The sequence below is a fragment of the Patagioenas fasciata genome, unplaced genomic scaffold (assembly GCF_037038585.1).
Source record: "Patagioenas fasciata isolate bPatFas1 unplaced genomic scaffold, bPatFas1.hap1 Unplaced_2, whole genome shotgun sequence".
Lineage (NCBI taxonomy): Eukaryota > Metazoa > Chordata > Aves > Columbiformes > Columbidae > Patagioenas > Patagioenas fasciata.
In genome coordinates this window covers 997,420-1,068,757 of record NW_027288621.1, presented here as the reverse complement: position 1 = coordinate 1,068,757, position 71,338 = coordinate 997,420, and the positions used below count along the sequence as shown (strand labels likewise).

The window sequence follows — 71,338 nt, the reverse complement described above, 5'->3', positions numbered from 1 at the left end:
GTGAGAACAAGGTGGGGAAGTGCATGGGATGTCTGCAGCTTGTGGGGAAACAGCCACAGGCCTGGGACAGTGCAGGTTGGACTGTGGTGGACATGGCCAAGGGCGCTGGCAAGGCTGGATGTCCCTGAAAGAGCCATGGTCTTTGTTCCCTTGGCTATGGCTGATGTCCCTGACAGCGAGGCCTAAGAGGAGACACATGGTTGTCATGGCCATGGCACCCATTGCCTCCTTGCACCCCCAGGGAGCGTCACACCATTGTCCTGCACTGGGCATCGCACTCCCCACATCCCCACCAAGAGCCCTGAGCCACGTGTGACGGACAGGATCTCCCTTCCTAGGGGCAAGGGCTCAAGACTTGGCCATTGTCCTTCATCAAACAAACCAAGGGTTTTCTCAGCATCAGAACTGCTGCACTTTGCCTTTGCCTGATGCAATCACAGTCTCCAATTATCTGCTCTAACGAGTCCCTGGGGAGGCTTTGTCAGTAACAGCCCTCAGTGGGGCCCATTAATGCTTCAAGGTACTTTGGAGTTTTCTCTGACTTGGACTTCTTGAGCAGATTCTTCAGTCAGTGCTTGGCATCTGAGGTTCATGGACTCAGCACCAAATACACCATGGGGCTCATTAAAACACAGAAAGACCTAACGAGCGATGTTTCTTTCTATAATTTTCTTCAAATCTTCCAGACTTGTAGAAGTAACTGGAGAGGTTTCAATGGGACATTGCTGATGAAGATTTCAAAGAAGATCTCATAAAGGAGGGTTTTTTCTTTCAAGGCTGTTTTCTGTCATTTTTCAGTGTATAGAAGAAGTGACAGCAGCATTCTACACTGGACATTGATCCAGAGGGTCTCCTGAAGACATCTGGACAGGCAGGAGAACAGTCCCTTGGGGCTGGACACTGTATGGACAACCTCGCTCCTCACCCCCCACCCCCAGTCTGCCGGTTCCCTCATTGGCCACCAGAGACTGCATCACTTTTCCTCACATCAGACTTCTCCACTGAGCTCTGCAGGAGATGCTGCAGCTCCTGTGCACCAGCTCCACCTGCTCTCCTGTGCAAACACTGCACAGTTTAATAAACAGTAAAACACTTTCCTCAGCTGTGTGTGTAAGCTGGATCTGATGTCCACCATCCACAAGGGACACCCACACAAGAACTGGTCTAGACAGAGAGACAGGAAAGGATAGCAATAAACACAATGAACGTGTTGACTGCAATGTTAATTAGAGCTCTGAAGAATGGGGCAAGTTTGTAACTCCCTGAAGCTCAACGCAGGAACCAGACAGTTGAGAGGAACTGAATGACTGAAGAGCAAGTGGAGGAGAAACCTGAGAGCACTGGGAAGGTCAAATGTCCAGACAGTGCTGGAAAGTTGTCCTTTGACAGGGACATTGAATCAGGAGAGGTGGGAACTCCTGAATGACGAGGGAGATGATAAAATAGTGTGTTGGTAATAGAAGTACAGGGGAAGACCGATATTTCTTCTTCTACCCTTAGTACACTTCCCCATAATTCACTTTTTGGTCTTTATTTTTTTTAATTAATATGTTTAAAAGAACAAACCACACTCAATCCCACACAAACAAACAAACAAAAACCCAAACAAATAAAAAAAATAACTAAACAAAAATCTCCAATCAAACAAACGAAGAAAAAAAAACAGGAGAAACAAATACCCCACGAAACCAAAGCAAAAAAAACCAAACAAACAAACCCAACAAAACAACAACCAAAAACAAAAACAAAACAGCAGGAACAACAACAACAAAACAAAGCAGAAACAAAACAACAACGCAAAGGTGCACCTTTCCAAGCAGACATCAGTCATCAGCTGTCTCATCATTAACAGTCAGTGCCAGCTTAGGGGCCCCAGTGTACCTGAGGTGCTGGCCTGGGATCTCCATCTATCACACAGGACCTGGGGAGACCAGAGCACCTTGCAATGCAGGTGGAGCCTGGGGAGGGCTTCCCAGGGCATCTACACTGGCACCAGGTGTTTGTGTCTCTCGAGCTGAAGACATCTGTGTCCTAAATCCATGCCCAGTTCTGGAAAACTCTTTCCTTTTCAAGGAAAAGAAAACCCCCGTAAAGAAAAATAAAGAGTAGTATGTTGACACCTTCCTTTGCTTTAGATCTTTGTCTTCAGTTCTTCTTATTTTAATTTTCATCGACATTAACTGACATCTGATGGGCCTACAATCATTAAGCCAAGATCATTTTGTGTCTTACATAGCGCCCCATGCCCTCCAAACCTTCCCTACCCGGGACTCCTCACACTTTGCCCAGAGCGAGTCACACTGAGGTGTTGGCTGGTTCCCTGGCTGAGATGTTGGTTTAGATGGTCACCTACAGCACAGGTGGATCCTGCCCCATCATCGTCTGCTCTACTCCAGTTAGAAACAGAGCACAACATCACAATGGGATCGTAAGAGAACTGAGGTTGAAGGGACCTCAGGAATCTGCAGTCCAACCTGTCACCAACAGGGGTCAGACCGAGGTGTTCAAGCCTTGATTCAATCTGAGTTTTAGCAGGACTAGAGGAGTGATCATCCCTTTGTACTCAGCACTGGTGAGGCTGCACCTTGAATCCTGGGGTCAATTTTAGGCCCCTCATGACAAGGAAGACATTGAGGTGCTGGAGAGAGTTCAGAGGAGCGTGACAAGGCTGGTGAAGGGTCTGGAGCACCAGTGTTACGCGGAGCGGTTTAGGGAGATGAGGCTGTTCAGCCTTGAGAAAAGGAGGCTTATTGCTGTCTATAGCTACCTGAAAGGAGGTTTTATCATGGTGGGTGTTGGTCTCTTCTCCCAAGTAGCAAGTGATAGGACAAGAGGAAATGGCCTTAAGTTGCACACAGGGAGGTTTAGATTGGATATTAGTAAAAATTTCTTTGGGGAAAGGGTTTAGAAGCAACGGAACGGACTGCCCACCCTCACTGAAGGTGTTTAAAAGACAAATAGATGAGGCTCTTAGGGACATGGTTTAGTGCCAGATTTACGTTATGGTTGGACTCGATGATCTTAAGTGTCTCTTCCAACCACAATTATTCTATGATTCTATGATAAGTCATTTTTGATATTTTCTTTCTCAGAGGACCATGCAACCCCCCTGAGAGCCAGGACTTTTCTGAGGTGTTGGAGAGATGTCTCACGCTCACACCAGCCAGTTCCACCAGCTCCTGTCTCTCCCTTCCCAGACCAAACCTTTTCCCCATATCCCAACCTTCCAGGCAAATTTCTGGAACACAGCAAATCCTGTCCAGGACCGCTGGGCCTGTTCAGAAGAGAGCAGCAGGCCAACATGTTGATGGGCTCCCTGTGCATTTCAAAGCTTTCCTGACCATTTTTCTCAATGCTCCACTTACACCCAAACTTTCTGGTCCTTGAACTGTACATGAGGGGATTGAGCAGGGATGCGGGGATGGTGCAGAAAAAAGGCTTTGTCAAACTGTCTTGGGAGGACTGTTCTGGACATCCCACAGTCTAGGATGAGGTTGCTGGAGAAACCAGTGGCATTGGTTTGAGGTCCAGGTGGAGAAGGCCTTGTGACTGTCTACAGTGGAGGAGAGCAGTGATGCATTCATGGGATGCCCATGTGAACAGGAAGGGAATAAACGGCTCCAGGGGACAAAATGCCTTTGAGCCAGTTCTTTACCCATCGCAGATACACCATCCAGGCCATGAGCTGCAGCTTCTCTAGGAGACGCTGTGGGATACGGTGTCAAAGGCTTTACTGCAGTCTAAGGACACAACACCCACAGCCTGTGTGGCGGATTCACTCCCCACGACAGACTTTCCCTCATCTGCTCAGCCGGTCACCTTGTCATAGAAGGAGATCAGGTTGGTCAAGCAGGACCTGCCTTTCACAAAGCCATGCTGATTGGGCCCGATTGCTCGTCTCGTATGGGTGACCTCACAGTGCTTTCCCAGCCATGTTCCTGCTGTTGGCCTATCCCCTGCAGAGGCAGAAGTGACCTCACAGTCCCCTCCACAGCCATTGGCTTCCTACTGGACCATGAGTTCCTGAGACACAAGTGACCACATGGCATCGTACCAGCCATCACCCTCCTTGTGGTCCAGTGTGTGAGCAGATCAAACTCAGCTGCTTTCATCAAATGTATCCAATAGATTTCCTATCAAGGGTTTGAGTGCAGAAACGTTCCTCAGAGGAGCTGCTGTATTTACTCTGGGGCATTTTATATCTCTGCTTCCGCCTCTGATTTTTATTTTCTTCTTCCTCTGTCTATTCTGACATGAAAGAGCTCTCCAAGGAAAAGATTCATGGAATCCTACAATACCGCAGGTTGGAAGAGACTCCTGAACATCATCTCTGTCCCATTGACCTTTATGGCACCCCAAGGTTCATTTGTGCTCCCTTGGGTTCATCTCACCATGTGCACACATTGGACATGCACATGATGTGTATGGTTACAACTCATCTGTACAATGAAAATATGGACTTTTGACCTAGTATTTCATAGAATTGTAGAATGTCCTGAGTTGGAAGGGACCCACAAAGATCATTGAATTCAACTGCTGTCCCTGCACAGGACACCCCACAGGTCACCCCGTGTGTCTGAGGACATTGTCCAGTCTCTTCTTGAACACTGTCAGGTTGGGCCGTGACACCTCCCTGGGAGCCTGTTCAGTGTCCAGCACCTCTGGGTGAAGAACCTTTTCCTCATGTCCAACCTAAACCTCCCCTGGCACACCCTTCTTCCATTCCCTTGGGTTCTGTCATTGGTCACCAAAGAGAAGAGATCAGTACCTTCCCTTCCTTCTCCCCTTGTGAGGAAGCTGTAGCCACCATGAGGTCTCCTTTGAGTCTTTTCTTCAGCTCTGATGCTGAGAAACCCCTTGGTTTGCTTTCTGAAGCAGAAAGGAGAAGCCATGACCTGCAGGCAATTGGAAGGGGGATCCTGTCCCTCACATACGGCTCAGAGCTCTTCCTGGGACCGTGAGATGTGGGTGTGCAAGGCCCAGGGAAGGACAACACTGGGACAACAACTTCCAGCTTCCCTAAGGGGCTGCAAGGAGGCAGAGAGGCCCCAGTGCCATGAGGACAACATGGCTTCTCCTGGGCCTCAGTGGCAGAGACAACTGCCATGGCCAAGGGGACAGAGACCTGGGTTCTGTGGGTCCCTTCCAGCCTTGCCAGCGCCCTTTTCCATCTCCATCCCAGGCTGTTCTACACGGTCCTACCCCTGCCCCTCTTTCCCTGCAGGCTGCAGACACCCATCTCGCTTCCCCACCTGCTCTCACCCCAGCATTTCTGCACCTTCACTGCTGTGTCTGCACCCTCACTGGCTGCTCTTGGAACACAAACCATGGGCTGATCCAGCTCCCTCTGGGTGACCTCTTGCACCACAGCACTGCCCTTCCACTGACATTTCTTCCTCCTCATATCCAATCCTCACCTTCCAAATTGCACTTTGCATTTTTTTTTTTCTCTCTTCTGCTTTTTCCAACTACCATGGAAAGCTCAGCCACTTCAGAAACTGCCCTTCATGCAGGGAACCCAACCCGTTAGGCTTCTTGTCGTCTTTTACCTGACCTTACCATGATTTTCTAAATCCCATGACTGCTACGGGCCGCTCAGCTTCTCTGACAGACACGACCATGTTCCTGCTGCTGTCCCGTCATGTTCTCAGGTGGGATGGACATGATAACACATCTCTAAGGCATCTCCTACCCATCTCCCGGGTAGGGCCTGTGGGCACCTAGGCAGAGGTTCTTTCCCCGCCATGTCCCTGCTGCTGGGCTGTCACCTCCAGAGACAGAACTGACCTCACTGTCCCCTTCACAGCCACAGGATTCTGATTGGATTATGAGTGTCTGAAACACAACTGACCTCATAATACCACACTCATCCATCCTCCTCCTTAGCACCCAGGACCTCCCAAGACTGAAGCGTGTTCTACTCAGTCCTATACCTGCCCCTCTTTCCCACAGGCTGCAGACACCCATCTCGCTTCCTCACCTTGTTCAAATTTGTCAAATATATTTCCCACTAACACTGTGAGTGAAAAGCACTCCTCACTGGAACTGCTGTTTTTATGTTAACACCTTCTAGATCTCCTCTACAGCCTTATTTTTCATTTATTTATTCATTTTTATTATTATTATTCTACCTATTCCCTCTCCAGAAGCCTCTCCAAGGCAAAAATTCTGTCAAATCACAGAATAACTCAGGTTTACAGAGAACCCTTGTCTCACTCATCTTGTCTCACTCTCCTGCTCAGGGCAGGGTGAACCAGGTGAGGTTGCTCAAGGACTTCATCATCCTCAAAGGCACTGAAAGTTCACTCCGTTACATCATAGGAGGGGAGAATAAAGATGTTCAACAGTGTTCCCCAAGTGCTGGTCACTGAGAGATGACACCAGTAACTGGCTGCATGGAGAACTTTGTACCACTGATGATACTTGGGCTTGATGGTTCAGCCAACTTCACACCCAGCATCCACTTCCTGAGCCCCATCAGCACCACTCTGGCCAGAAGGAGACCATGGCTGAGCCTTGTAAACACCCTGTACACAACATGCCTTTCTTTCCCCTGTCCATTTGGGTTCAGCAGTCCCTTCCTTGTCCTTCACATTCCTGGCAATGGCTGCAGAAGGACGTGTCCCATCCCCTTCCCAGGGAGGGAGGTAGGGTGGCCAGCCTGTTATTCTCCCAGTTCCTACTCCTACTCTTCTTGAAGATGGGTTTGAGGTCTGTGTTTTCTAAGGACCCAAGAACCATTCTGGTTTCTATGGCACTTTTGACATAAATATCTGGGTTCTGTCAGGTGTCCACTGGTTTCATGGGCTCCTTATGCACTCAGGGATGCTCACAGACAGAGTCTGTCCCTTTTACACACAGAGGCAGGAGTCACAGTGTCCTTCTGGCTTCCTGTTGCCGCTCCCAAAGGATGGGAGACACCTCACCCCTGTGCTGTGTCACCTGCTCTGGACTCATCTGAGATGTCCCACATCATGAGGAATGGACACGGGGACCTCAGTCAAAGGAAGCACAACCCAGTGCTGCATTCAGGTGATTTCCCATAGGTTGTTCCTCCCAATATGAAATGAGCTCAAGACCTCGTGTGTTCCACAGGCCTTCACAGAATGGAAAGGAGTAGTTGATGGTGTTTGCGCTCACTCACGTTCATGTCACCTCACGTACATGATGTGCATACTCCCATCTCATCTGTCCAAAGCAAACATGGACTGCTGAAGCACTCATTGAGTGTCTACCCATGGAGGGAAGAACAGCCTCTTTCGGTGAGAGCGCAGGGCTGGAAATGGTGGTTGTGAGTGGCCAGTGCATGGTGATTGACCTGAGGCACCTTCTGAAGGGGTGTCCAGTGCACAGGGCACAGCCCAGCCCCTGCTCTGCTGGTCCTGCAGGTCTCTGGGAGGAGGCCTGGCTGTGAGAGGACACTGCTGTGTGCCAGCCCTGCACACACACACTGTTCAGCTGTACCCTGGTGTTTCATCTGTGCCCACTTTCTTGAAAATGTTTTTGAGAAAAACATTGTAAGAAGAACTAAACCTTCAGACCCTGCCCTGAGGAGATCACCTTTCCATCTGGAAAGGCTGTTCTGAGGCCAGCTCTGTCACAGCAGTGCCCATTGCATGTCCCTGCTTTATTTTCTGGATGGTGACCAAGCTACCAGAGCATTCAGGCCTTGCACCAACACAAGGGATGAGAAGGAGAGTGTGGGAGTGGAACCAGAACAGCTCTGGAAGAACAAGGGCTGCTGATCCCTGGCAGGGCTGCCATGATGGATTCTGTTCCCCTCCACCAATGCAAACAGAAACTCCCTGTGTCTCCAAAAAGGACTTAAAAGAAGATCTCAGGAGAAAAACAAACCTAGACAGAACACTGTAGTTCCCTTTATTTATTTTTTAAACACAGACACAATGGCTTCTCATTTACATAAAAATTGGTCAGAAAAAAAGGTAGACAGTGAATTAGGAAAGGGATGACAACATTATCACAAAACATGACAAGAACAACAAGAGAACAAGAATGGCTGAGCCTGCAGTGAGTTAAACTATAACTGCTATGGAGAAAATGAGAGTTTGTTGCTGTTTGTTATTGAAAACATCCAGTTATCAGTTTCCACACGGAACCCTGGAGTTCCTTGTTCCTCATACTGTAGATGAGGGGGTTCACTGCTGGAGGTATCAGCGAGTACAGAACAGACACCACCAGGTCCAGGGATGGGGAGGAGATGGATGGGGGGCTTCAGGTAGGCAAACATGCCAGTGCTGGCAAACAGAGAGATGACAGCCAGTTGAGGGAGGCAGGTGGAAAAGGCTTTGTGCCGTCCCTGCTCAGAAGGGATCCTCAGCACGGCCCTGAAGATCTGCACATAGGACACCACAATGAACACAAAACATCCCACAAAAAAAGAAGCACTAAACATGAGAAGCCAAATTTCCCTGAGGTAGGAGTGTGAGCAGGAGAGCTTGAGGATCTGGGGGATTTCACAGAAGAACTGGTCCAGGGCATTGCCCTTGCACAGTGGCAGTGAAAATGTATTGGCCGTGTGCAGCAGAGCATTGAGAAACCCAGTGGCCCAGGCAGCTGCTGCCATGTGGACACAAGCTCTGCTGCCCAGGAGGGTCCCGTAGTGCAGGGGTTTGCAGATGGCAACATAGCGGTCATAGGACATGATGGTGAGCATAGAGTACTCTGCTATTATCAGGAACACAAATGAAAAGAGCTGTGCAGCACATCCTAAAAAGGAGATGGTCCTGGTTTCCCAGAGGGAATTGGCCATGGATTTGGGGACAGTGGTGGAGATGCAGCCCAGGTCAAGGAGGGAGAGGTTGAGCAGGAAGAAGTACATGGGGGTGTGGAGGTGCTGGTCCCAGGCTATGGTGGTGATGATGAGGCCGTTGCCCAGGAGGGCAGCCAGGAAGATGCCCAGGAAGAGCCAGAAGTGCAAGAGCTGCAGCTCCCGTGTGTCTGTGTAAGCCAGGAGGAGGAACTGGGTGATGGAGCTGCTGTTGGACATTTGCTGTCTATGGGCATGAGGACCTGTGCAAGGAGCAAAAGACAGTGACAAGTTAGGGGAGACTTCTCTGAAGAAAATAAACAGGCTGTTTCTCATGGAAAAACCCCTCCCTGATGGAGGGATGTTTCTGCTCATTCTCTCTTTTTACCAAGTGAGAAAAACAGTTCATCACAGTTTAAAATGCAGCTTGGACATCTCATTTCCATGAACACAGCTCTGGGGCAAAACCGCCTGAGTTGGTGTCAGAACTAAAACTGACCCACTCTCCCACCCCAACCACAGAGAGCAAGAGCACCAGGGACAGGTGTAGAAACAGGGAAGGACACTGCAGTGCTACGAAAAAATAAAGCAAGGACACAAAGGCAGACGGGCATGCTGTGGAACCTTCTCCTTACCCGGCTGTGCCGCTCCCACTCACTTAATGACACTGTAGAGCAAGTACTTTTAGCACCTTTTTGTGTTCCACGTTCCAGGAACGCTTCACCTGGAGGTCCAGCTGCTGAGGTGGAGACTCGTGACCTGGACCCCATGGCTTTGGGGCAGAGGCTCTGCTGGGGAGGAGAGGAGACCAGGGGTTTCACTGGGAAATGTGTCTGCACTGCAGGGGATGGCAGGGGGGTCTTGAATCCCCTCCCAGGCGTTTCTGGTCTATCACCCTCTCCCTCTCCATGTCTGTGCTCCTGCAGCTGTGTCTCTGTCCCAGGATCTCCTCCCTGTCAGTGTCACAGACCCCATCCCACCCGCTGTGTGCTCAGCTCTGTCCTGCTCACACCTCCTGGCACTGCCCAGGGGCAGCTCTGTGTGTGCAGGGGCTCAGGAGCAGCTCAGACAAGTCCTAATGAGAACTGGGGTCTCAGTGTCTTCTCCAAAGAGCGAAATAAATCCCCATCTCCTACTGCACACCCAGACAACCAAGAGTGGAAAACTGAAAGCACAGACTCCTTCCCTTGCAGCTGTTGCTGTCTTGATATTGTGGTTCAGAAGGACTCTCTGTAGTGTCTGTGGGGTGATCTGGAGCTCTGAGCAGCCCTGACCCACACAGCACCCTCTCCACAGCAGAAGCACCTTTCCTGCCCTTATGGGCGAATGCTCATTTCCCCAGCAGCTTCTGCCAGGGGATCTCCCTGGGCAGGCTGAGCGCTGACCCTGGCAGGCGGCAGAGTCCCTGTCCCAGCACAGCCCTGGGGTGCAGGGATCCTGCTCTGCAGGACAGCCCTGGGCACCCCTGGGTGCTCACCCAGCTTCACAGCTGTTCAACATTGCCTGACAAGAGCCCCCTCCTTACAGATCCCACCAGCTGTGCCTGACTAACTTTAGGAGATGGCTCCAGGAGCTACTGCTGCATTGCCCTGTACCCAGAGACTTACCATGGCAAGGGCTGCAAAGGTTTCTCCTCCAGTGAGCTCTCAGTCATCCTCCCAGTCCTGACCACCTTTAATCTCTCTCTGCCTTGCTCGTCTCCCTGAGATCCCCAGGCAGAGCCCTCAGCCCTGCTGCGCTGTGCAGAGGAGCTGCTCCTGGGCAGAGCTATCTCTGCAGTGCTGCCGCTTGCCAGGAGCTCCCTCTGTCCCAGGAGCCCAGCCCAGCTCAGCAGCACAGGAGCAGCCCAAGGCCCTTTAATGACCCCTCTGGTGGGTTTGGTGCTGAGTGGACCTCAGACCCTGAGGGGAAGGTGAAGAAACTTCTCAAGAAGTCAAAATCAGATTCAAACTCCAAAGTTTTTTGTACTGTTAATGGGTCCCACTGAGGGAACCTATTGAGAAACAATACCAGGTTTGGATACAGAAGAAAACTGGAGGTCAGGAAAAGCAAAGTAAAGATGTCTCTGATGATCAGTAAACCTGGATGTGTTTCATTAACCAAAAGGCCAAACCCTGACTCCCAGCCCTGGGAATCAGATCGTGTCCCTCCCACGTTGCCCAGGGCCCTTCCTGGACAGTGTGATGTGGGGCTGTGCAAGGCCAAGGGCAGGACTATGGTCCAACACCTCCCAGGTTCCTGACTGGGGACAAGGAGGCCATGAGGCCCCTGTGCTGGAAGGACAAGGTGTCTCCTCACAGGCATCAGAGGTGCAGACAACAGCCATAGCCAAGTGGAGAAGGAGCTCATGTCTGGTGGGGGCTTTCAGCCTCTTTACGTCCCTTGATCATCTCCACCACAGCCTGTCCTGTGCTGTGGCATCCCCTGCACCTCTTTCCCTGCAGGCTGCAGACATCCCCCCTGCTGCCCCACCTTGCTCTTGTCTGAGCATCTTCCTTCCTTTGCTGAGATCTCTGCATCCTCCCCAGCTTTTCCTTTGAGCACAAAGCCTTGGGCTGATGCAGACTCCCTCTGCTGACCTGCTCCACCACAGCACTGCCCTTCCAGTCACATTCCTTTCTGCTCATGTCCAGCCTGGACCTCCCCAGCTGCACTTTGGGCCATTATTTCTTTCTCATGCTCTTTCCCACTAGGCAGAAAACCTCCACCACCTCTGAAACCACCCTTCAAGCACTCTCAGGCTTCTCCTGCACTGCTGCAGCCTCCCCAGCGCTGCTTGGCCAAAGCAGCCCAGGTCCCTCAGCATCCCACACCATGTGCACAAGGTGCTGAACCTGCCTTGGCAGAGCCCTGCACTCTCCAGTTCCTCCCTGCTTCTCCAAACTGGGAAGCCGCACACTGGCACACCCCCGTGTGTGTGGGGTCACACCAGCGCTGAACCGAATGGGATGAGAACTCCAGGTGTCTGGGTCCCCACGCTCCTCCTCATGCAGCCCCGTGTGCAGCTGCCTTGTTCATGGTGAGCGTGCACCACGGGCTGGTGTGGGGACCTTGGAGTGCCCAGGCCCTTCTCCTCAGGGTCACTGCTCAGCGTGTCAGGTCCTGCTCTGTCCTGATGGATGGGGTTATTGTCCCACCCTGATACAGCACTGGTCACTTCTCTTTGTACAGCTTCAGAGCTTTCTGCTGGCCGAATACCAGATATTCACAAGAGCTGGACTCTCCCTGGACTGAAGCTCCATTTGCTCAGCTGTTAATGTTTTCATGCAGATGGTTTATCCTGATAGGGGTTTCTCTCCCAAGATAACAGGATAAGGAGTTACAGGACACTACAAATTCCATCTCCTGGAGAAACTGTGGGGTCTTGGGGGTCTGCTACTCATAATGTCAGAGGTTTGGACTCACAGGCGTAGATTCCCTTCTTGTGAGAGAACAGCAGGAATGCATGAAATTCAGCCTGGGGACAGACAATGTCAGCTGAAGGTTGAGGAGTCAGCAAGAGAGGGCAGAACATCATGGGCATTGTGGTCACTGGACGTCAGCTACTGACTCAGTGATGAGGAAGAGGAATTAGATGAGGCCTCCTTCAGACAAATGAAAGAAGCCTCATGTTTTCAGGGCCGTGTCCTCATGGCAGACCTGAGATATCCCAAAATCTGCAAGGTACGAGCCATCCAGGAGGGGTTGGAGCTCATTGACAACATCTTCCTGACACAGGTGACTGAGGGGTCAGTGAGGTGAGGTGCCCTGTGGGACTTCACACTTACAAACCACAAAGCGTTGGTCAGGATGGAACAGTCAGGGATGGGAAAGTGGAGCTGAGGCTCCTGGGAGATGATAACCAGGCCAAGAGCAGGATTTCAGGAGAGCAAGCTTTGGCCTGCTGAGGGACCTGCTTGGGTCCTATGGGATATGACCTTGGTGTCTGCAGTGCTTTTCTCTCACATCTCCTCCCTCCTCTCTCCCACCTGCTGTTGTGCAGTGTTTTTTACCCTTTCTCAAATACAATATCCCAGAGGTGCTGCAAGCATCACTGAGTGGCTCAGATTTGGCAGAAGTGGGTCCATCTTGGAGCCAGCTGAAACTGGCTCTGTCTGATGTCAGTTGAACACCTGTTGTCTTCTCAGAGCGGTGACAACTGTAGCACAGACACACTCACCCCCAGTTCCAAGACTTCACCATGTAAATCCAGTTAGATGTTACAAACTACTCTATCATGGAGAAGAAATGGAAAAGATCTTCTGTCAGCAACCTTAGGATGTCTCCAGTCAATGAGCAGGTTCCTATGGGGAACTGTAATCGCCCTGACATTACCTGGCCAGGCAAAGCTGCAGGTGCCAGCAGTGCAAAGGATCTTGGGCCAACTTCTTAACATATCTGCCTGGTGGGCCAATGAGGGTGATGCTCAACTGGATCTGGTACTGATGAAGAAGGAAGAGCTGGTGAGGGATGTGAACATGAGTGTCCACCTTGGCTGTCGCGAGCAGGAAACAGTGGGGTCCCAGACCCCGGAGGGGAGGGAGGAAGGCCAGCAGCAGAGCACAGCCTGGTGGGCTCCAGAGGAGAAGACTTTGACATACTGGGGGATGGTGGGCAAAGTAGGAAGTAGGTCTGGAAGTAGAAAGTAGGTCTGAAGGGTGAAGGAGCTCAGGAAATCTGATCAGCCTTACAGGGCAGCCTGCTCCAAGCAAAGAATTTTCTCTCCAAGCACCCATGAACAGAAGCATTTATCTCATTGAGGGTGCTTGTCTGAACTGATGGAGCTCCAGGGCAAAAAGGCAGCACACAGGAGGTAGAAGCAGGGGAAGCTGCAGAAGAAGACATTTATAACATGGATGTAGGGGTGATGGCAAAGATGGCCTGGGCTTGATCCTTGAATGGGAGTCTGAGGGCAGCAAGATGAGCTGACATTGCTTCATTTGCAGTAAAAGAACAGACACCCTGTCTAGATCATGGGTCTGCTGCTGAACTTCGTAAGAGTAGATTCAGACAGGACTGAGGTTCTTCATGGCTTCTTTGCCCCCATCTTTCCCAGCAAGGTTTCCTGGGACTTTAATCCTAAAGGAGAACACCCAGCAGTGGATGGGGCTCAAGTCAGGGGTGACCTGAGCAAACTCAGATACCATTACAGAAAAGGAGATGGGTCACTTGACCAGGTCCTTGAACACAAGTGTCACTGTGCTGTTGCCTGAGATTCCCAGGAACACCTCTTGGTCCAGAGGAGTGTGACTCCTCTTGAGGTGTCCTGGCCTGTCTCCTCATTCACATGGTGATTTAGGCACCCACTTTTCCATTATATTCAGTCTTTATCAGGAGACTCTCCAGAACTATATGAAAACGAAACTGCTGAGATGAACAGCTCTGGAAAGGAAGGGAAGGGTGAGCAGGGAAGGAAACAGAAGAAATACTGATTTCTTGCTCTTTATTATGGAAATACTTTCTGTTTGGCTATTCCTGAAATCTCTCTAATCATCCACACCAGACTTGAAACTTTTAGGAAAATGCTGCACAGAGCCTTAGATTGTAAGAGCATTTTCGATGTTCATGAGCCCTCTGCTGCCATGATCCTGAACTGCAGCTACTGAAACCATGAACAAACCTCTGATGAAGTGAAAGGTAGAAGCAAACCCCAAGTTTCTGAGGGTGTTTAGGACCCCATGAAGGGCCATCGCTGACACAGCTGTGAAGGAAACAACCAGTGCAGGTCCCTGTCCCTGGAGGCTGGTCAAGGAAAGACTTGGAGACACTGGTTAGAGGTGGGGAGGGCCATGTGGAGGTGGCTCTGATGCCATGTGAGCCCTTGATGCTTGTTCATCTCCAGAATGGCTGAGATCTGACCCCTGGGACCTGGTAGATCTTTCTCGAATATTTATCAAGGTTTTTCCTGTGGTCAGTGTGTTTTGTATTTTGGGAGTTGGTTTTATGTGAACTGCTGTTGCTTTAACAGCAAGGCTCTGGTTTTCTGTGGAGCTGCAAATGCCTGTGAGTTCCTCATAACTCATCCACCTTCTTTCATACACCTGGCAATGGTCACCAATCACCTCAATGTCCCAGTCCCAAACTTGCTTGAATCCTCTATTTGGATCCATACCCATCACTCCAGGAGGTTCATGCATCGTCCAGGCTCATGGATGATTCCTGAGGACCATCCAAGTGTGGGCAGTGTAAGAGAGGAGCAGAGCAGGGTCAGCTCATGGACCATGACTGAGCACAAACACCCCAGCAGCAGCCATTCCCCATCTTCCAGGCACAGTCATGCTCCCAGGATGGAAATGTCACTGCCATACATGAGTAGCCCAAGAGAGGCCTTTCTTCCTTCCATATTCCCAGGAAATTCTTCCTCCTGTTCCTCCTCCACCTGCAGACATCAACTGCTTTCCATTTCTGGGCTCAGACATGGCTGTAAGGATTCACTGAAGCCATCAGCCATCTCACTGCTTCTCCCTGACATGCCCTCACCCTCTCCCACACCTACAATGGCCAATCATGGCTGCTCAGGGCCTCCCGCTCTTCAGAAGAGGCCTTGAGCTTCTTGGTTCGTCATGGTGATAATAATAAACTTCTTTGCTCTCTCCAGAGTTCATGGTGAGCTTTCTTGTCCATAACAGCCCCCTATGGCCTTGTCTTACTTAATGGTTGTGTTTTTATGATCATTTGTGCAGAAAGGGCAGTCACAGGACAGCACCCATTATGTCAAAACTGATGCCGAGTGAAATGCCGTAAAGACCTGGTGAGTTACCCCTGTGTCTAGATAAGTTATGCAAACATTTGAAGGACTTCTCATGCCTTTTAACCTGATTATCCTCAGAAGGCCACCAGCTTTGCATCTCAGGAAATGGGATGCCAGAGTTCAAGGGCAGGATGGTTTGGGCTCTGTGCTGGGATCTGGAAACTGAAACGTGCTCCCATCTCCCAGCCCCCTGCCCTCCTCAGTGAGGGTGTGAGACATTCTGCCACCGAGGGCTGAACTCACAGTCATGACCAGTATCTTATGTCCAACTGCAGCCAATGGTGTCCTGCCAGCTCAGTATTTGGGGTTCCATCCCTGGAGGTATTTAAACGATGTGGAGATGTGGCACTTAGGGATCTGGTATAGTGGTGGAGCTGACAGTGTTTGATTTACAGTTGGACTCCATGTTCTCAAGGGTCTCTTCTAGCCTAAATGATTCCATTATGCTATGATTCTATGATTTGGTTTGAAACCATTTCAATTCCATCACCTCCAGCTTCCCTCAGAGGCTGCTGTTGTGTGGCACAGCTGTCCTGACTCTCCAGGCAGGTTGGGCACTGCTTGGTGCCTGCATTGGGAGTTTTCCCCTTCCTGGGGTAAAGGGCTGTTGAGGAGAGACAGTTGTAGAGATTTGGGTCACAGGGGTTTGAAGCAATCCCTTCAAAATCTGAGCAGGCTGAGCTTTGGAGCCGAGGGACAACAGAGATGCTCTGAAAGATGGTTTTGAACAGTGGTGCTATCACTAAAAACAGTAACAGGGAACTCCTTATTCTCACTGATGATGGTTATGAAGTAAAGCTCTTTAATTGCATTCCTAACAGTCATTCTTACTTTTCAAAACATCTACTATGCCTCAGTAGTTGTGTCCTGAAATAAGTTCTTGGAGCAATGCTTTTCGTCTCACCTTTATTTTAATCATCTAAAGATTACACCTGTTGGAAAGAATTACCCCAAAATCATGCTTCTTTCATAACTTTCCTCCTTTTTTATTTTCCCTGGTGTGATGTGGAGGTGGCATATGAGAACAGTTTCTTTTTGAGGCAAAGAAGGCCAAGGAACAGATCCCAGGTCAGTGCAAAGGCACAAAGGAAGCCAGAATGTTTATGTGATGTACACTTACACAACACTTTTACATGCGTATCCAGTCTCTCAAGTCCCAACTGTGCAGCAGAGTCTGGAGTTCCGAACTCCCTTCACCTGCCCAGTGTGACACGTGTAAAATGGAACTACCCCAGTCAAATGGCTTTTTTGGTTCTCTTCACACCCTGAAGCACCCCATGGGTCAGGAGACAAGCCAGGATACCCAATGGGGACTCACATGCTCTGCTCTTCGAGTTCAGATGTTCACTGCAGTCTCAGCAGACACCTCACGCTGATATCTGGGTTCAAGGAGCTGGTCAAGTTCCTTGTCTCCATTTCTGCAGTGGTGGCTTTGCTGCCTGGCTGACTCTGCACATGGATGCTGACACCTCTTGAACAACCTGCTCTGAGAGGATTAACAAAATGGGCAGTGTTTTCTGGAAGAGCATTAGTATAGCAAAAAAGAACAAGTTGGGTTGGGTCAAACGAAAAGGAATGTGGTCAGGACTGTTCAGGGGTACTTGTAAAGCAGCCCTGCACTTCATGTGAATTGTTCCTGTGGTCAGAGAGAATCTCTAAACTGAAAACATGAAGGGGAAGGAAGGGCAGTGTCATTCAGGTTCAAAGGGAGCTCATGACCACATAGAAAGACATATAACACAGGTGTGTTAAGATGAATGTCAATATGACCATCTAAAAAGAGAACAGTTCAATTAACCTTTTTCTCCTTCTTCCCTCCGTCAGGCAAGAGTGGCCAACAGCTTCCAGCAGGACTCACTCTGTGCCAAGGGTAAAAAGTGGCACTGACAGTCCATGGCAGTGGATTGTTTGGTGCCTTTGACTCCACGAAAGAAAAAGGATTATCTTTTTAATGCTGGATGCTTTGGCAGGACAGAAATCTAGAGAACATTTTTAAAAACTGAAGGGAAAAAGAAATCAAATGAAAGATGTAGAGTGAAGGAACTGTCTTCTTGCAACTTTAAGCATCACATATTGTTGGTGTTTTATTTCTCCTTTCTTTGTTTTGAATATTTTAAATACCAGTGTTTTCCCATGAGATCAAAATGAGACTATTCAGCATGTGCATTAAGAGCAACAGGAGAACTACTGATCTTCCACTAGATTTGCCTTCTCAGCACTCTCTCTATCAGGCTGCGCATCTGATCTCCCTCATCTTCCAGGTATTTCCTCCTGCCCTAACTAAACCGACCATGTCTGAAGTCCCATTTCCAGCAGCTGATCTGCACACAAGCACTTGCGATTGCTCTCTGGGGTTCCCTTCCTCTCACTGTTTGATCACTCAGACACTTTTCCACAATCCAGTTGCTGCTTTCAGTTTCAAGGAGTTATAAGTTTTCTTGTCTTTCAGTACTCTGTCTAATTCTGTCTTTAGCCAACTCTTTTATTGTGTTTATTTTATAATTACCTTCCTATCTACAACATTTCTTGCACGGTTCTGCCTTGGAGAAGGTGAACCTCAGTGGTGGCAGTTTGTCCATGGTGTACAGTTGAGGATGTGTTTTAATCATGACTCTCATCAGTGTTATTTTGTTAGTTCAAAGGTAAAGCAAAGTCCCTGTTTGCTGTGTGCAGCCAGGTCTCCAAGGAGAGCAGGTGGGAGCTGGTGCAAAGGAGCTGGCACATCCAGCTGCAGACTGCAGTGGAGAAGTCTGGTGTAAGGAAAAGGGATGCAAGGCCCAGGGGGCCAATGAGAGAAACGATGGGGTTGGGGAGGTGAGGAGCAAGGTTGTGCACACGGTGTGAGAGCTCCAGGGACAGCTTCTCCAGCCAGTCCAGACCTGCTTAGGAGAGACCCTGGATCAACATCAGATAATGCTGCAATCAGGTCTTCTGCAAACTGATAAGTAATAAAATGCACCCTTTACAATAGAAAGACATTGTTGTCAGAAGCTTTTTGAAATCATTCTCCATTATTACACCAAGAAAACTCTCTGATTAACTAGAGAAGATTGAAAGACAATTACAAGAAGAGACATGGTTTGATAGAGCTTTCTTCAGTGTAATGAGCCCCATGGTGCATTTGGTGCTGAGTCCTTGAACATTACTCATGTGCTGGGAGGAGATTGCACAAACCTTTCCAGAAGTCAAAGCCAGAAGAAAAAAGTACTAAGTACCTTGAAGTATTAATGAGTTCCACTGAGGGCAAGTACCAGCAGAGCCTCCCCAGGGACTCGTTAGAGCAGAGAATTGGAGGCCATGGTGGCAGATAAACAAAGGGAAATGTGCAGGCAGCTGAGGTGCTGAGAAAACCCTGGTTTTGTTGGGTGAAGCAGAGAGGCCAAGGCCTGACCCCCAGCCCCTGGGAAGGCAGATCCTGTCCCTCACACATTGCTCAGGGCTCTTCCTGGGCCAGGGGTATGTGGCCTGTGTGATGCTGAGTGAAGGACAATGGTGTGACAGTTCCCAGCCTTCCTGGGGGTGTGCAAGGAGGCCATGAGGTGCCCCAGTGCCTCAGGACAACATGTCTCCTCACAGGCCTTGGTGGCAGAGGCCATGGCCATAGCTAAGGGGACAAAGACTTGGGTTCTCTTGGTGACATCCAGCCTTGCCAGTGCCCTTTGCCATCTCCACCACAGGTTGTCCTACACTGTCTCACAGCTGCTTCTGTTTCCCTGCAGGCTGTAGACACCCATCTCGCTTCCTCCCCTTGCTCTCGCCCTGGTATTTCCAAACGTTGACTGATGTGTCTCCAGTCTCATGCTCTGTTCCTTGAAACACAAGGACATGGACTGATCTTATGCTCCTCCTGGATGATTTCTTGTGCCACAGCACTGCCATTTGGGTCACATTTCTCCCTCCTCATATACAGTCTCCACGTTCCAAGCTGTGCTCTGTGGCAGTGTTTCTCTGCTGTAGAAAGGAGGACCCTGAAAAGTACTGACCTGTCAGCCTCTTACCTGTGCCTGGGAAGATCATGGAACAGATCCTCCTAGAAGCTGTGCTAAGGCACAAGGAGGACAGGGAGGTGATTTGAGACAGGCAGCACATCTCTACCAAGGGCAAGTCCTGCCTGACTAACCCAGTGGCCTTCTACGATAGAGTAACTACATCAGTGGACAAAGGAGGGGCTATGGATGCCATCTATCTGGACTTCTGTAAAGCCTTTGAAATAGTCCCTCACCACATCCTTCTCTCTACATTGGAGAGATATGGATTTGATGACTGGACTGTTCTGCGGATGAGGAACTGTCTCAGTGGTCACACCCAGAGAGTGGTGGTCAATGGCACAATGTCTGGACGGACACTGGTGACAAGTGGTGTCCTTCATGGGTCCATACTGGGATCAGTACCATTTATTATCTTCATCAGTGGCATAGTGGGATCAAGTGCATCCTCAGCAAGTTTGCAGATGACACCAAACAGAGTGGCGTTGCTGATACACCTGGGGGACAGTAGGGCATTCAGAGGGACCTGCATAAGCTGGAGAAGTGGGTTCATGTGAGTCTCCTGAGCTTCAGCAAGACCAAACGCAAGGTCCTGCATCTCCTGGGGCAACCCTGGGTATCAGTACAGGCTGGGGATGAAGGGATGGAGAGCAGCCTTGACAAGAAAGATTTGGGGAAATTGGTGGGTGAAAGACTGGACTGGAGCCATCAATGTGTGCTTGCAGCCCAGAAGGTCAAATGTATCTTGGGCTGCATCCAAAGGAGCATGACCAGCAGGTCAAGGGAGGGGATTCTGCTCCACTCTGGTGAGAGCCCACCTGGAGTCCTGCATCCAGCTCTGGAGCCCTCAGTACAGGAAAGACATGGAACTGTTGGAGAGGGTCCAGAGCAGGGTCACCAAGATGATCAGAGGGATGGAACAGCTCTGCTGGCAGGACAGGCTGGGAGAGTTGGGGTTGTTAAGCCTGGAAAAGAGAAGGCTCCTGGGAGACCTTATTCCCATGTTTCTGTACTTAAAACATGTCGATAAGAATGATGGGAACAGACTTTTTAGTGGGGCTTGTTGTGATAGGACAAGGGGTGATGGTTTTGAACTAGAAGAGGGGAGACTGAGGCCAGACATGTGGAAGACATTTTTCACAATGCGGGTGATGAAACACAACCACTGGTTGCCCAGAGAGGTGGTGGATGCCCCATCCCTGAAGAATTCCCAGGCCAGGCTGGATGGGACTCTGAGCAGCCTGATCTGCCTGAAGATGTCCCTGCCCATGGCAGGGGAGTCGGACTAGATGACTTTTGAAGCTCCCTTCCAACACTCTCTATGCTTCTATGATTCCTATCTCCAAGGAAAGCTCCACCATCTGGGAAATAGCCCTTCAAGCATAGAATCACAGGATCCTAGAACCATAAAATCATTTTATTTAGAGGAGACCATGAAGTCCAACCATAACCTAACTCTAGCACTAAACCATTTCCCAGAGAACCTTCTCTATACATCTTTTAGACACCCCCAGGAATGATGACTCAACCACTTCCCTGGGAACCCTAGTCACTGCTTCACAACCTTTTCCATGAAGAAGCGTTTCCTTATGTCCAATCTAAACCTCCCCTGGCACAACTTAAGGCCATTCCGTCTTGTCCTATCCCTCGGTACTTGGGAGAAGAGATCAACATCCTCCATGTTCCAACCTCTTTTCAGGTAGTTGTGGACACTCATAAGGTCTCCCCTCAGCCTCCTGTTCTCCAGGTTAAACATCTCCTGTTCCCTCAACTGCTCCTCATCACACTTGCTCGTCAGCCCCTCACCAACTCCGTTCCCTTCTCTGAACTTGCTCCAGAACCTCAAGGTCTTTTTTGTCATAAGGGGCTCAAAGCTGACCCCAGGACTCGAGGTGCAGACTCACCAGTCCTCAGTACATGAGAACAATCACTGCCCTAGTCCTGCTGGCCACACTATTGCTGATCCAACCAGGATACCACTGGCCCTATTTGGCCACCTGGGCACATGCTGGCTTAGGTTCAACCACTGTCAACAACAGCCCCAGGTCCTTTCCGTCCTCAACAAATTTCTAGCCGTTCTTCCCTCAGCCTGTAGCGCTGCCTGGGGTTGTTGTGACCCAAGTGCAGGACCCAGCATTTGGCCATGTTGAACCTCATACAATTGGCCTCAGCCCATCGATCCACCTGATCCAGATCTCTCTGTAGAGACTTCCTACCCTCTAGCAGGTCAACACTCCCAACAGACTTGGTGTCATCTGCAAACTTATTGAGGGTGCACGTGATCCCCTTGTCTAAATCCTTGATAAAGAAATTAAACAGAACTGGCACCAATACTGAGCCCTGGGGACACCACTCATGACCGGCCACCAACTGGATTTGGCTCCGTTCACCACAACTCCTTGGGCCCGACCCTCCAGCCAGTTCTTTATCCATCGCAGATACACCATCCAGGCCATGAGCTGCAGCTTCTCCAGGAGATGCTGTGGGAAACTGTGTCAAAGTCTTACTAAAGCTTCCCTGATCCCCTATACAGGGTGCCTTGTCATGGAGGAGATCAGGTTTGTCAAGCAGGACCTGCCTTTCTTAAACCCATGCTGCCTAGGACTGATCACCTGGTTGTCCTGTGTCTGCCACATAATGGCACTCAGGATGATACGATCCATACTATTCCCTGGGACTGAGGTCAGGTTGACAGGACTATAGTTCCCTAGATCCTTCTTATGTCCTGTCTTGTAGATGGGTGTCACTTTCACCAACTTCCAGTGAACCGGGACCGCCCCACTTAGCCAGGATTGCTGGTAGATAATGGAAAGAGGCTCAGTGATGACCTCCGCCAGCTCCCTCAGCACCCTTGGTGTATCCCATCTGGCCCCATAGACTTGTGGGTGTTCAAGTGTTGTAGCAGGTCACCAGCCATTTCCCTTGGATTTTTTGAGCTTCAATTTGCTCCCCATCCCTGTTTTCTGGCTCAGGGGGCTGCGGACCTGGAGCACAACTGTTCTGACTATTAAAGACTGAGGCAAGAAGGCCTCAGCCTTTTCCTAATCCTTGTCACTGTGTTTCCTCCTGCATCCAATAAAGGATGACGTTTCTCTTTACCTTCCTTGTGTGGATAATGTATTTATAGAAATATTATTTTTCCTTTATGGCACTGGACAGATTCAGCTCCAGTTGGGCTTTGGCCCTTCTGATTCCTTCCTGAACAGCTTCATGACATCCCTGTATATCTCCTGGCTTGCCAGACTCTCCTTCCATAGGTTTTGAATTCTTTTATTCCTGAGTTCCACCTGAAACTCTCTGTTCAGCCAGGCTGGAGTCTTTCCCTTCTGGCTTGTCTGAAGCGATGGATTAGAAGGCGGATGACAAAAATATCATGATTTATTAAAAAATAAATACCACTAACACACACACCCAGAAGTCTGGGCCTCTAATGAGTTACATTAAAACTGTTATCTGTTAGAGAGCAGTTGATGAGCACTTCAAATGCATCCCGTCATTAGTTTCCTCAAGGCATCCTTGAGCTCCTGGTTCCTCATGCTGTAGATGAGAGGGTTCACTGCTGGAGGCACCACCGAGTACAGAACAGACACCAGGTCCAGGGATGAGGAAGAAAGAGAGGGGGGCTTCAGGTGGACAAATACGGCGGTACTGACAAACAGGGAGACCACAGCCAGGTGAGGGAGGCAGGTGGAAAAGGGTTTGTGCCATCCCTGCTGAGAGGGGATCCTCAGCACGGCCCTGAAGATCTGAACATAGGACACCACAATGAACACAAAACATAAAAAAACTAAGAAGACACTGACAACAATAAGCCCAGCTTCCCTGAGGTAGGAGTGTGAGCAGGAGAGCTTGAGAATCTGGGGGATTTCACAGAAGAACTGGCCCAGGGCATTGCCCTTGCACAGTGGCAGTGAAAATGTATTGGTCGTGTGCAGCAGAGAATAGAGAAACCCAGTGGCCCAGGCAGCTGCTGCCATGTGGACACAAGCTCTGCTGCCCAGGAGGGTCCCGTAGTGCAGGGGTTTGCAGATGGCAACGTAGCGGTCATAGGACATGATGGTGAGGAGAGAATATTCTGCTGTAGCACAGAACAAGAGAAAAAAGACTTGGGCAGCACATCCTGTATAGGAGATGTTCCTGGTGTCCCAGAGGGAATTGACCATGGACTTGGGGAGAGTGGTGGAGATGGAGCCCAGGTCGAGGAGGGAGAGGTGGAGGAGGAAGAAGTACATGGGGGTGTGGAGGTGCTGGTCCCAGGCTATGGTGGTGATGATGAGGCCGTTGCCCAGGAAGGCAGCCAGGTAGATGCCCAGGAAGAGCCAGAAGTGCAAGAGCTGCAGCTCCCGTGTGTCTGTGAACGGCAGGAGGAGGAACTGGGTGATGGAGCTGCTGTTGGGCATTTGCTGGCTCTGCACATGGGGCACTGTCACAGGGCAAAACAGACAAGTAAGAGGAGACTTCTCTGAGGAAATCAAAGCCATTTCTCACACATCCTCCCCCTACTCCACACCCCCTTCTCCTTCTTCCAGACCTTCCTCCAGCTGGAGTTCATCTTTGTCAAATGGAACCAAAACATGTCTCACCCTTTCCTAAGGTCTCAGCATTCACATTGGAACCAGGACACACATGGCTCATTTCAAAAACCAAACAGCATTTTCTCTGTCACAGCAGCTTTGTGCTTATCTGTGGGGATTTCACATAACACACAGATGCTGTAGGACAGGTTTGCATCCTGGATGGAAACTCACAGCTTGGAAGGAAACCTCAGTGACACAGCCAACAGTCCTAATGTCGGCATTTGATTCAGGGAGATTCAGCTCATTCCCCATCCCCACAGACTGCATTGCCCACGGCTCCACAGAGCAGAGAAAAGCTGGGACAACTGTTCCCATGGACACACCTGCAGGAAAGGACCCACAAGGTCAGGCTGTGACTCTGCAGCTGAAACTGCCATCCCGAGAGAGCCTGACAGCAAGAACAAGATCCCAACAGCAGTGACCCAGAGCAGGGGAGCAAGAAGGACAATGCGGTGAGGGTAGGTGTGAGAGAGGCCAGGGCAGAGGCAGCCGGGCACTCAGACAGCGTCACCCTTCCCCAGCTGTGCAGCCACCTCCCAGACACCAACATTGCCGGGCAGCTGCTCTCAGCCCCTGTGCTCTGCAGAGGAACTGGAGCTCTGGCTGCACAGGAGCTGCTTCATGCCTTGGAGCCCCCGGCCCTGAGGGCAGAGGCTTTGCTGGGTGGGACAGGAGGCCAGGGGGCTGCTCACAGGAGGGATCTGCACTGCAGAGGATCACAGGGTCTTTTCTCTGTTCTCCCTCCCATAACCACTCCAGGTTTAGTTTCCTCTCATTTCTGATCATTTCCCTGCTGCCTGGAGATTGTCCCCCTGGGAGGTGTTTCCCTGTCCATGCCTCTTCCCTGTCAGTGCTCACAGACCCCATCCCACCCTCTGTGCCCTCCCCCTGGCCCTACAGATCCTGCCTGTTCACAGGGCACTGCCTGGGGGCATCTTCCTGTTTGCAGGCTGGAAAACAGGACAGGTCAGACTAGTCTGATGGGTCCAGCCAAGGTGATGCAGGTGCTGTGCACAGGCAGAGGGGTGGTGAAGGGATGTTATGAGCCTTCTGGCAGATGTACTGATCACTCAGAGTTGCAGTTCAGGAGTCTCAGTGACTTGTTTAAGCATGAGAACTTGTTTTCATTTTATCCTTTCCTGCACCTCTCACCCCTTGGGAGAGGAAACTGAAAAGACAGGCGCAGGAAAGCTCCTTTTCTGTCTGGTAATCCTTGCACTGATCTTGTCCTTGAGGCATCCCCCTGGAAAAATCTTGGGGTGATCTGGAGGTGTGAGCAGTGCTGACCCACACCGCACCCTCTCCACAGCAGAAACACATTTCCTGCCCTATCGGGCTTGCTCCTTCATGTGACATCTTCTCCCCTCAGTATTGTTGGGATCTCCCCGGGCAGGCTGAGTGCTGACCCTGGCAGGCGGCAGAGTCCCTGCCCTGGCACAGCCCTGGGGTGCAGGGACCCTGCTCTGCAGGACAGCCCTGGGCACCCCTGGGAGGTCCCCCTGCAGTCACCCTCAGCAGAAGGTGCCATGATGCCCTTTCCCATTGATGGTGCTGCAGGGAAGCCCTGCTCTGGAGTGTGTTCTTCTCTACAACAGAGATACTGTGAGAAAGACCTGACAGATCCTGTAGATTGTGGGATGAATCATCTTTAGGGTCTCTCTCCAGGAAATGCAGCTGCATTGTCCTACAGCCAGAGACTTACCATGTAAGGACTGTGAAGATTTGTCTCTCAATGAGCCCTCAGCAGCGAACCACCTACATTGCCTTTCCCCTCTCTCTGCCTGGCTCCTCTGCCCTTGGTGCTGCAGGCAGAGCCCTCAGCCCTGCTGCGTTGTGCAGAGGAGCTGCTCCTGGGCAGAGCTGTCTCTCTGCAGCGCTGCCGCTTGCCAGGAGCTCCCTCTGTCCCAGGAGCCCAGCCCAGCTCAGCAGCACAGGAGCAGCCCATGATGTCCCTTTCTCTGTCCCCTCTGGGTTCCCTCCATGTGTCCCTGGGGCTCCAAGGGCACATCCCTTCAAACAGCCTCAAGTAATCAGTGATGTTGATTCTCTCTCCTCTAAACAGACACTTCTTGCCAGCATTGTGTTCTCTGTATTAAAAAATGAATCAGTATGAGAATCATATTTTCTTGTCCCATCATTAGGCAGGACACCAGGAATGTTACAGCAAATTTCTGTAAACTGTGGATGGGAAATTCTTCATTTGAATGAGTTTAAGCATCATATTCTGGTTTTATACTCCTAGGTCTAGAGAGACATTCATCAATCTTTGACCATGTCATGTCTGTGCTCTGAGGCAAAGCCTTTGCACACATGGGCTCTTGGACACTTGGTACCAGTTTCTTGTGGCAGGTCAGAGCTGGGCTGGTGCCACAGCTGGGGTGGTTCAGCCCAGATGTGAGGCAATGTCCTCAGCCAGGGACCTGACTGGGGGAGCTGGAGCTGTCAGTGCTGCAGACAGAGCTGTGACACGGGTGGAATGAACTGCCAGGCAGGGTGGCAGAAGTGAGTTCATCTGGTCTGCAAGGACAGCAGCCTCCAAGCACAGAACAGCCCAGATCAGAACTCAGTCTGGACCTGTAAGGGAGTTCAAGGGCCCATAATGAGCTGTTACTACTGCAAGAACACTTAAAGGAGAAACAAAGACAGTGTGTGGCCACTGATCAATTTAATAAGGGAAAGAGGTGAGAATCACTGTGTCCTGTTGTCCTGTATCTTCACCAGCAATGTGTCCAGGCCTCTGTGACTTGAGACAGGAATCTGGAGGACAAGCAGCATAGGATGGGGATCAAGTCAGGGGCCACTGGAACTAACACTACCCTTTCCAGTCTATGGGACAGCAGGGGCAGCATCCCAGGAGCTGAGACAGCAGGACGATGTCACAGGGAGGCCACTCTCCACCATCTTGGAAAGCTCATGGAGACTGGGGGGAGTCCCTGACCACTGGCAGCTCTCACACAGTGTGTGCACTTTTCAAAATGGCCAGTGGGTGAGCAGGGGAACTAAGGGCTGTGCCCCAGAACATGTCCACTGGGACCCCATTTCTGGGTGTCTGGAAGAGAAGGTGACGGGGTTTACCCAGGGCAGGTTGTGCCTGTCCATCCTCTTTGCTTTCAGTGAGGAAAGGACAGGGTTTGGATGTGGGCAGAGCAGGGGTGGTCTGTTACCTGGAAGTCAGCAAGGCATTCTGCGTCATCCCCTACAATGTGCTTGTGCCCAAGTTAGGATATTATGGTCTGTGTCAGTGTGCAAGTAGACGGGTAAAAGGCAATTTGGATGGTTTGGCTTAGAAGGACAATAGATAAGGGGAAAAACTTTGCATTCCTGAGGACAGTCAAGCACTGGAAGCTGTTTCCCAGCAGTGCGCATCCATTCTACATCAGAAAGTTACCACAATGTGTTTGTATAGACCCCTCACTAATCTGGTCTGACTCTGCTTTGAGGAGGAGGTTGGTCAAGACACCTCTTGAGGTGCCTTAGAGACTGAATGACACTGTCCTTCCTTCCTTCCTTCCCCTTCATGTTTCTGATTTGGAGAAAGCTCTCAGGTTCCCTCTGATCACAGAAATAATTCGCATGAGGCGCAAGGCTGCTTTACAAGTAACCATAAACAACCCTGATCACAACGTTTGTATCCTTTTTCATTTCCTGCAATCCAGCTTCCTCTTGTTTGCTGTCCTAATACCCTTCCAGAAAGAAAACACCACCTTGTTCATCCTTTCAGAGCAGGTTGTTCAAGAGGTGTCAGCATCCATGTACAGAGTCTGCACATCAGCCAGGCAGCAAAGCCACCGTTACAGAAATGCAGACGAGGCTCTTGACCAGCTCTTGAACCCAGATATCAGCGTGACGTGTCTGCTGAGATTCCCGGGAACACCTGAACTTTAAGTGCAGAGCATGTGAGTGCTGGTTGGGTATCCTGGATTGTCTCCTGAGCCATGTGGTGCTTCTGGCTGTGAAGAGAATCAAAACCAACATTTTCACTGGGTTAATTAATTTTACAGACTGTCACACAGGGAGTTGAAGGGAGCTCAGAACTCCAGTCTCTGCTGTACTGTAAGGCTTGATACCCCATCCACAGGTACATTTTTAAATGGTCCAGATAGAGGGTGATCTTGCAAAAGTCACCCTTTGTGTCCCCAGGTGCATGGACGCTGCTCATGTGCCTCTGCAGAGAGTGGCAGAGGTTGGATCCCTTTCTCAGGAGAAACTCCTTGCTGGAAAGACACAGCTACAGGGCTGGCTCAACAAGGTTTTATTGCATTTCACTCGGCATCAGATTTGACATATTTGGTGCTTTTCTGTGATCATTTCTTCTGCACAGATGATCACAGAAGGACAACCATTTCATAAGAGTTGGTTACAAAGGCCCTGTCACGAACAAGAAATCTCACCGTGAGATCTGGAGGGAGTGAGGAAGATTATAACAAGCACCAGGAAGAACCAAGAAGCTCAAGACCTGTTCTGTAGAGCGTGAGGCCCTGAGCAGCAGTGACCGGCCATGTGTGGTGTGGGAGAGGGTCAGGAGATGTGGGGTAGAAAAGGGTGATGGCTGATGACTTCAGCAAATCCTTACAACCATGTCTGAGCCACAAGTGGAATGCGGCTGATATCTGGGGGTCAAAGAGGAATAGTAGAAAGATTGTTGTTGATTTTGGAAAGAAGGCAGGCTTTTTTGGACTAAGGATATATGGCAGTTCCATTTGCATGCTGTGGGCTTAGCTGTGCCTGGGAGATGGGGAATGGCTGCTGCTGGGGTGTTTGTGCTCAGTCATGGCCCATGAGCTGATCCTGCTCTGCTCCTCTCTTACACTGCCCACACTTGGATGGACCTCAGGACTCTTCCATGAACCTGGTGGATGCATGGACCTCCTGGAGGGATGGGTATGGATCCAAATAGAGGATTCAAGCAAGTGTGGGACTGGGACAGCTCAGGTGATTGGTGACCATTGCGAGGTGTATGAAAGAAGTTGAATGGGTTTGGGGGACCTCACAGGCATTTCCAAGTCCTCAGAAAACCAGAGCCTTGTGGTTAAAGCAACAGCATTTGGCACCAAACCCACCCCCAAAACACAAAACACTCACAGTGACCACAGGCAGAGCCTGAGAAACCTTTGACTGAAAGGGTCTCCTTTGTCTGGTCCTGGGGTCAGGGCTTGGCCATTCTGGTGATGAACAAACGTCAAGGGCTGACGTGGCACCAGAGCCACCTCCACATCACCTTTACGACTGCTGACCGTTGTCTCCAGGGACAGGGACTGCTTGTGTCAGCAATGGTCCTTCGTGGGGTCCCAAACACCCTCAGAAACTTGGGGTTTGTTTCTGCCCTTCAGGTCATGACGGGTTTGTTCATTCTTTCAGTACCTGCAGTTCAGGATCGTGGCAGCAGAGGGCTCAGTAACATCCAAAACGCCCTTTCAAGACAATGCTCTCTGCAGCACTTTCCTAAAGGCTTCAAGTCTGGTGTGGATGATTTCAGAGATTTCAGAATTGTAGCCAAACAGTGAGCATTTCCATAATAAAGAGTAATAAAACCAAATCTCTAATATTTCCATCACCCTCCCAAAACCCTTATTTCCACAACAGCTGGTATCAACAATATCCAATGAATATTGATCTAGAGAATCTCCTGAGAACGACTGAATGTGTCAGAGAAGTGGGTGCCTAAACCATCACTTGACCGAGGAGACAGGCCAGGACACCTCAAGAGGAGTCACACTCCTCTGTACCAAGAGGTGGGTGTTCCTGGGAATCTCAGATGCCACAGCACAGTGATACTTGTGTTCAGGGAGCTGTTCAAGTGACCCATCTCCTGTTCTGTAATGGTGTCTGAGTTTGCTCAGGTCACCCCTGACTTGAGCCCCATCCACTGCTGGGTGTTCTCCAGACTCCTGTCTTCAGGAACAAAGTCGCAGGAGACCTTGCTGGTGAAGATGGAGGCAAAGAAGCCATGAAGAACCTCAGTCCTGTCTGATTCTGCCCCTATAAAGTTCAGCAGCAAGCCCATGTTCTCCCTGTCTATTCCTTTTTTTTTTTGTAAGGAAGCTGTATCAGCTCATCTTGCTGCCCTCCGCCTCCCCTTTAGGTATCAAGTCCAGGGCAACTTTGGAATCATCTCTGCATCCGTGGCCAAGGTTTCTAAATTCCTCCTTTGTAGCTTCCCCTGCTTCCACCTCCTGTGTGATGCCTTTTTGCTCTGCAGCTCCATCAGTTCAGAGGAGCAGCCTCACAAGATAAATGCTTCTTTTTATGGGTACTCGGAGGGATCATTCTTGTGCTTGGAGCAGCCTGTCCTATAAGGCTGATCAGATTTCCTGAGCTCCTTCACCCTCCATGACTTTACCACATCACCACCTCTACCTGCCAAACCCCAGTATGTCAAAGTCTTCTCCTCTGGAGCCCACCAGCCTGTGCTCTGCTGCTGGCCTTCCTCCCTCCCCTCTGGTGCCTGGGACCCCACTGTGTCCTGGTCACAACAGCCAAGGTGGACACTCATGTTCACATCCCTCACCATCTCTTCCTTCTTCGTTGGTACCAGATCCAGGTGAGCATCACCCTTGTTGGCCCATCAGGCAGCTCTCTTAAGCATTTGGCCCAAGATCCTTTGGACTGTTGGCAACTGCAGATTTGCCTGGCCAGTGACTGTCACGGCAATTACAGTGCCCCATAGGAACCTGCTCATTGACTGGAGACTTTCATGCGTTGCTGAAAGAAGATCTTTACAATTTCTTCTTCACGATCAATTATTTTGTAACACCCAACGCACTGTCACCCCGTGCTGGGTTTATGGCAAAGTCTTGGAACGGGGGGTGGGTGTGGGTGTGCTACAGTTGTCACCTCTCTGAGAAGACAACAGGAGTTTGACCAACGTCAGACAGAGCCCATTTCAGCTACTCCAAAATGGACCCACTCCTTGCCAAATCTGAGCCACTCATTGATGCTCGCAGCACACCTGTGATATTGTATTTGAGAAAGGGTAAAAAACGCTGCACAACAGCAGGTGGGAGAGAGGAGGGAGGAAATGTGAGAGAAAAGCACTGCAGACACCAAGGTCATATCCCATAGGACCCAAGCAGGTCCCTCAGCAGGCCAAAGCTTGCTCTCCTGAAATCCTGCTCTTGGCCTTGTGGTCATCTCCCAGGAGCCTCAGCTCCACTTTCCCATCCCTGACTGTTCCATCCTGATCAACTCTTTGTGGTTTGTAAGCGTGAAGTCCCACAGGGCACCTCACCCCACTGACTCCTCAGTCACCTGTGTCAGGAAGATGTTGTCAATGAGCTCCAACCCCTCTTGGATGGTTGGTACCTTGCAGATATTGGGATGTCTAAGGTCTGTCATGAGGACACTGCCCTGGAAACATGAGGCTTCTTTCATTTGTCTGAAGGAGGCCTCATCTAATTCCTCTTCCTCATCACTGAGTCTGTAGCTGATGTCCAGTGACAACAACATTGCCCATGTTGTTCTGCCTTCTCATGGTGACTCCTCAACCTTCAGCTGACATTGTCTGTCGCCAGGCTGAATTTCATGGATTCCTGCTGTTCTCTCACAAGAAGGGAATCTACCCCTGTGAGTCCAAACCTCTGACATTGTGAGTAGCAGACCCCTAAGACTCCACAGTTTCTCCAGGAGAAGGAATTTGTAGTGTCCTGTAACTCCTTATCCTGTTATCTTGGGAGAGAAACCCTTATCAGGATAAACCATCTGCATGAAAATATTAACAGATGAGCAAATGGAGCTTCAGTCCAGGGTGAGTCCAGACCTTGTGAAAATCTGGTATTCAACCAGCAGAAAGCTCTGAAGTTGTACAAAGAGAAGTGACCAGTGCTGTATCAGGGTGGGACAATAACCCCATCCATCAGGACAGAGCAGGACCTGACACGCTGAGCAGTGACCCTGAGGAGAAGGGCCTGGGCACTCCAAGGTCCCCACACCAGCCCGTGGTGCACGCTCACCATGAACAAGGCAGCTGCACACGGGGCTGCATGAGGAGGAGTGTGGGGACCCAGACACCTGGAGTTCTCATCCCATTCGGTTCAGCACTGGTGTGACCCCACACACACGGGGCTGTGCCAGTGTGCGGCTTCCCAGTTTGGAGAAGCAGGGAGGAACTGGAGAGTGCAGGGCTATGCCAAGGCAGGTTCAGCACCTTGTGCACATGGTGTGGGATGCTGAGGGACCTGGGCTGCTTTGGGCCAGCAGCGCTGTGGAGGCTGCAGCAGTGCAGGAGTAGCCTGAGAGTGCCTGAAGGGTGGTTTCAGAGGTGGTGGAGGTTTCTTCCTAGTGGGAAAGAGTTTGAGAAAGAAATAATGGCCCAAAGTGCAGCTGGGGAGGTCCAGGCTGGACATGAGCAGCAAGGAATGTGACTGGAACGGCAGTGCTGTGGTGGAGCAGGTCAGCAGAGGGAGTCTGCATCAGCCCAAGGCTTTGTGCTTCAAGGAACAGCTGGGGAGGATGCAGAGATCTCAGCAAAGGAAGGAAGATGCTCAGACAAGAGCAAGGTGGGGCAGCAGGGGGGATGTCTGCAGCCTGCAGGGAAAGAGGTGCAGGAGATGCCACAGCACAGGACAGGCTGTGGTGGAGATGATCAAGGGATGTAAAGAGGCAGAAAGCCCCACCAGACATGAGCTCCTTCTCCCCTTGGCTATGGCTGTTGTCTGCACCTCTGATGCCTGTGAGGAGACACCTTGTCCTTCCAGCACAGGGGCCTCATGGCCTCCTTTCCCCAGCCAGGAACCTGGGAGGTGTGGGACCATAGTCCTGCCCTTGGCCTTGCACAGCCCCACATCACACTGTCCAGGAAGGGCCCTGGGCAACGTGGGAAGGACAGGATCTGACTTCCCAGGGCTGGGGGCCCTTTGGTTAATGAAAGACAACCAGGTTTACTCAGCATCAGAGAGACCTTCACCTTGCTATTCCTGACCTGTGATCTCTGCCTCCAGTTTTCTGCTCTAACTGACCCTGGGACAGTTTCTCAGTTGTGTGCCTCAGTCGGACCCATTAACATCACAAGAAACTCTGGAGTTTGCATCTGAGTTTGACTTCTTGAGAGGTTTCCTCAACTTGCCCTCAGGGTCTGAGGTTCATGGACTCAGGACCAAAGCCGCCAGAGGGGTCATTAAAGCGCCTTGGGCTGCTCCTGTGCTGCTGAGCTGGGCTGGGCTCCTGGGACAGAGGGAGCTCCTGGCAAGCGGCAGCGCTGCAGAGAGACAGCTCTGCCCAGGAGCAGCTCCTCTGCAAGGCGCAGCAGGGCTGAGGGCTCTGCCTGGGGATCTCAGGGAGACGAGCAAGGCAGAGAGAGATTAAAGGTGGTCAGGATTGGGAGGATGACTGAGAGCTCACTGGAGGAGGAACCTTTGCAGCCCTTGCCATGGTAAGTCTCTGGGTGCAGGGCAATGCAGCTGTAGCTCCTGGAGGCATCTCCTAAACCTGGCACAGGCACAGCTGGTGGGATCTGTAAGGAGGGGGCTCTTGTCAGGCAATGCTGAACAGCTGTGAAGCTGGGTGAGCACCCAGGGGTGCCCAGGGCTGTCCTGCAGAGCAGGGTCCCTGCACCCCAGGGCTGTGCCAGGGCAGGGACTCTGCCGCCTGCCAGAGTCAGCGCTCAGCCTGCCCAGGGAGATCCCATGGCAGCAGCTGTGGGTGGAAGGAGCGACCCCCGGCAGGGCAGGCAGTGAGTTTGTGGGGTTGGAGGGTGCTGTGTGGGTCAGGGCTGCTCACAGCTCCAGATCAACCCCACAGACATGGCAGAGGGTCCTTCTGAACAACAACATCGAGACAGAAACAGCTGCAAAGGAAGGATTCTGTACTTTCAGTTTTCCACTCTTGGTTGTCTGGGTGTACAGTGGGAGATGGGGATTTATTTATCTCTTTGGAGAAGACACTGAGACCCCAGTTCTCGTTAGGACTTGTCTGAGCTGCTCCTGAGGCCCTGTGCACACAGAGCTGCCCCTGGGCAGTGCCAGGAGGTGTGAGCAGGACAGAGCTGAGCACACAGCGGGTGGGACGGGGTCTGTGACACTGACAGGGAGCAGACCCAGGGACAGAGACACAGCTGCAGGCAGCACAGACATGGGCAGGGAGAGTTAACTGCTACCAGAAATGCTGGGGATGGGATTTAGGAACCTCTCTCAAATTCTCTGCAGCAAAGACACATTTCCCAGTGCAACCCCTGGTCTCCTCTCCTCCCCAGCAGAGCCTCTGCCCCAAAGCCACTCTTCCATGGAATTACACTGAATGAGTATTTCAGATGTCCATGTTTGCATTGAACAGATGAGACTGAGCATGCACATCATGTACATGAGGTGATATGAATCTGAGTCAGTACAAACACCGTTCCTGTGGTTCCATGAAGACCTGTGAGACAGACAGTTCACTGAGGTCATATCATGTTGGGACTAATATCCCATAGGAAACCACCGGAATGCAGCACTTGGATGTGCTTCCTTGAGCCAATCTCCTTTCCTAATGGTGTGGGACATCAAAACAAATGTAGAACATGGTGAAACAACATAGGACTGAGGTGCATCCCATTCTTTGGGAACAGGAACAGAAGGACAGAGGGATACTGTGGCTCCTGCCTCTGTGTGTAAAAGGGAAAGTGTCTGTCCCTCAATATCTCTATGTGCACACCTGACAGAACCCCAACATCTGCGTGTGTGACTTCAGGGACAAACCCCAGTGGTGCAGTGAGTTTCATCTCAGCTGCCTTGGACAGGCTTATCGCAAGTGTCCCTGTTTGCTATATCACCTTTGCCATCTCCACCACATGTTGTTCTACACAGTCCTGCATCTGCCCCTCTTGCCCTGTGGGAAATTCTGGATTGTGGTCTCAGAAGTGCCAGAGTAATCAGAGAGGATCAGAGGTCCCTCAGAAGGGCAGACGTCAAACCCATCTTCAAGAATGACAGGAAGGAGAACTGGGAGAATGACAGGCTGGTCAGCCTACATCTGTCCCTGGGAGGGTAACGAGTCACATTCTCCTGCAGCCATCTCCAGGCAGTTGTAGGACAAGGAAGGGATTGCTGAACCCAGATGGGCAGGGGAAAGAAAGGCATGTTGTGTACATGGAGTTTTGCAAGGCCCCAGACATGGTCTCCTGTGGTGGCCTTAGAGCAGCTTGGGGAGATCTGGGATGCAGATGTGGATGTTGTGATAGGTGGGAAGTTGGCTGGATGACCAAGCCCAAATATCATCAGTGGTACAAAGTCCTGTGTTTAGCCTTTTACAGGCGGCAACCCTCAGTGATGAGTACTGGGGCCAACACCGTTGAACGGCTTTATTCTCCCCCTGCATCGTGTCATGGAGCACATTTTCAGCTCCTTTGTGGACAGTGCAAAGCTGGGCAGAGGCCTAGAACAACCTCACCTGGTTGACCCTGTCTTGAGCAGCAGAGTGAGACAAGATGATGTTCAGGGCTCTCTTCAAACCTGAGTTATTCTATGATTCAATGAATCTTTACCTTGAAAAGGTGTTTGAAGACAGAATATGTAGTCCTTACCAGTTAAAAGAACAAATCCTGCCTGTAATTGCTAAACTAAAATATGTAAATCCTCTCCGTTTTGGTCGGTCTGCCCTGCTACCAAAGATAAAAGTGACTTTTAAAACACCTAAACAGAACCTGCAAAGAATTCTGTCCTTGCAGTGCAGTCACTCTGGAGTCTGCACAATTAGTTGAGTCTTGTTTTAACATCTGTCTCAAGACTGTTACATAAAGTGTCCTTTAGCTGTACTTTTCACCTTATGTGCTCATATGCATCCCTAGAATAGGAAACCGGGGTCAGCCCGGGACCCTTTCTCAACAAGCTTGCATGGTGATAAAATGATTATGTAACCAATATGCCAATGTGTAAACACTTGGCTCTTTAGGACTGCAGTGAGGGTCTGAATGTAGGGATAAGATTTTGGATATAATAGATGTTCCTTCCCTACCTGTTGTGCTGGTTTTATTCCAGCATCCAGACTTGCACAGCTCTGGAATAAACAAAATCTCATCTCTGGGTGTGGGATTGGCTTTGCACTTCAGTTAGTGAATTTGCAATTAGCAACCAGGAAGAAGGGAAAAAATCAAAAAATAAAAGAGGCAGGAGAGGACATAGAAAGGATGTCAACATTTCACATTCCCTTAAATAATGCTTCTCCACTCAGGTTTTTAGTAGGAAAAAAAATTGATCAATTTGATAAAACAAGCATGCTTTATCTAGTCAGGTCCTGGCTCATAAGGAGGGTGATGGATGGGTGTGGGATTACGAGGTCACTTGTGTCTCAGAAACTCATAATTGAGTTCAAAGACTTTGGCTGTGAAGGGGACTGTGAAGTCAGTTCTGTCTCTGGAGGTGGCAGGCCAGAAACAGGAATAGAGCTGGGAAGGTATCTCTGCCTAAGCACCTACAGGCCCTACCCAGTAAGAGGCCTTGAAGACTTGTTGTCATGTCCATCCAACCTGAGTACATGACGGGACAGCAGCAGGGACATGGTCGTGTCTGTCAGAGAAGCTGAAAGGCCAGCAGCAGCCATGGGGTTCAGAAGATCATTATGAGGTTACTTCTCTCCTCTCAGGTGAAAGACCACAAGAAATGCTGAGAACAGGTGGGGAAGCGAGATGGGTGTCTGCAGCCTGCAGGGAAAGAAGGGCGGGGTAGGACCGTGTATAACAGCCTGTGATGGAGATGGCAAAGGGCACTGGCAAGGCTGGAAGGCACCCACAGAACCCAGGTCTCTGTCCCCTTGGCCATAGCAGTTGCCTCTGCCACTGAGGCCCAGGAGAAGTCATATTGTCCTCATGGCACTGGGGCCTCGTTGCCTCCTTGCAGCCCCATGGGGAAGCTGGAAGTTGTTGTCCCAGTGTTGTCCTTCCCTGGGCCTTGCACGCCCACATCCCACGGTCCCAGGAAAAGCCCTGAGCCATGTGTGAGGGACAGGATCCCCCTTCCCATTGCCTGCAGGTCATGGCTTCTCCTTTCTGCTCAGAAAGTAAACCAAGGGGTTTCTCAGCATCAGAGCGGAAGAGAAGACTAAATGGAGACCTCATGGTGGCTACAGCTTCTTCACAAGGTGAGAAAGAAGGGAAGGTACTGATCTCTTCTCTCTGGTGACCAATGACAGAACCCAAGGGAATGGCAGAAGATGTGACAGGGAGGGTCAGTTGGACATGAGGAAAAGGTTCTTCACCCAGGGGTGCTGGACACTGAACAGGTTCCCAGGGAGGTGTCACGGACCCAACCTGACAGTGTTCAAGAAGAGACTGGACAACGTCCTCAGACACACGGTGTGAACTGTGGGGTGTCCTGTACAGGACCAGGAGTTAGACTCCGTGATCCTTGTGGGTCCTTCCAACTCAGGACATCCTATGATTCTATGAAATACTAGGTCAAAAACCCATGTGTTCATTGTACAGATGAGTTGTAAACACACACATCATGTGCATGTCCACTGTGTGCATGTGGTGAGGTGAACCCAAGGGAGCACAAATGCTATCTGCTATTCCTTGGGGTGTCATAAAAGTCAGTGGGACAGAGATGGTGTTCAGAGGTCTCTTCCAACCTGTGTTATTGTAGGATTCCATGGATCTTTTCCTTGGAGAGCTCTTTCACATCAGAATAAACAGAGGAAGAAGAGAAAAATAATAAGAGTCAGAAGCAGAGATGTAAAATGCCCCAGAGTAAATAAAGCAGCTTCTCTGAGGAACGTTTCTCCACTCAAACCCTTGATAGGAAATCTATTGGATAAATTTGATGAAAGCAGCTCACTGTTATCTGGTCACACACTGGAGCACAAGGAGGGTGGGTGATGGCTGGGTACGATGCCATGTGGTCACTTGTGTCTCAGGAGCTCATGGTCCAGTAGGAAGCCAATGGCTGTGGAGGGCACTGTGAGGTCACTTCTGCCTCTGCAGGGGACAGGCCAACAGCAGGAACATGGCTGGGAAAGGACTGTGAGGTCACACATACCAGACGAGCAATCGGGCCCAGTCAGCATGGCTTTGTGAAAGGCAGGTCCTGCTTGACCACCCTGATCTCCTTCTATGACAAGGTGACCGGCTGAGCAGATGAGGGAAAGTCTGTCGTGGGGAGTGAATCCGCCACACAGGCTGTGGGTGTTGTGTCCTTAGACTGCAGTAAAGCCTTTGACACCGTATCCCACAGCATCTCCTGGAGAAGCTGCAGCTCATGGCCTGAATGGTGTATCTGCGATGGGTATAGAACTGGCTGGAGGGCTGGGCCCAAAGAGTTGTGGTGAATGGAGCCAAATGCACTTGGCCTCCGGTCACAAGTGGTGTCCCCAGGGCTCAGTATTTGGCTCAGTTCTATTTAACCTTTATCAATAATCTTGATGAGGGGATCGAGTGCAGCCCCAGTAAGTTTGCACATGACACCAGGTTGGGTGGGAGTGTTGTTCTGCTGGTGGGTGGGAAGGCCTCACAGAGAGATCTGGACCAGCTGGATTGTTGTGCTGAGGCCAATTGCCTGAGGGCACTGGGTTCTGCACGTGGGTCACAACAACCACAGGCAGCACTACAGGCTCGAGGAAGAGAGGCTGGAAAATTGCCCGTTCCTGCTGGGCTGCTCCGGTGTGTGTAACGCGCACAGAGTATGCGGATTTCCCCTTAGATATACACCTTCTGACCCAGGTTCAGAAGTAGGAATTCAGCCAGTAATAGAGAAATTCCTGCAAATGGGGTTATTAAAGGAATGTGAGTCCAATTATAACACCCTTATGTTGCCTGTCCTCAAGCCAGATGGGTCATATTGGGTGGTTCAGGACTTAAGAGCTATAAACAAAATAGCTGAGGACCTCTACCCAGTGGTAGCAGACCCATACACCCCTCTGAGAGTATTAACACCTAATTTGACTTGGTTTATCATTTAAAAGATGCTTTCTTTTGCCTCCCTCTCCATGAAGCCAGCCAGACAATACGTGCATTTGAATGAGAAAACCCTAAAATAAATGTAAAACCCAGCTCACGTGGATGGTGTTGCCACAAAGATTCACGAACAGCCCAACAATATTTGGAAATCAGCTCGCTAAAGATTTTTAATCCTGGGAAGCTTTGTCTGATGAGGGACAGATGCTACAATATGTGGATGACGTTCTAATCGCTACTAGAACCAAGGAGACGTGCATGACCTGGACCCTATGGACCAGAAACAGCTGCAATGGAATAAGGAAGCCACACGAGCCTTTAAAGAACTTAAAAAGGCTTCAATGTCAGCCCCTGCTCTAGGACTCCCAGATATGAGTAAACCATTTTTCCTATTCTCTCACGAGAAACAGGGAATAGCCTTGGGTACATTGGCACAGGATCTCAGCCCATATCAACGAGCAGTTGCCTATTTCTCCGAACAGTTAGGCGCAACTGCGAAGAGGTGGCCTGGATGCCTGTGGGCAGTTACTGCAGTGGTACTGAATGTACAGGAGGCCTGGAGATTTACCATGGGTCAGAAAATGACTGTGCTAGTATCCCACACAGTGTCTAACAAGATGGTGTAGAAATTACCGTCACTAACGTTGTCAACCCAGCTTCTTTCCTCAGTGGTAATTTTGGAGAACCAGTTCATCATGACTGCCTGGAGACCATCGAAGCAACATAATACAATCGACTAAATCTAAAAGACATTCCTACTGAAAACTCTGAAAACGGAAGCAGCTAACCATAAGGGTTGTGCATGTGCCCAGAGCAATTTGGAAAGAAAAGGGACTTTTGAACTCTCAAGACAAATATATCAAACGTGTGGAGGAGATATTGAAACTACCGGAAGCAGTTAAACTTCCTAAGAAAATGGCAACCGTGCATTAAGGCACACCAGAAAGTGAGCTCGGAATCAGAAAAGGCTGGTGGACAGAGAGGCAAAACAAACGGCTAAGCAAAAGGTAAAAACAGAAAGTGCTCTCGTCCTTGGCGGGCAGGTCTCTTTAACAGGTAAGCCAGAGTATACTAAAGAGAATCGAAACTCATCATAGATTTAGAAGAATCATATAATGAGGAAGGGTGGGTTCACCTCCCCCCCCCGGCCCCTCTCCCCAAGGAAAACTTATTGTCGCCTTTCATCTAGTTTGGCCTTCAGTAAGGGAAGAACATAAGAAAGGATTTTGGGGAGTAGAACCACTATGCAAACATTTGATTAGGGGAAACAGGAGCTAGAAATTTGTATATCGCTGTAAAACAGGTGACAGCAGTGTGATCTTTGCCTCCAGACTAATCCCAGAAATACGCCCAAGCTAGAAATGGGTCAAATGGGTAAGGGGAATGGGCCTGGACCACAATGGCAAATTGAGTTTTCAGAACTCCCAGGAAAAGGGGGGCACCGATATTTGTTGGTATTAACTGACACTTTTTCAGGTTGGCCAGAAGCGTTCCCTACCAGGACAGCAAAAGTTTAGGAGGTGACTAGAACATTGATACATGAAATAACACCAAGGTTTGGAGTTCCAGCTGTTATATCCTCTGATAGAGGGCCACATTTTAGTTATGTGTATGTGAAGTCTTTTGCAGAGAACTTTGGAACCATAATAGGAAGGTCCATTTCAAGACCTCCTGATATCCTTCACTGCTACCAATATTAGAGAACAGAATGCCTGGATTCATCATTCTAGAGTGAAGAAAACCCCATGATGGGAGGGGTCTTTTTCTTGCTTTTTTAACTACAGGAACAGCTGTTTGGACTGCAGAGAAAGGATGGACACACATCTCTTGAGTTAAAGGACCACTGATGGAAGAAAGAACCTGGAAAGTAACTCAAGAACCAGGGGAATTGAAATTGATAAATGAAAATGAGAATGGTTTAATAGTTAAATGTGTTGAACCAAGTTGTATATGTAATTCTCTTGTTATTTTCGATGTTTAGGTTGTAAATGGACTGTGGTATAAGCATATCCACAAAGGGAACTTACCAACAGGATTGCATAATAAATGTCTAAAAATAGAAGATAAGGAAACTAGAGCTCGGTTGAGGATTCTAGTTGCCACTGGAAGAACAGAAAAAGAATAGTCAAGAATGGTGGGAGGTATTTACTGAAGGGATGAATGGGAATTTAGAGAGTCCACCAGTGATGAGAAGAATAGAGTGTAGAAAGAGAAATCAAATTCCATGTTGCTCCTGTTGTTCCTAGGAAGTGAAGGCCAAGAGGTGGGAAACGATAAAACATCGCACACGCTAACGGCAAAAATAGGAAAGGCGGGGACACTGCCCTTTCTGTTGAGAAGACGACGAACTCGGCTGCCGGCTGCAACCTGCTCAGCCAGAGAGGCAGAGGGTGCGGAAACCTGGACCTGATCCTCTTGCTAGGAGTGGTGACTTGTTGTTCCCTACTTAGCCTGCCCAATCCCTGTACCAAATGCTATAAGCACGTGAGAATAAGACAACTGACACAATATGTTCTCAATTATCACACTCATGTTAATTCTGGATGTTATGATTGATAGAACAAAATTGGAAAAATGTGAAATCCAAGGGCAGAAGTTACGGGTAGCAACTAATCTAGGGAAAGGTGGACTCGGTGTAGGCTCTGTCTCCTGCCCTAGGTGAGAACAGAGTATCTGTTTTACACAAGCTGGTATGTGGGGCTATTCAGATGGAAGGGAGTGCAAGATCAGTATAAGGAGGAGTTAGTTAAGAGTGCCACTCAGGAATTGAAAAGAAGGCAAGAGAAACAGAAAGTGGTACAGAAAAGCAGTGATTGGTATGAAGAAATAAGGCAAAAAGACAAGGGATTACAATTACCAACAGTAGGGGAAAAACCTGTTCATAGACCTTATGGAAAAGATAGCCCAGGAATTAAATGTCACATCATGCTGGATATGTGGGGGTCTCACATGGCAGAACAGTGGCCTTGGAGAGGAGAGAGTGTAAGCCCAGAAGGATTACTGGTGCGGAACAGAACTCATGTAACTCAAGAAAAAAAAAGACCAGAAGGATGGGTATTAAGTCACTTAATAATAGGGCAGATATGCATATCAAGGGAGGATGGTAAACGAGATTTTAGTGAATACATTGGACAAACCCTTGTTAGTGCTGCGGGCAAATTCATCAAATACCTCTACTCCTCCTACTTGGTGGCCAAGTCCACCTAATGGATATTGGTCTCAAAATGGTAGTCTGGTGGAAGAAAATAGGGTTCATGATAGTATGCGCATTTCTGGGTTTACTGTTTGTACCATATTTGATCCCATGCTTTATTCGGTTAATACATTCAGTAGTCCAAGGCATGCAAATCTCAGCTATGCCTATAGATCCTGAAACGGCAACAAAAGAAACGGGGTATAAATTGATGATTTTAAAAGATAACACCAAACTGGACCTAGCTGCCGCTAGGCAAGTACTAGCTAACTTTGAGGCAAAGCACGAATCAATAGGATAAAACGAAAAAGGGGGAATTGTGAAAAATGTGAAAAATGCAGTTGTGATTTGCGCTAAGATGTTGAATGTTTACAGATATAACCAAATGAGGCACGGACTCTGAACTTGGAAAAGGGAAAAAGGTGGTTAAGTTCTATGTAAAAAGTTATGAAACTTGTTTAGGAAGTTTTATTGATAGAGGGAACTAACGTTTTAAGGGTTAAGCAACTATATAGTAAGGGCCTACTAACAAGCTAACATTTTAAACCACGTAATTAATATCTAGTTTAGAGCTGTATGTAACCAATTGTGCTAAAAAAAGCAGGACTTCATCGAATGCCAAGATAAGAAGTTTTACAGCACCAGCTGCAACCTTGAGGAGACAAGACAGCCAAGATTTACAGCAAAAAGGGGGCGCCAGTCCGGTTTCAGTCGGTTTGGTAGCTTGAGTTCCAACCAGTTCCTCGTAATGAGCCAAAGGGAAAAAGTCCACTGTGACGGAGCTGAAGGAGCCTTCATCCAGAGACCCCTAAAGACCCCTCCTCAAATTCACCAAGTGACACTGCGCAGGCGAACAGGGGAGGGGCGAGAAGGGGCTATGGGAATGGTGATCTGAGACTCACTTCATGAATATGTAGAGGCGTTCCTGGGGTCGTTATGAATATGTAATACCTTACTGTATTTAAGCACACTTCTTATTGTTAAAAGTGTGTGTGCTGGGTGGAGTGAATCCCCCGCGCACCCAGCGCTGTTTTGCTTATGCTCTAATGAACACATGTTTAAAGAATACAATTAAGGAATTGGATTAAACGTTGTTTATCCATAGAAAAAGCATAAGTGTCTTTGAGTCCTTTGGACTAAACCGGCTTTGAACATCATGAGCCACTTGGTTCGTTTTAATGGACAACAGCCCCTCCTGGTGTGCAGGAGCTGCCAGTTTTCCTCCCCGCACCTCCAAGTCCACTGTCAAATTCCAAAACCCTGGGGCCCCGTCACCTCCTGGGGCTCCCGGCTCAGGAGCGGTGGTGCTGGCCCAGACGCCACACAAATGGAGAAATAACAGCAGAGTCGATGATCCCGTGACACGGCCTTCTTTATTTTATCAGCGCACTGCAGTCACAGCCGTGTCCCTCGGCTGGCGGACAGGGCCCCTGGCCAGTGAAACCCCTCAGGTGAGAGAAGCTTCTAGTCCGCCACCACAACTGACCACAGCTCAGATTCAAGTAGAGGTTTTAAACGTCAACCCTTGTGGCCATTGAGGCCATGAGAGACTCCAGCACCTGTGACAAGGAGGAGGCGAGCAGCATCATGGATGTGGCCGTGAGAGAACCTGGCTCCTGGCTGAGGAAGGTGAGCGGCCCGTGGCTGCCCTGCCCTGGAGCCCTTCCAGGCCTTGTTCTTCCCTCCCTCGCCCCGTTGCCTCAGGCACCCGGAAACGATTTCAAGGCAGCAGCTTTGGGATGGGAAGGGCAGCAGGTTCAGAGGCAGCTGAGGAAATGGCTGCACTCCAGTGGCAGCACCATCCTCAGCTGGGTGCCCTCCAGCTCCCAGACACTGTGAGGGGCTGTGGCAGATGCACCTTCCTCCCCCACCCCCTGAAAGCACCAGAAACTTCTCCACCAACAGCCCACCCTGCTCATGGCCCTTGGCTGGCAGACAGGGCCCCCGGCCAGTGAAACACCTCGGCTGAGAGACGCTTCTAGTCCAACAGCACAACTGACCAGAGCTCCGAAGGAGAAGGAGACGGAGGAGGAGAAGGAGGAGAAGAAAGAAAAGGAAGAGAGAAGAGCAGAGAGGAGAAAGAGGAGGCTTTTTGCAGGAAGCAGTAAAGCCATCATCCAGCCACTCTCTGCAGTTGTTGACCTGAAGCAGGAGTGGAACTAAGATGGCAAGAGACCTCTTCTGGCAGCCTCACCCGACTCCAACCACTGAGAAGCTGGAGCGTTATGGTAAGGCCTTCAGGCCCAATTTCACATGTGTGTCTGGGTCAAGGACATCTCTGAAATCAGGCATGGAAACCCGAGGACTGTGGGGGGTGGTTGCTCAGGAGTGGTGACTGCAAGGAGGGACCTGCTTGACCATCTCAAAGGGCTGAGGGGCTGATGTGGCAGCCAGGGCTCCTGGTTCCCTCCCTGACGTGGCCCCTGCCTTCCTGGGGCAGCCCAGGCAGAAGCCCCTGACCCCAAGGGGCTGCCCTTGCCTGGCGCTGGGCATTGCCCACGCTGAGCTCATGTCTGAATGGAAGAGCTGAAGGTGCTCGTGGGCCACGTGTGCTCTGTGTGTTCAGAGATGTGACCCGGCAAAACTGGCCCCTGCTGGGGAGACACCAGGGCCTGCCCTGAGCCTCCGAGAGCCGCGTGGAGCGCAGCCCCGTGCCCCCGCGGGCAGGGCAGAGCACTGCCGGCTTCCCGGCTGCTGCCTCAGAGCATGACGGGTCTTTCCCTTGTTCTTCCAGAGTTCGCTAAGATTTGGGCCAGCACATCGTATCACCTCAGCCTGCAGCTGGCTCTCCACCAGGTGGGCCTCACCTCCTTCTCCCCTCACACCCTGATGAACGCTGATCAAGTCCTGATAGCCCTTTGCCATCGGGTGCAGCTGTTCTTCCTTGGAAAGCGGGAGCGATGCCCCAGCACGACATTACTTTCCCTTCCTTCCTTCCTTCCTTCCTTCCTTCCTTCCTTCCTTCCTTCCTTCCTTCCTTCCCTCCTTCCCTCCTTCCCTCCTTCCCTCCTTCCCTCCCTCCTTCCCTCCCTCCTTCCTTCCCTCCTTCCCTCCCTCCCTCCTTCCCTCCCTCCCTCCTTCCCTCCCTCCTTCCCTCCTTCCCTCCTTCCTTCCTTCCCTCCTTCCTTCCCTCCTTCCCTCCTTCCTTCCCTCCTTCCCTCCTTCCTTCCTTCCTTCCTTCCTTCCTTCCTTCCTTCCTTCCTTCCTTCCTTCCTTCCTTCCTTCCTTCCTTCCTTCCTTCCTTCCTTCCCAAACCTGGCACCCCAAAATCCTGTCCTACCCAACCCTTCACCCCAAATACCTTTACCCCAATGTCATCCTTCCCTAAACCCTGCACGCCCAAATCCTAACCCTGCACCCCAAAATCATGAACCCCCAAACTCAGCCCTACCAAACCGTGCACCTAAAATCCTGCACCTCAAAATCCTTCTCCCCAACCCTGCACCCCCAAATCCTCCATCCAAGTCCTGAACACCTGAACCCTGCACCCTTCAAACCCTGCCCTCCAAAAGTCTTCACCCCCAAACCCTGCACCCCAAGTTCTTGAAAACACAAAACCTGCACCCCCAAAGCCTCACTCCCACCCCTTACTCCAGAGCCCTGCACCCTAAATCCCTGCAGCCCCAAATCCTATCTAACCTTGGACCCCCAAAACCTGCACCCCTAGATCCTTCCCCTCAAAACCTGCACCCCCAGATCCTGCTGCCCCATACCCAGCACCCCCAAACTCTGCACCTGGAAATCCTGCACTCTCATAACCCTGCACCTCAAACAATTCCCTCAACCCTGCACCCCCAAAACCTGTAACCCCAAATGCTGCACCCGCAGATCCTGTCCCCAAACTCTGCACTTCCAGATCCTGCCCCCCTAAACCCTTAAAGCCCAAATATTGCACCCCTAGGTCCTTCAACACCCTGCACCCCCAAATTCCCCACCCAAAAACCTGTACCCCAGATCCTGCACCCCAAATTCTGTCCTCCCACACAATGCACCCTAAATTACTGCAGCCCCAGGTCCTGAACACCCGAAGCCTGCACCCCCAAGTCCTGTACCCTAAAGCCCTGCACCGAAAATGCTGCCCCTCAACTCTGCTTGGACGGTGCTCTGAGCAACCTGAGCTGGTGAAGATGTCCCCGCTCACGGCACAGGGGGGTGGGTTGCAACCTGAGCAGCTTTTGCAACGGATTTGTGGTGTCTCTGCACCCCTGTGCAGTTGTATGGATGTGGCTGTGCTTGGCTACAGGATGCTGGAGGAGGAGCTCAGGGCAAAACTGCAGTCACAAGAGGCCCGGCGGGACCGCATGCGAGCCCAGATGCTGAGGGACCTTGAGCTCCTCCTCGGGTTTGAAAACAACATCGACAACCTCATCTTGCATCTGCACGGCATCACCGTGCCCGGCCAGGTACCCACCCAGCGCTGGGTGGTGCAGTGACACAGCGCGGTGACACTTGGTGCAGCCACCGTCACCCCAAGTGGCTCATTTTGCCCACCAAGGTGGTTCTCTCTGTCTCCAGGATGATTCTCTCCTGTCCCAGGGGGTGGAGGAGAAGCTCCAGTACCTGGGCCAGAAGCTGCAGTACCTGGCACAGCGGGCAGCCCACCTGTCCCTGACAGGCACATCCCCGATGGGAGCAACGGGGTACGTGGGGTCTCCATCCCTGCTGGGGTCTTCGGGGACCCGCACCAGGCTCCTCCTGATGGCCCGTCCCAAGTGAGGAGGATGGAGGTGGCCCCATGGAGCAGCTCAGCTCCAGGTGGCACTGGGCACTGCAGGGTGTTGTCCCCAGGGGATCATCAAGGGCATCCCTTGGGTTCTAACACCCACCTCCCCTTCAGCAATGAACCCAGGGTGTCTTTCACAGACTTTTGTGAAGGCCAGGGATTTTCTGGAGAAAAAAATGTCGAGCGATCCTCGGAACGTGGTGGTTTCCTTTGAGGAGAGAGACAGCAGTGATGACGGTAGGAGAGCTTAGCGGGGACGCGTCCCACGGGGACTGTCCCTGCCCCTGCCTGTTGGGATTTGTGACCATCCTCGCCTGTCTCTCCTGTCCCAGCAGAGTCCAGCCCATGAGTTCTCTCCAGACCTTGTGCTGTCTCCAAGCCTTTGAGCATGGGTGGTGCTTTTAGGTGGGGATGTGGGAGCATGAAGGCAGCCAGTGGGGTGGTGAGCATCGAACCACAGAAGGAACAAGAAAAGATGCTATGGGGCAAGGAGGGAGAGCCTTGTCTTCAAAATCACCTGGTTGTGAAGAATAACCAGTGCTGGGGTCTGTCTGTGGCCTCTTCCTATTGGATGCTCTTGGAGGAGCCACTGAGTTTTTGGAGCTTGCCACCTCTTTTGAATGAAGCTGGAGCGGCGTCCAGCACCGCGTGGCTCCAGACCTTTCTGGGAAGCCCCGACAGCTGGGGATGGGTCACAGCAGCATTGCAGCTCAGCCTGGGATGCTGGGCAGGAAGAGCCAGGGCTTGGCAGGAAAGCTCCTTGTGAAGCCACCAGCCCTCCAAAACGTGCCGGCTCTCCCTGGTGACACCGGCACAGCGGAGGGGGCCGTGCAGACCCTCCCCAGCCCATTTCTCTCTGTTCCCTCCTCCAGAATCCTCTGAATCTGATGACGAAGATGACGAGCACGTCCCCACACGGGAAGACATCAAGAAGGAGGGGCAGCAGCTGATCGAAAGCAAGAAGAAAGCCAGCAAGAAGACCCAGCAGTCGCTCCAGGAGAGCTTTGGATGTCCCAGACCATCCCTTGTGCTTCGGATGCCCCCACCACCCCACGTCTTTTGGATGGCCCAGACCATCCATTTGGCTCTGCACTCCCCCGCCACCCCTTGTACCCTTTCTCCACTGGGTTTAATAAAGCAGATCTTTTTCGTTCCTCCCAAACCTGTGGTCCAGCTGCAATGGGGGGTCCTAGGTCACTTCTGTCACCCGGGACGCATGGGGGTCAAACCCTGAGGAGCACTCACCTGGGTTTGAAGGCAGCCCCATCGCCCTGGCCCTCACCCAGCTGTTCTCCTCGCAGAGCTGGGGATGGGCTGGGGTGGGGACGGCGTTCCTGGCCAGAGGAAAGCCGGGGGCAGCCTGGCTTCCCCTCCTTGATCCTGTGGAGCCAGCAACTTCCTGGGACCTCTGTCCCCCAGACGGCTCTGGCTGCACCAGTGGGCCCGTGTGTGTCCACAAACATCTGCCAAAGCCTCAGCTGACCGAGAAACCCACCTCTCAGCAGCGACATCACCGAATCCAAGACCCAGAGTCTGTTGGTCAACAGCTGGGAATGTCCCAGTTCCAGGTATTCCGACAGCCTGAAGGTCATAGAGAAGAAAATCATAGAATCCCAGAATCAGACTCACAGAACAGTTTGGGTTGGAAGGGACCTTCACAGTTCATCCAGTCCAACCTCTGCCGTGAGCAGGGACATCTTCACCCAGATCAGGTTGCAGTTGGTAGAAATGATGACCTTTCAGAGCGTGCTGGTGGTACTTTGTCCCTTGTGCCCTGCCCTGATGTGCAGAGACAGAAGGGACACTGGGAAGCTTTGGGGAAGATCCTCCGTATGCTGAGGTGTTGCGTCTCCTTCCTCTTCAGCCTCTAAAAGGTATTTGGTAAAGAGCAGAGCTGGAACCGGGGGTTCCCATCATTTGGGATAAACCCTAAAAACTCATTAATCATTTTGGTTGGAAAAGACCCTCAAGATCATGGAACCCAACCATAACCCACCCCTGGCACTGACCCCTATCCCTGAGAACCTTGTCTAAGGCTTGACAGGAGCTCCAGCGCAGTTGTCTGCAGCCGGTGCCGGCGAGAAACCTAAAATAGGACATGGGAGAATTTGCATGGGAGCGTTCACCACACGGAAATATCTCTGCCTTGGGAGGGCTGAGATTGAGTGGGTTGGAGGTTCTTTTTGTTTTCAAGGATGTGATCAAAATCACATGAAATGACACACAACGGAGGGTAGGCACAGGCTGGGACTGACACCGGAGCCTCAGCACCGGGTTTTATCCTTCATGGAGAAAGGGAACCAGGCTAAATCAGCCAGTTGGAGGCCAAAACAAGCGGCTCCTTTGGCTGTTCTGGGACAGGAGATGCAGGCAGGGCCACCAGTGTGGGGTCTGTCCTGGAGCTGCAAGGGTGGGATGCGGGATGAGGCAGCCAGAGCTGCTTCCACACAAGGAGGCACAAACATCTGCCATTTCCATGTTGGTTTTAGGAGGGTTAATATATGTGATGCTGATTTTTGAGCCACACATCGCCTGGGTTGGCATCACCAGCCACAGGTTGGGTTTTAGCATCGTTCTAAAATGCTGGAGGGAGCAGGGTGGGACTGAGGCAGCACTGGTGACAGAGGGACAGAGCCCCTGGGGTCCATGTCTGTCTTGTGCCGGACAACCCAGAGTTGAACTCGGTTCTCTGGGGAGCCCCAGGAGAGCAGAGCAGAGGGGGAGCATCCCCTCCCTCCACCTGCTGGTGATGTGGCCCAGGACACACTTGGCTCTCTGGGCTGCAAATGCACATTGTGGACTTATGTCCCTTTTGTCACCCACCAGCCCTTCTCCACAGGGTTGCTATCCATCCATCCATCCATCCATCCATCCATCCATCCATCCATCCATCCTCCCCCAGTCTGTGCTGGTACTGGGTATTGCCCTGACCCAGGTGCAGGACCTCGCACTTGGCCTGGTTGAATTTCATGAGGTTCACATGGACCCCCCAGCCTATCCAGGTCCCTCTGGATGCCACCCCTTCCCTCCAGCACATCGACGGCACCACTCAGCTTGGTGGAAAAGCAGAAATGAAGTGTCTTGGGTGATGCAGAGGCCAGGGAAATGTGCCTGGCTTTAGCTCTCTGCCAAGAACACCTGGGGAAACCCTTTGAAATGCTTCAGCCACTTTAGCAGGGAAAAATAACACCCCCACACAGTTGCCAGGCTTTCACTGCTCACGCAGGGACAAAGCACAGCGCGGGGACAGCACAGCGCTCACTCCGGAGCTCACCGGCTCTGACACCCGTGCCTGTTTGGGAGAAATATCCATGGGAAAGATTTTGTGCTCTGGGATTCAGGTCATCTGAAGAACACCAGCAAGCAGAACGACTGCCAAAACCTGCACAACGATGGGACCAGCTCCAGCTCCCCTGGGGAAGGAGGCGGCTGGTGCTTGTCCCAGCCCAGCCACGCCATGGGCGACCCAGAGCGGATGACAGCAAAGCCTCTTTCCAGGCTCTATTCGCTGTGAGATCGTGGGGCAGGGTCCCATCCAGGGGGGACATGGGGGGAACATCCTGCCCAAGCTCACGGGGAGCAGAGGAAGGGACAGAGGGGTCTGGGTGGCCCCAGAGGAGCTTGGAGCAGAGCAGGGGGCACAGAAACCCAGGGAGGGTCTTGGAGACGGGTCCAGAGAGGATCCAAGTGTATATGGGGAGGGGGAAAGGAATGGGATGGTGCAGGGGGTGTCACACAGGGTGGGAGTGAGCATGCAGGGACCAGAGCCAAGCTGAAGGTGCTTGGTGGGGATAGAGGTGATTGAGCAGGGGACAGGAGCAAAGTCCTGCGGAGGGCAACGGAGCTGGAGGGGATTTGGAGGGGTAAAGAGGAATGGGGGAGAACCAGGAAAGAATCTGGGGCATGGGGGGTGTGAGGGGGAAGCACAGGAGCTGTGATATTCGGGATCAGAGGAACTGGAGAGAGGATGCAGAGGGGAAGAGGGATGGGGAGAATCTAGAGTGCACAAAGAGGGGGGCAGAATGGGTGCCCCCGGGGTGGGGGGAAGGCTGGTTTGCCAGTCATTGCCCCCTAAACGAGCTGGGGCTGCAGGTGGTCCCAGCACCCCCACCCTGGGCAGCAAAGGGGGACCATGGCAGCAGCAGCAGGTCCCACTGCACATCCAGCATCCATCAGGGGGAAATAAAACACCTAAGTGGGGGCAGATAAAGCAGGAAACCCCCAAAGTGGGCACAGGGAACAGAGCTGAGCACAACACATCCCAGCACTGGGGCTGCTGGGCTTAAATTGGTGTCCAGGAGCAGGGGGGTGCAGGTGAGGATGCTCAGGGTGATGAAGGCATCGGAGTGGGGATGCCCATGGGAGAGGGTGGTGGGGGCTCTGAGGTGCTTGGGTATGTGTGTGTGTCAAGCACAGCCCTGTGACACACACGTAGTGGCTGCTGCTGGGTGTCATGGTGTGGGGACCCAGGATCACCCCAACACGCTGCCCTGGGCTGGGGCCAGGTGGGTGCTCCCCCAAACTGCCAGCACCCACTCCTGGGCACCCCCCACTGGCTGCAACCCCCTAGGGCAGGCACAGCGGTGCTGGGCTGTACTGGGACCTGCTGGTTCACAGCAGGATTTGGGGGGGGCCCAGGAAGAGTAGTCGGGCACCCCACCCTGTGCTGAGCTGGATCCATCCACCAGCACCACGTGGAGGACATTGGGGTGCAGGGGGGGTGGGAGGGGGTATGCAGGGTGAAGGGGCAGTATAGTGGGGTACAGTACAGGACAGTGGGTGTGGCAAGGTGCAAACCCCCCTCTCTCCCCCTCCCTCCTTCATCATGGAAGGAGTAGACACATCTCCCCCTCTCTCTGCTACAGCTTCTTTTGTTTGGCCCCAGAGCCCCTGGCCAGGGCCGTTAGGAGAAGGGAGCGCCGAGGTGCCAGGGAGCCGCTGGGCGCCTGCGGCCAGTGTGGGGGATGTTTGGAGGCTTCAGGTGCACCCACAGCCAGAGTGGGGGCACAGAGAAGCTTCTGGAATGCCCACAGTCAGATCTGATCAGCCAATAACAAACTGGACTCTCGTCAAGACTTCGCCCATTTGTCGCGGGTCTCTCGGAGCACGAGCGAGATGCTGCCGCCGAGAGCCCCCCCGGGATGGAGACTCCGCTGCCTTGCCGCTGCAGGTGTGAGTGAAACTGCCCATCGCAGGATTGCGAGTGTATTTATACTTTCCGTGCACACATGCACGTGTAACTTTCCATGCTCAATACGAGCCTGTGTAAAATTAATCCTCGTATAATCACGGGTGTATTTTCCTCTCGTGCTTCCACATAAGCACGTGTAACTTTCCGTGCACATTTGCACGCGTACTTTCCGTGCTTAGTGCAAGCACGTGTACTTTCCGTGCACATTTGCACGCGTACTTTCCATGCTTAGTACAAGCACGTGTACTTTCCATGCACACTTGCAAGTGTAACGTTCCGTGCTCAATACAAGCATGTGTATCAATTATTTCTTCGCACAATCGCGTGTGTATTTTCCTCCCCTGCTTCCGCACAAGCACGTGTAACTTTCCGTGCACATCTGCACGTGTATTAACCCTCGCAGGATTGCGAGTGTATTATAAATTTACCCTCGCAGAATCGCGAGTGTGCACTTTCCGTACTCACTACAGCACGTGTATCTCTTCAAAATAACCCCACACCGTGTTCAGGCAAGTGCGGACTCCTCCCGGACTCAGGGACGGCTCCGGCACTGTTTTGGTGAAGCCACGTGCATGCACTCTGTGCACCGCCTGTCGTATTGGTTGCTGCCCCTTCATAATTTTCCTCAACTGGTACCTGAACCTGTATTCAAGTCACTTTTGGATGCTAAAACCCTGTTTCTCACTGGTTTAACAAAAGTTGGTTTGGACCCTGTTGTCCCTTAAACGAACCTGGGGTGCCTCCGGGACACCCCCCTTTCCATATTGATCCCCAGGAATGAGTCCCCCCTCAGTCTCCTCTTCTCCAGCTCCAGAGCCCCAGCTCCCTCAGCCTTTCCTCACACGGGAGATGCTCCACTCCCTTCAGCATCTTGGTGGCTGCGCTGGACTCTCTCCAGCAGTTCCCTGTCCTTCTGGAACTGAGGGGCCACAACTGGACACAATATTCCAGGTGTGGTCTCCCCAGGGCAGAGCAGAGGGGCAGGAGAACCTCTCTGACCTACTGACCACCCCCTTCTAACCCACCCCAAGTACCATTGGCTTCCTGGCCACAAGGGCCCAGTGCTGGCTCATGCTCACCCTGCTGTCCCCAGGACCCCCAGCTCCCTTTCCCCTACACTGCTCTCCAACAGGTCCTTCCCCAGCTTAGGCTGGAACCTGGGCTTGTTCCTGCCCAGGTGCAAGACTCTACCAGTGCTGCCCAGCGCTGATGAAATAAAGAATGCCGCTGAACAGCGGCATTGCCTCTGCTCTTCACTCCATCTCTTCGCTGCCAGAGAGTTCCCACTTTCTCCAGAGCGCAAGAGATGAGGCCGAGAGAGCCCGGGAAGAGCCGGAGCCACCCCCGCCTCCCCAAGCCGGCCACGCCAGGAATTCAGCCGCCCAAGCGCTCTCCCCGCCACGCCGCAAGCGGCTCCCGCTGCCCGCCCAGGGGAACCGGGGCTCCCCGGCCCGGGACTCACCAGCCGTGCCGAACGCCCGCCCGCTCCGGACGCCGCTCAGCGCCGCGCTCGGCAGGGGCACCGCCATGCTGCGCGCCGCCCGCACTGGAAGGGCCCCGTTCCCATAGCGACGGGGGCCGCGCCGCGCGGAGTCCGGCCTGGAAGGCCCCGCAGCCGTAGCAACGGGTCTGTCTACCGCAGCGCCGGGCTGGGAATGCCCCCCTGCCCTAGCAACGGGGCTGTTTAGCGCGGAGCCTGCCTAGAAACGTCCCCGCAGCCCTGCGGGGCGCGCTCTGCCCTCCCCGGGAACCCCTCCCCATCGCCGGCCTTGCTGCTCCGACCGGGCAGAGCCCGCGGAAGGACTGGAGAGGCCCCGCTGTCACCCCGGGGTACCCGGACAGGAGGTGAAGCCCAAAACCACAGCCAGGTTTTTTTTAGAAATCGGCCCAAAAAGGAAAAGCTGCAGTTGCCTGTGGGCTGTGGAACATCCTGGGGGTGCTGGGGAACCGCAGGGCAGAGTCACAGAATCCCGGGCTGAAGGGACCCCTGCAGACCCCCAGTCCAACCCCTGCTCACGCGGGGTCACAGAGCAGATCACACAGGGAAATGCGTGGGGAGGAAAACACAGCCTGGACCCTTCACTTGGATTGTTGTTTTCTGGAAGACGGCCTTTAAAAACCAGAAGAACATCCCGGAACAATCTCCAGACCCAAGGACCTGGGGCAACTGATTTCTGCCCTCAAATTCTGGCTCCATCCTTCCGAGTCAAACCGGCAGTTTCTCCAACCACTGTGTGTGGTTTTCGGCTCCAGAGAAGGACGAGTATTTCCTTCCCAGCTCCATCAGCAAAGCAGTGCCACACGCGGATTCATGCGCACAAAACTGTCCCGGAAACGTTCTTGACCCCAGGTTCCCTGTATCAGAGTCTCAGATGTTTGCGCGTTAAAAAGATGCCTTAATTATAAGATAAAATACAACTTAAAAGGTACAGCAGAGAAACAGTCCAGGCTGGGGCCCTCTCAGGGGCAGGGAACACAAGGCGAAAGAGCCTTGGGCTTTTAAACCCATTTCTCTAAGAAACCCTCTCAGAAATGGTGGTCGGGGGCAGGGAGGATGGCCGGGCGCTGGGAGAGGTGAAGCGCAGTAGGGCACTTTCCTCGGGATCTCCAGAAATAACTGCGAAACCCCAAAGAAATTGCGGTCCAGAGAAGGGCAGAAGGACGGACGGGATGCTGACAGACGTGAAGTGGTGTATGGCGCTTTCTTCAGGGACTCCAAGAGGATCTTCTCCTTTTCTAAGTAATCATCCCCCTGAGAAGAGGGGAAGGAAGTGTGGGAATGATCCCAGAAAGTGCCACAGAAACAGGGTCGCAGTCCAGGGTGTTGCTCACCAACAAGAGAAACATCCCAAAGCCTCCCTCGTGCCATGTCCCCCATGAAGGGGACCCCTCCTCGTGCTCATCCGGAGCCCAGACCCTCGCAGTCTGAGCAAGACCCGCAGGGGAAGCCACCAAGGGCGTCCCCGCCTGGGGAAAGACCCAGCAGGGACCTGACGGCACAGGATGGGGACACCACAAAGCCAGGGCAAACGGGCTTTAACCCACCTGCCTCTCCCCTCCTGCCCCCTCCGGGCACTGCGCTGGCTCAGAGAGCTCCGCTGAGCCCCTGCAGAGGACGCGGAGGCCAATTCACACCTGAGGTTTACATACAGGGGCACTAACCCAGCCCCCAGGAGCATCCCAAGCCTCTGGAGACACTGGTACAAGCGCAGCTGCCCCCCGGCAAGTCCCTTCCCACCCGCAGTGTGTGGAAGCCTCACCCAGGGTGCTGGGGAGACCCTCGGTCGGGGCACTGAGGTCCTGGGCTGCGGCCAGCGGTGTCACAGGGTAGTCGGGCAGCTCCTGGCGGGGCTGTTCACGCCGTCTCCTCTGGTGAGCCGTGCTCAGCCGCTGCTGCGCCGTCTCTGGGAGAAAGGCAGAGAGAGAAGCTCTCAGAAGGGCTGGCACCATAACTGCAAGGTGTGGGGGGTGACTTTCTTCCATTCTCTATCGCCTACAGTCATTCTCCAAGTGCCATCTGTTTTTCAAACAGGCCAGATAGGATTATTGAAAGCCGTCATGGTTTCTTTAGTGATCCCCACTTGCTGGAGTGCCCGAATAGTCTCAGTAATTCCTTCCTCCCCCCCGGGATGCGATATTGTTTTAGAGTCACCACCTTGGCAGGTGCAGGCAGCACAACAGGATCCCATTTTGGGAATCCACACAAGACAGTTACAGACCAGATAGCAAATCCTGCGTGCAGAGAGCCGAAAGCAAAACGACCACTTAAGGTTTCAACCGTCTGCCCTGCTAGGACATCAATACCCAGGATATATTCTTTAATTGGGGCAATCAACACTGTTTCAGTAAATGGCTTGGGATTTGCGATTGTGAGGGTAACAGTAGCTTGGAGAGCAGGGGTCAGATGTCCCTCCAAACCACAAATCTGTGATGTAGCATCTTTGTTCTTAATATCACTACGTAAAACTGTGAGCTCAGCCCCCGTATCCACCAGAGCTAACACATTCAAAATCCCCCCAGACTGCCACTCTGCAGTTAAAGGAACGTAAGGACGTCGGTTCTTCCGCAGTTCCCATTCAGCAGGGGTGGCACTGGATGAGTGTGAAGGTCCCTTCCAACCCAAACCGTCCTCTGATTCTGTGAACCCGCCACGTCCTGCGGCAGCGGGAGAGCCCAGGAACGACGCCGTCTGCTCAGCACGCTCAGGGCACTACACATCTGAAGGGCACCGGGGCTTTGGCATTCTCCTCCAGCTTTATTAAAATCCAGCCCTCCTCCCGAGAAGAGCTGCACCTCCGCCGGGCTTAGCGGCACCAGCAGCACAGGGCTCGCAGGGTCCATCGCGATCTTGGCTGCTCCCTTGGGTTGCTCAGGATGAGGATGGTCTGAGCCGCCAGAGAGCGGATGGAGGGTTCGCTGTCCTGCTCCAAGGGCTGAAGGGCTGCAACAGAAAGAAGCAGAACCCAGAGCTCCCACGTCTGCAGAGACCCCCAGGCATCCCCTCCGGACCATGCTCCCTACTCACCGCTGCAGATCTCAGCCAGCTTCTCCTCCTCCCTTCGGTCCCTCAGGGGCCGCGCAGCCAGCCCTGGGCACAGAGTTCCGTCAGAGCCCTGCTCCCTCCCCTCGTCAGGGAAGACCAGTAGCTGACATGGTGGGACTGAGCAAGGCGGCCACCAAGGCCACCCACGTGGGCAGGGCTGGGAGGGGAGCCCGAGGCCCTGCACGGGGCAGCCGGGGCTCTGGCAGCCACAGGGCTGCTCCTTGCGCCTGGGCAGCGGCGGGGACTGGGGCCATGCTGCCGAAAGAGGGACCCGGGGGCTGTGACTCACCGATGAACCTCGCGGCCGCCTCTCGCAAGCTGGCCTGAGCATCCTTCAGGTACGGCAGGCTGCGATTCAAGTATTCTTCAGCCCTGCTCCTGTCCTGCTCCAGCTGGAGAGAGCACAAGGGTGTGAGCAAGTCGCTGTCTCTCCTCCCAACAACCCACGTTCCCCTTCCCCCCCAGGCCATTCCTGTGTCCCAGCCAGGAGCCCTGTGGGGCTGAGGCTGACAGAGAGACACAGGCCGAGGGGTCCCAGGGGTGCTGGCAGCCCTCCCTCCCACTGGGTGTGGGGCAGAGGGAAGAGCCCCTGGGGGCTTTGTTCTTGAGGACAGGGAACAAGGATGCAGCTGCGGGCTGCAGCAGGGCGGACGAGGCACCTCTGCAGAGCCCACAGCCCACAGATGTGGGGCAGCACCCATCTGCCCTGAGCCTTGGGCGTTGTCCTCACCAAGCGCTCTGCAATCCTCCATGTCTGCTGTGTCTGTGCCGAGTGCTTGAGCTGTTTCCACTGGAGCAGCTCTGCTGCAGCAAGGAGGGCTTCCCTGGCGGCCTGCAGAACAGCAGAAGCTGGGAGATGGCACCTGGTGTCCCCCTCCTCTTGGCTTTGTTGCTGGGATAATCCTGCCCTTTGGGAGCAGAGACATGCCCTGGCCCAAACATCTGGAGCTCTCTTGGGCACAGCCCTTGGGGACAGGGAGTGAGGCTCAAAGCTTGAGCCCCAGCACCTGCAGGGACAGCTGAGGAGCCCGTAGGGACGTGCCTGTTCAGGCCTCGGTGGCCACGGGCCGCTGCTGAGCCCTGCGGGACCAGGTAGGGCAGGTGATGGAAATGGCTGTGGCAGCTTCTCTGTTGCGGCTCGCGCTGGGTCTGCAGGGACCCTTCCTACGGGCTGTGCTGGTGGAGGCTGCCAGCTGCCAGCAGCCCTGTCCCCTGGTGCCCAGGCCACCCATGTGGTATCGGCACGCCCTCCTCTGCCTCAGTGCTCAGTGTGGAAGCTGTACCTTGACCACGCTGTCGCTCTCGTCGCTCAGATGAAAGAAGAGGGGGAGCAGTGCACGGCACACATAGCTCTTCATGCTCTTCTTGTCATGCCCCATCATTGACTGCACCCGCTCTCTGAAGAGGCGGATGGCGAGCTCTCGCAGCCGGCTGGACACCTGGGAGGAAGGAGGAAAGTCGGACTTCAAACCCAGCGGCTCTCTGCCCAGGGTGAGCAGCAGCAGTATGGGGGCTGATGTGAGGGGAGATGCTCCAGGCTCAGATTGTGCAGGAGGAAGCTGTGCTGGGCTGCAAAGCCCAGAACCCATCCTGTAAGAGCCCAGTGGAGAGGACCCTACTCCCAGTGCTGCCCATGGGGTGACAGCTGCCCGCCCGCAGGGCTCGGTCTCCTCCATCAGCCTTACATCATCAAAGAGGGGCAGGAGCTTTTCCACCAGCTGCTTGGTGATGGGGCTGGTCTCCTCCCTCTTCAGGTGACCCATCACATTTCGGAAGAACTCCAGGGCCTTCGTCTTGATGTCTACATTGGCGTAGTCGAGCACCCCGATGACGTGCGGCAGGAAAACCTGCATTTTTCTTGCCTGTGTGAAGAACAGTTTCCTTCTTGTGAAACACTCAAAGACCACCCTGGCAAGCAAGCTGGTCACTGAGCACCAGCCTCCTGTCCAGCTTCCTGGCAGGTGGTGGCACAGGAATCTCTGTGGCAGCCTCCTGGTAGGTGGCGGCCATGGGCACACAGGCAGAGACACAGGACAGCAGGGCCAGGGCAGGAAGAAAAGCGAGGACTCCCTGTGCCCTGCTCAGCCATCCCCTTTCCCTTTCCCCACAGGCCTGAAGGGGAGATGCCTGGGAGAGCCTCTGTGCCTGGAAAGCTCCCCCGGCAGCCATCAGGCTCCAGCACGGCAGGGAGGGCATTTGGAGCTCTCACCCACCGCCTGACCCCCAGCCAAGGCCAAGCCACCGCCCCACCTGCTGCCCCAGCCCCAGCTGACAACAGTGCTCCCCTTGACGCCACCCTGCTCACCATGTCAGGTCTTTCTGCCAGTCTCATGAGGACTTGGAGGACCAGGGAGGCTATCACCAGGCTTGGATGCCTCTGACAGCTCTGGACGTGGGACTCGCCACCAGAATCCTCCGACTGAAGCTCACTGGAGGGCATCAGCTCAAGCAAAGGCAGCAGTGAGACACTGGCAGAGCCTGCTGGGCTTCTTGAAGGTGACCGAGGCCTTTCCTGGTAACTCACAGCCAAGGGCAGTTTGCAGGCCTGGTCTGTGGCTGAGCTGATCAGGCTGTAGAATGTTCTGCTGACTTGGAGTTCTCTGAGGAGCTTCTTGAAGAACTTCGGTATCCGGGGTGCGGAGAAGACTACCTCCCACAGTGCCAGGGCAGTCCTGCAAGCCAGAGCGCTCTGTCAGCAGGGCAGCCTGGGCCACAGCGCTGCAGGACACATGGGATGCCCTGGGCAGCAGCAGAGGCTGAGCTGGTGTTCCCGTGGGGCTGGCAGGGGCGCGGTGGGGGGCTCTGGGCTGGCTCGCTCAGCTGTGGCTGCTGCGGGCCTGGCTGACCCCCAGGGCTGGAAAGCGTGGTGGGATGGAGGGTCCTGCTCCTCGGGGGTGTCCTGCAGGATTCCTTGGCTCTGGCAGCCAGAGAGTCCCCGGGCCCCTCTCCCCACAGGGGACAAACCCTCATGGCTTTTGGGGTCAGTACCTGTCTCCTGCTGGAGCGATCCTCAGCAGCGTCCGGACCACCTCCCCCGGTCTCCTGTCAGCCATCACCAGAAGCAGGGAGTCCAGGCTCTGCCGGGCTGGTGCCGTGCTGGTGCTCTCCAGGTTTTCATGGATGCAGCTCGTGATCTTTGGCACCTGGAGGGGACACAGGTGAGGATGGTGCTGTTGCTGGAGTGCGGTGGATTCTTCGGCTGCCCTTACCATCCCTTTCTGCTGCCTTCATGTGGCTTCAGGTGCCTGAGACAACAGGGGTTGGGAAGGAGGGATGGAGAGAGGAACAAGACCTGACAGGGCCAAAAGGCAGGGCACTCCAGCCACAGGCCACTTACATCCGCCAGCCAGAAGCCAGGGTTTTGCATGACCACGTCCAGCAAGTCCCTCGTGTGCTCCTTGTCAAAGATGCTGGAGTCTCTCATCGCCTCAATGAACACAAGGACGATGTCTGTCCTCTCAGAAAGTCTGAGGTATGGTGCACAGGACTAGAGGAGGAAGAAAGGAAGTAAAGCCATATCACGCCAAGTGCCCTGATGGTGCTGCATAACTGGGCAGCGCCAGCAGCCCTGCAGAGTCGCCTAGCAGTGCTGGTGGCAGTGCCCGCAGCAAAGCTGGCAGCAGGGGTGGCAGTGTCTGCATGGGGAGGATGAGAAAAGAGGCCTCGGGGCGCGGGAGGCAGGTTGGGGCCCTGGGCACAGGGTGCTGGCCCTGCTGCCAACCAGAGCTTGCTGGTGGCCAGGAGGACTGGGGCTGCTGCTGGGACACTGGAGCGCAGCCCTCGCATCGTCCCTGCTCGGGGACAGCAGGAACCTTCTCAGCAGGGACAGGGAGACCACGGCAGTCCCGCTGATTGTGAAGATCTTTGCTCACACAAGTCCCCGGCTGATGCCGAACAAGAGCGCCAACAAGAGCTGATTAGTATGTCTTAGCTGCTTACCCAAAGCCCCAAGTCGGGGAGATCACCTTCCAAAGGGGGCTGTTGTGCTTGATTGTTCCTGCCTAAACAGTAGGGAAACACAGAAAAGTCACTAAGACACAGTAGCTTTGCCAGGAAGCTTCCCAAACTGCCCTGAGATCTGCTTGCAAGGTGGCAGGACTTAAGTGGTCAAGGAGATTTCTGGAGGGCATCAGGAGTAGCTTCCTGCTGGAAGTACTGGCAGGACCAGCCAGGAGGATGCAGAGATGGATCTGCTCTGCACTGGGAGGGAACACATGGCTTTGGGACATGGCAATCAGCCGTAGCTTTGGCTCTGGGAACCACAAAAGAGCGGGGTTCTAGATCCTGAAAGGAAGGAGGAATGGGAGCAGCAGAGAATGGATCCCAGAGTTCAGGAGAGCACTTAGCTGTTGCAGCAAAATGACAGCTGGGATGCTGTGGGAAGCAGCTGTGAGGGCTGAAGGAGGTCAGGAAGAGCAGCAGACATAGGGGGAGATGTCCGTGCGTAGGGGGGTGAAGCCCACAGCAACTTCTCTTACTGTTTTGCCGAGCCATGAATCTCTGAAGGCTAGACACGGCTTCCTCGGCTTCACTTTCTATTTCCCCAGAAGTATGGAGAAGGAGATGTCCCAGCAGCTGTCCGAGGATTGGAAACTGGATGTCTCTATAGCTGACATCGCCGTGTATGTCTCTCTGAGAGTGGAGCCAGTCCTGGGTGAGGGAAAAAGAACAGGAGGATGATTGAAGGGAGGCAGCTGGTGCCAAAGCCCTGAAGCCAAGTGTGTGTCCAGGGCAGTCAGGGCTCTCCAGGATTGTGCTGGTCACAGCTCCCAAAGCAGCTGGCTGGGCAGCAGCCCTGCGTGGGGAGAGCTGCAGGCTGCTCTGGGGTGCAGGGGTGATGAGACGGCCTGGCCGGAGGGTGCCTGGCTCCTTACCCGCATTGTGGCACGTGTGGACAGCAGAGCGCTCAGGCATTCAATACTCCCCATGGCCCTCAGCCGCACATGTGCTCTATCAGAACTGGTGAAAGTCAAGAGCATCTGGGAAGAGAGAAGCTGCTGGTGAGCCCTGGGAACGGCCCCCCGCTCCAGCAGAAGCAGCAGTGCTCAGCTGCTGGGATGGACTGGCCCACTCCATTAAGGCTTCCCCTGGTCTCGAGCAAAGCCTGTAGTGGGGTTCCTGCCCTAGGATCCCTGGCAGGCTTGGGACAAAGGCCCCGGGCCAGCCCTGTGGCCAGGCAGGAAGGCAGATGCCACCCTCTGCGGCCACTGTGCCGCGGAGTTGCCTGGAGGGCAGCCCCAGGTTTCCCAGGGAGGTGGGCACCCTCCCGGCAGCGCGCTGTCTCTGCACAGCATGGGGTGGGACTGTCACCTCCAGAGTGGACATCCCGTCCCCCAGGGCCAGGAACAGCCCTTGTGAAGCCCAGACTTTGCACGCCCCAGACCTGGAAGATGTTCTGCAGCAGCTCGCCGACTCTGCAGGCAGGAGAGTTGAGAAGCAACTCCTGCAGCATGAAGTCCATGGATGTCATGGTCTGCAAAGAAGACAAGGAGTTGTGGCCATGTTTCCTGCCATCCCTCTCGCCCGCAGGGGACTGATCTGAGCTCCCAGCAGCAAGGGATGACTCTCACGCTGCTTTGCTGTGCCTGGGAGAGACCCAGCGGCAAATAATCTGCTGCGGGCAGAGCAGCCTGCGAAACTGGACTTGGCCAGGCCCACAGGCAGGGGATGAAGGGATGAGGGTGGGACAGCAGAGCTGAGACCCTGCCCTGCCTTGGATCTATGGTCATATCGCAGCATGGGGTGGTAGGGGAGCAGCCCAGAGGGACCGGGGGCTCCTGTAGCTCACCCAGCACTTACCAAGAAGTAGACGCAATAGGTGGCGTATGGCATTTCCTCTTCTGGAGGAGGCAAGAAGAGACTGGAGAAGACCACTTGGATTAGACTTCTCTCTTTGCCCTCCAGCACTCCCTCCACCGAGCTGCAAAGAGACAGAGGAGCCAATTAGACACTGGTGCTGGGAGCAGCGCCTCGAGGCCTCATGCAGGCGGACATGGGGCTCTGGGAGTCGCCAGGAGCCACGGACAGGTACCTCAATGTGGCAATGGCAAGCGTGGCCTGCCACCACACCGCCATGCGCAGCTGCTCTCTGGGCTCCTCTTCCAGCAGCACCTGCAGAGCACAGCCGGGATGGGACCTGGCAGCCGCCAGCACCCAGTGCCACCAGCCCCTGCCCAACGCTGTCCTCACAGGGTGCCGGTGCCAGGGGCCTCCATCCCTTCCCCACAGCCGCCAGGTATCCCCTCACCTTGATATTTTCTGCCAGCTCGTATCTCTGGCAGAAGACATCTAGGCCCTGGGTCAGACCGCGGCGCTGGCTGCTGTCACACAGCTCACAGATGCTCAGGAGAAAACGAATCGTCTGGCTCTCCTCCTGGCAGACGTAGAGCAGAGAGACAAACAGGGAGTGTGAGATGGGGACACGCCCAGCAGCACCGCAGCACGGGGTGCGGTGCCCATTGGAGACCTGGGAGCAGCAGCTCTGCCCAGCCAGCTCCCTCCAGCAGCCCCGCAGCAGAGCCCCTGCCAGCAGACGCCGGCACAGCCGCCTTTGACACAGCCGTAGTTACCTTGTCTGGGTTGCCGACAAAGGTCACGATGAAGTTCACGCTTTGCTCTTCAAATTCATAAACAGGTAACCAGCTGGCATCTAATGAAGGAGGAGAGCAGGGAGGGCTGCAGAGAGGGTTTGCAGGTCTGCAGGACAGAGCAGAGGAAGGGCTGCCCCCCACCCTGCCCAGACAATCAAGGCCCCTCACTCACCAATCTCTGGTGGCTGGGCCACATCCACCTCGTGCTGCGATGGAGCTCGGACGACCCCACGAGCCCTGACGTCCTGCAGGGCCAGCCTGGGGCGGCTGGGGGGTCTCTGCGCCATCCTGCTCGATGGGGTGAAGGGGTGAGAGTCGGGAACTGGGGAGCTTCAGCTAAACGTCTTGGTGGTGCGGGTCTGCCAGGGGCAGCGGTAAAAGACGTGGGCTGTGGTTGGAAGCTCCTCGCTAGTGAAAGATGGGAGCTGCACTCAGGGACTCCTTGCGTGAGTCTGCCAGGGCAGCTAGAGATAGGTTGTGGCTGGTTGGACTCGACGATCTTTAGCGTTTCTTCCACCCAAAATGACTCTCTGATTCTATGAATCTCTGAAAGACGTGGGCTACGCTCGGGGCTCTCGCCAGCTCCGTGCTCGCACCCTGTCCCGTCACCGTCCTGCCGGACAGTGTGGGCTGGGGCCACGGCTGCGCTGAGCACATGCGGGGCAGTGGGAGTCACAGTGTGAGGTCACAAAGGGCCCCACTGTGACCCTGCGCCTGGGGAGGGAGGCCAGGGTGTCTCCTTGGGAGGCCCAGGGTCAGCTCAGCCCTGGGCACCTGGGTGCTCTCAGGGTGGCCTTGGCCAAATTTGAATCCCAGTTTCTACAAGTTCCACCCCCGTTGCTCTCAGTCTTGAACAGTCCGCTGCTCCGTCCAGCGCTCCCAGAAACGGGTGCAGGATGGGGGATGTGACAGACGCGCTCACTGCCGTGCCGTGGGAAGAAAACTTTCTTTTTAGGGTCTAAATCCTCATTCTGAGGGTCCAAATACTCATTTCTAGGGCCTAAAGCCTTATTTTGGGCCTAGAGCTCCATCTGTAGGGTGTAAATACTCATTTTCAGGGCAAACCCCCTCATTTTTTGGGAGTTTCTGAGGGGATCTGAGGTAAAAAGTGGCATCTTAAGGGAGTTTGTGAGGGGATTTGAAAGTAAAAATCGTGTTTTGGGGGACTTGGAGGGGATTTGAGGTAGAAAAACATGGCGTTTTGGGGGAGTTTGTGAGGAGATTTGAGGTGAAAGTTGCATTTTGGAGTGCGATGCCAAGCGGAGGACAGTAGTGTGGCGCCTCCTCAGCCTCCCCAGGGGGCACAGGGAGGCCCCGGGACCGTGACAACTGATGTGTCTCCTCGTAGGCCTTGGTGGCAGGAACATCAGCCATAGACAAGGGGACAAAGCCCTTGGGTCTGTCAGGGACATTCAGCCTTGCCAGTGCCCTTGGCCATCTCCACCACAGGCCGTCCAGCACTGTCCCAGGCCCGTCAGAAGGGACCCAGGAGTGCCCGAAGAAAGCCAGGAGTTCGGGGAGGCTCCCAATAGTTCGGGGGGGACCCAGGAGTTCGGGACGGATCCAGGAAATCGGGAGGAACCCAGGAGGTCAGGAGGGACCAAGGAGTTCAAGATTGACCCAGGAGTTCGGGTCGGACCCAGGAGTTCGGGAGGAACCCAGGAGAACCCCAATGGACACAGGGGTTCGGGACGGACCCAGGAGTGCCCCTAGCAACCCAGGTATACCTCAAGGGACCCAGGAGTTCGGAAAAGGACCAAGGAGTGCCCCAAGGGATCCAGCTGTTCGGGGAGAGACCCAGGAGTTGGGAAGGAGAGAGGAGTGCCCCAAGGGACCCAGGAGTTCAGGAGGGACCCAGGATTTCTGGAGGAACCCAGGAGTTAGGGTCGAACCCAGGAGTGCCCCAAGGGACCGAGGAGTTCAGGAGGGACCCAGGAGTGCCCCAATGGACACAGGGGTTCGGGAGGGACCCAGGGGTGCCCCTAGCGACCCAGGTATACCTCAAGGGACCCAGGAGTTCGGAAAGGGACCCAGGAGTGCCCCAAGGGATCCAGCTGTTCAGGGAGAGACCCAGGAGTTCGGGGAGGACCCAAGAGCTGGGGAGGGACCCAGGAGTTCGGGAGGGACCCCAGAGTGCCCCAAGGGACCCAGGAGTTTGGGAGGGACCCCAGAGTGCCCCAAGGGACCCAGGAGTTCAAGAGAGACCCAGGAGTGCCCCAAGGGAACCAAGAGTTTGGGTCGGACCCAGGAGTTCAGGAGGGACCCAGGATTTCTGGAGGGACCCAGGAGTTCGAGTTGGACCCAGGAGTTCGGGAGGGACCCAGGAGTGCCCCAATGGACCCAGGAGTTCGGGAGGGACCCAGGAGTGCACCAAGGGACCCAGGAGTTCGGGAGGGACCTGGGAGTGGCCAAATGGACCTGTTAGCAATCAGGACACATAACCATGGACGTAATTATATGCGGTGCTTTATTTCAGCACTGGGAAACCGGGGGTTCACAACCAAAGCTGGCTTCGAACAGCTGATTCAGACCATACCTTATTATACAAGTCAGTCACATACATATTCATTACACCCCTGACAACCATTAGCATATTCCACACCTATTCTAACACAAACTTTCTGTCTAAAAGATGCTATGATTATCAGTTATTTTCTACGGTACCAACTTTAAAAGAATATATCGTAAATCTATGTCCACCTTAAAAATAAGGCTCGGTTACAGTTACCTGCGTTATAAGAATATACCATAAATCTATGTCAGCTTTAAGAACAGAGTTTGGTTACTGATTACAAGAGTTCTATGGCTACAGGGCTGGTTGCTATCGTAATATTTATTCAATTGTAACAGATCCAGCGATATTCAGGGAAGACCCATCCTGTCCTGTTCCATGGAAAAAAACATCTTGTAAGGTTGATTACTATCATCTTCCCCTCTTTGAAAATCCTTTTTTTAGACAATGGATTTTCACTTGAAACAACCTCTTCAATTATTGATTTGGTTGGTGATTTGGCAAATGTGACAGTTCATAAGCTGGAGGGCTAGCTGGATGGCTGTCAAATACAGGATTAGCGTAATTCCTACTCAGGACACTAAAAATGTGGTTATTCTTAGCATCTGTTTGACTAATTACGCGTTCAATACCTACATATAATAAACAAAGAAGTATAATCACAATTGTAAGTACAATTAAGCTTTCTAGTAGTGAATGTACCCATCCTCCTAAATTTAAACCAAATGAATCCAACAGAGCTCCTATCCAGCTCTGTTCTGCATCCTGCTTTTCTTTTTGCAGCTCCATCTCTGTTTGGGTCAGTTGGGAAATGTCCTTCTTAATTCATGTAAGTTTCGTGGTTCTGAAATAGCACAGATAGCATGCACACGGTTTGTGTTTTCTGCTGTCCTTGAGAAAGCTCGCATCCTAAATAAATCACAGTCTCGGATAGAATTTGAGCTTTATTTTTCGATACTTTGTACCCATTCATTCCCAATTGGTTCAGTATTTCAATCGTTACCTGGATGCAGAGTTCTCGCGTCTCAGTCGCGATCAAAATGTCGTCTACGTATTGTAGCAACAGGTACCGTTGTCGAGGGATTATGATGTGGCCTTTCGTAGTCCATTCCTCGAGTTCCTTAGCCAACTGATTTCCAAAAATAGTTGGGCTATTCTTGAATCCTTGCGGAAGACGTGTCCAGGTTAACTGAGTTTTCCTTCCATTGTGTGGATTTTCCCATTCAAAGGCAAACAATTTTTTGCTTTCCTGGTCGAGGGGTATGCAGAAGAAGGCATCTTTTAAATCAAGTACAGTAAACCATTTCTATTTCTCCTTCACAGATGTTAACAAGGTATATGGGTTTACAAATACCGGATAAATGTCCTTAGTGATCTGGTTTACAGCCCGCAAATCTTGGACTAATTGGTAACTACCATCAGGCTTCTTTACTGGAAAAATTGGAGTATTATATTCTGATTCACATTCCTCTAGAATTCCATACCTCAAAAATTTTTCAATTAGAGGCACTATTCCTAACCTAGCTTCTAGTTTCAGTGGGTACTGCCTCAACTGTACTGGCTTGGCATCTTCCTTCAGTTCCACTTTAACGGGCTGGGCCGTTTTCGATTTCCCAGGTATGTCAGTCGCCCATACCGTGGGGATCACTGCCTCCTCCACAGCTTGTGGTACCTCTGCTACTGGGTTTTCTTTTAACAGCAAAACTTGTCCTACCTTAGATTCTGGAATTTTCATTACCAGGTTTCCATTCTCGAATGTTATTACAGCATCCAATTTGGTCAGTAAGTCCCGTCCTAAAAGGGAAACTGGACGATCTGGAACATATAAGAACTCATGGGTTAACTCCTTTTCTCCAAAACACAGATCTAAGGGTTGTAGGAATGGCTGTACTTCTTCCTTCCCTGTGGCACCAACAATCGTCGTCTTTTTATTACTTACTGTTCCCTGTAAAGAATTGAGCACAGAATAAGTAGCCCCTGTGTCCACCAAAAAATCTCACATCCTGATCCCCCACTTGTATCGTCACCAGGGGTTCCTTACTCTGGGTATCTGTTTCTGTGCTGCCATATAGTCAGCTGTTGTTATTATACTCCCCCAACACCATAGTTTGTATTGCATTCCCTGCTGCGCTTGGTACCCGACCCGTAGGGCCCGGACGATTCGGGCATTCATTTTTCCAGTGTCCTCCCTCCTTACAATAAGCACATTGATTTATACCAAGCTTTACAACAGGCCTCAGAGGAGTTCCCTGAACATTCCGAAAACCGCGCCCTCGGCCGCCTCTAGCTCCCCTGCCGCGGGCTTCCATTCCTATTCCCCTGCCTTGCCCTTGGACCAGAGCCAACAAGTCTTGCTGAGAACGCCTCGACTGCTCCTTTTCTCTATTATTATAAACTTTCCAGGCTGTTTCTAACATAACATCCAGATCTCGCAATTGTGCCCCCTCCAGTTTCTGTAATTTCTCCCGAATATCATCCTGAGACTCCCCCAAAAAGATCAAAGCCAACTGGACCCTTGCTTGTTCCGTTTCAATATCTAAATCCATATATCTTTTTGCAGTTTCCTTCAATCTTTCTAAAAAAGCTGAAGGGGATTCATTCTTTTCCTGCCTAACATTATACAATTTTGACCAATTCATTTGTTTTGGCATAGCAGTCTGAACACCAATTAATAACCAGTCCTGATACCTCCGGAGGCGAAGCTGACCAGCCCCAGTATTATAATCCCACCGGGGTTCCTCTTTTGGGAAATTCTCATCAACATTACCGCCCACAGCCCCATTCCGAATATCCTCTCTTACTTTATCTCTTGCTACCCGTATAACCATATCTTTTTCTGTAGAATCCATTCATGTGTCAAGAATCACCTGCAAATCATCCCAATCGGGATTCTGCGTTTTAATTATCATCTTAATTATGCTTGCAACCTTGTCTGGGTTTTCCCGGTAAGGACCAGCTGATTGTTTCCAAATCATTAGATCTCCTGGTGAAAATGGGACTTTTACATAAACTGGTTCTCCCCCGACTCCTACCGCCTGTCTCAAGGGTGCTATTACATTTGACGGTTCACCCGCCTGTCTCAAGGGTGCTATTACATTTGACGGTTCACCCCCCTTTTGGGCTTCCTTTTCTCTGTTCCTAGTTCTGTGGGATATTGGTGTAGTTGTTACTCCTTTTACTCCGGTTGCTGCCCCCTCATCCCCACTGGAATCGATATCACTTTCAGTAAGACGCACAGGTGCCGAGGGTTTAAGGGGTTTAGGTGCAGAGGGATCAATTTCTGAAGGCGCAACGTCTAAACACGGCAGATCTGAAGCGTTGCCGCGGCTGCTCTCTACTGCCAAACACGTTATGCATTTCTTTTCCACCGTACAGCCCGTACATTTATCATTAATACCGTTCCTCTGGACTAACATTAACCCACATTCCTTCGTCCAGTCCTGGTTTTGTTCAAGATAGAAAAAGAGATCCACATACTGTACTTCATCCCATTTACCTTCCCTTTGACAAAACCTCATTAATTCAACAATAGTTCCATGTTCTAAAGTACCCTCCGGTGGCCAACGTACTTCATTAGGCAAGTCATATTCAGGCCACCAGTGAGTACAATATTCAACTAATTTCTTTTTACTCATAGATTGTGCAAATCCAGCCTCCTTCCAATGTTTCAACAAACAGTCTAATGGTGACATCTTTGTACCACACATACCAACACAAAAGAGTAATGCAGAGACGGGTTAATACAGAAAGATAACGCACGGATAACTTTGAAATCACCAGTCTCAACAGCGAACACAGGTCAAACTACCAGAACGATGATCTATATTCACTGTTGAAACCGGCGACCCCAGACAACCAGATAAATAACCAGACCAAGTGGTGAGCCTGAATAACACAAATAACAGACCAGGTGTGCACAAGTAACCAGACCCTAGGTGCACGCAGAAAACCAGACAGGCAAAACCAGAACCAGATAACCAGATACCAGATGCCGAACCTGCAGAGGTTTCCCTCTGTCTAACGGACGGCTGCCTAGGCAATACCTCGGGAGCTCCCTGCCCAACCGAGCGTGGCTTTCGCCGCATCTGACCGGCAGGCTACCGGATGCCTGACCAGCAGGCTACAGGACCAGAACAGAACCAGACCAGATGGGTACCCAGTAATCCAGGTAAAACAACAGATAAAGCACCTTCTTACCAATCAGAGGTCCGTCGTGAGCAGCAGAGAGCCGGTCGCGTCCGACGCACTCCCCAAGAATACCTCGGTGCTAGCCAGAGCAGGATCGAGACGCGAGCCGTCTCAGCAATGCCCGCGAGGTCCCATCTGGGTTGCCAAAATGTTAGCAATCAGGACACATAACCACGGGCGTAGTTATATGCGGTGCTTTATTTCAGCGCTGGGAAACCAGGGGTTCGCACCCAAAACTGGCTTCCATCGTCAGTTTAGGTTACACAGTATTTATGCAGTCCATTCACATACATATTCATATATTCATTAGGATCATTAGAATATGTAACAGTTGCTCAACATTTATTGCAACATCGATTGCAACACCTTGGAACTACTTTGATCATGCGCAGTGTCCTCTGGTGGTCTTTCAGGGGGTCTTCAGGATGAAGTAAGTAGTCTTCATCGCCTCTGTCCTTTTCACCTTTTGATGCGGCACATGCGCACTACTCTATAATTGCACAACTGCTGACTAGCTTACTTTCCAGAGGTACTGTATATATTTCTCCTCATTCTAAGCATATTTGGGCTAAGATAAACGCTAGGTTGATAAGATAAAGGTATGCTCAATTCCCTTATTAGGTAAAACACGGTATGCAAAGGTTGAATCAGCCTGGTACCCATCCCAGAAAAGAACATCTTGTAAAATTGATCCTGTTAGTCTCCTATTAAGATTGACTGTATTGATTGTATTAGTATAATCCCCTGTAAAATTGATTCTATCTCTAACATGTCCCCCCTTTGAGAATGCTTTTCTATTCTTAGACAATGCATTCTCACCTTCATCAACTATTTCGATTATTCTTCATAAGCTGGAGGGTTTTCGAATACAGGATTATCATAATTCCTGCTCAAGACACTAAAAATGCGATCACTTGTTTGACTAAGTACACGCCTAATACCTACATACAATAAGCAAAGAAGCACAATCACAATTTCAAGTACCACTACACTTTCTAGTAGTGAATGTACCCATCCTCCCAAATTTAAGCCAAATGTATTCAACAGAGCGCCTATCCAGCTCTGTTCTGCATCCTGCTTTTCTTTTTGCAGCTCCATCTCTGTTTGGGTCAGTTGGGAAATGTCCTTCTCGACCTCCAAAGTTACGTTTGGAATATGGATGCAGCAACGATCAATTCTGTCTTTCAAATATCCACAGACACCATTTTCTTTCAGTAACATTATGTCGAGTGCCATTCTATTCTGCAAGGTCATTTTAGTCGTAGCCTGTAATTGTATATTAAGTTCCCGAAAAGCCTTTTTAGTTATTCTAGCCAATCGATCCATTTGCCCAATCAATTTATCAATCATTTCTCTATTTCTGTAGGCCGCAATTGGTGCAAAGAAAGATTCTAGTGCCCAGCCAAATTTGACACTGCTTGATGGTTCGTGCCACACATCTTCATCTACCTCTCGTTTGTGCCTAACCTGTAGAAGTTCTT

General features: G+C 52.2%; 1 long non-coding RNA gene across 1 annotated transcript; it reads right to left on the bottom strand.

Moving 5' to 3' along the window:
- Positions 1 to 43,464: 43,464 nt before the first annotated feature.
- On the bottom strand, positions 43,465 to 53,614 carry LOC136116271 (uncharacterized). Its single transcript, XR_011736929.1, has 3 exons — positions 53,487 to 53,614; positions 48,079 to 48,700; positions 43,465 to 43,669 (listed from the first exon to the last, which is right to left on the bottom strand). It is a non-coding gene; the product is annotated as an uncharacterized lncRNA (long non-coding RNA).
- Between the last annotated feature and the right edge of the window lie 17,724 nt (positions 53,615 to 71,338).